The sequence below is a fragment of the Petromyzon marinus genome, chromosome 15, assembly GCF_048934315.1.
Source record: "Petromyzon marinus isolate PM22_M1 ecotype Great Lakes invasive population chromosome 15, UKy_Petmar_22M1.pri1.0, whole genome shotgun sequence".
Taxonomy (NCBI): Eukaryota; Metazoa; Chordata; class Hyperoartia; order Petromyzontiformes; family Petromyzontidae; genus Petromyzon; species Petromyzon marinus.
In genome coordinates this window covers 17079751-17151839 of record NC_133681.1, presented here as the reverse complement: position 1 = coordinate 17151839, position 72089 = coordinate 17079751, and the positions used below count along the sequence as shown (strand labels likewise).

Sequence of the window (72089 nt, the reverse complement as noted above, 5' to 3'; positions counted from 1 at the left end):
TCACTTTGATAACACATGGACCCCGCATAAAGCGATTGCTGTTAGTGAGAGAGAGAGTCAGGACATGCAAATGCTATGCTACACAAAAGCTTATACATTATAATATGAACGATCATTATGCTTGAAATGGTCAGCACATTATCACAGGCGATTGATTAACATGCAACGGTATTCATATAAAAAAGACAATCAAACTGTTATTATTTCCAAAGGCATAAATGTAACAACAGATCCACCGGACAGACTATAAGATTACCGAAATGGCTTAGTGAGAGGGTATGCGGCGGAACGTGTTATCTCACGGGAGATTAATTAATTCGTGAATAAGATTGTATGATCAGAAAATCGGTTTAGCACGATTCCTCCCCGGGAGCGTAGCTCCGTGGCGAAGGTGCCAAGGGTTAATTCGTATTGATGGATCGGTTGGTAACTTATGCGATTAGAAGTACAGCCCAAAACAAAATATTAAAGAGGGAAATTATGAATATACTTATAAATGACGGACTGTTATCACACGATCCATGCTTCCACAGCCAGATGGTTCACGGACTTGAGTGTTCGCTTCTGGTTAAGGACCCGTGTAGGTTTGAGTGATATGAATTGTTTTGAATAGTCAGTGTTTGGAATTAATTCTTTGCGTTGCCATAAGCTGAAGTTGACAGTGCATCATACGTATCGCCGCCCTCCTCCATGCAGCAGCCAGCCTCTGTCCACGGGGGAGAGTTGCTTGATCGCTCTCAGTTCTGCTCAGTGGACACCTGTCTCCACTGCTGGATGAGCTGCGCGATCACGCTCGTGCTGGTTCGCTGACAGCAGTTTCTCTCCGCTGTTGGATGAGCTGCATCGGCACGCTCCCTCTCTCTGGGTGGAGAACTCGAACGTGCTCGTTGCTGGTTTGCTGAAAGCAGGTTTTTCTCCACTGCTGGATGACTCAAGTCGCACGTGCTCTTGCTCTGGTTTGCAGAAGCTCTTGCTTGGTGCGTCGGTCGCTCTGCAGCTGGACTCAATGTAGAATAATCTTTCAGCAATACTCTTGTCTTTCAGCTCTTGGAAATCACACTAGGTGACGCTTCACTACCCTGCGAGTCTTGCCAACATCAGTGGGTAGCGACGGGGCCACTTTGGCTTCTGCTCGCCGCCCCCTGCTCTGCAGCTCGCTGACTGGCGACCTGTTGCTCTCGTTCCCGATTGGAACTGCTCCTGAGCCGACCCACTGGTCGAACTCCCCGCATTCCGACCCCTCCGAGTCGAACTCCCCGAGTTCCGACCCCCCTGGTCGAACTCCCCGAGTTCCGACCCCCCCTGGTCAAACTCCCTCGAGTTGAACTCCTCCGAGTCGAACTGTCTCCCGAGAGTCGACCCCCCGGTCGAACTCTGGTGAGCCGACCCCCTCCGGTCGAACTCTGGTGAGCCGACCCCCTCCTGTCGAACTGTTCCGAGTTGCTCCTCCGAGTCGAACTGTCTCCCGAGAGTCGACCCCCCGGTCGAACTCTGGTGAGCCGACCCCCCCCCCCCCCCCGGTCGAACTGAGGTTTCAATGCTCAGGATCCTCTTTTTATGCCCAAAAATCCATTCACTCGGATCTTGCCCACAAGGCGGGGTTTCTTTCGATTTTTGCTGTGTCAGGATTTGTCCGTATGTATCTGCGTCCGTGTGTGTCCGTACATGTGTCAGTGTGTGTCATTGTGTGCATCACCCACGGTATATTCCGTTGTCATACTCCTACCATAAAACCCACAAGTAAAACAATCAAATGTTATAAATTGTCTCGAAGGCGCCTCTCTGTCTGGGTGCACAACCTGGAGGGAGGGGCGATATTCCCTCCGACTTTCACCGACGCACAAAGAAATGGTTAAAAAGTTTTAAGTTAACATTTCATTTAATCAGAGTTCCACAGTTATGATTCTGTATTAATCCAAGGTCTGGGTCAGCTTCCCGTTGTGGTGTTTGACTCGTGTTTCCCCGAGCGTATACACACTCCTACCCCGCGCTGCGGGGATACAAAGACGGCCGGGATCTTCCTTTCTCTCCGACCCTGGGTTTAACATCGCCCTTTGCTTACGTTGCAGTTTTGCTGTGCGCGTGCATTTCTTTTCCTCTCTTACTTTAACCCGGCTAATTATTTGCGTATGGGTGGATTAGAGCATTCATGTTGACTTAGGAAAACCTGATTGTTAGGCTTCGGGTCAAGTCGTATAGAAATTATTCAAATATGTAAATACATTTCATATTAAATTAATAGACGGGTGATGGTTACATTGACGTAGCTTGTGGCAGGGTTCAATTGAAGTGGGTGTGAAGATCAATAACTTTAGCCTACCCTGTCGTTAAATTCCGACTTTAAGTTACTTTAATAGTAATGCAGAACCAATTTAGCTTTTTTGACTTAACTAGATCTAGGCTAACGCAACCTCCCAGTGACCCTGGCTTTGTGTTTACGTCAGCCCCTTGCAATCCGCTGTGCTCTGCTCTCTATCTGCTCCCTCTGACCCTGGGAGGGCTCTGAATGTCAAAATTGTGTTAGTGGTTCAAGGTAAATATGACCTCCACATGCCATGCTGAGGCCTGGTTTGGTGTTTTTATTCATTATTAAAAGTAAAAGAAACAATGGAAATATGAATATATGTTTTGAAAAATTACATGTTAATATTAAGATGGAAAGGGGGGCATATACAACATCCACCCTTTTAAAAATGATCGGGGGTCATTTGGCCACAGGTCATTTTAAAAATAAAGAATATATGCACTTTTCCATAATGAATCATCAATATTACTCAAGTAATTTTTCCTTACAACGCGTGCACGTCACAACTTATGATTACATTTGAAATAAGAAAAGAAATACTAAAAGGAAGGTAAAACAAGGGAAAATTCTTTTACTGGCTACATGTTATAGGAGATGTCGTTATTCCATGTACCCACGTTCAATACTATCCGCAATCGGAATACATTTTCGGGTTTGACCAGTGGGAAATTCAACAAAAATGCCAGCTGTCTGGTCTGGGAGTCCCCATGTATGGGTGTGACTGTACCCATTTTAAAGGCAATTTGTGCCTGTGTTGTACTGATTGTTTCCAGGGATGCTGATGGTAGCACATTTTTTTAGTGTTGGAGTTACCAGATATGAAGGAATTTGTCCTTGGAGAAGATCACTGATGCTGCCGCTGGTGCAATGCAACAAGTCTTTGGATCAACCATTGAATTGGCTGTCGAGTATTCTCTTCTTCGTACAGATCTCGGATTGCGAAACCCAATTCTTGGATTGTTAAGTTAACCATGGCGGAGTGCAGGTTAACGAGAACCACGGTGTCTCTCTGTCTTTCTCATGTTACCTCTCTGCCACCTTTGTACCAAGTCATTGATAACCTGACTGACTCTTTTAGTCACGAGTGTATCGTACCTCTCATGGCCAGGTATCTTAGAGTTACCTATGACCCTTCCATGCAACATCATCACATCGTCCTGGCTCATCGTCGTGATGGCTTTGGCCAAATGAGCACGGCTCACTGGTTCGTATCGGTAATTTCTTTTATCACTCCCTTTCCATGTGAGATTGTGTGGCGTGAAGTTATGCTGTGCGTAACCAGGATCAACATACACCACGAGTTTCCGTGCTCGACTGTTGGGGTCATTTGCATTCTCCGCAGCCCTGTGCACATCTGCTGCCTCTGGGAGTCGATTTGACTCTGGGCCACGATTCCCTTCTGTGCCACGATTCGATTCCGTGCCACGATTCGATTCTGGGTCACGATTCGATTCCGTGCTTTTGAGTGTGCTGTGTTTCAATACAATTCCCGATCCGTCACGGATATTCTTCTCCTCCACTTCAACACTCTGATCTCCATCCCTCCTTAGTGTGCCCGAGCACAATTTATCATCCAAAGGCTGATGTCTGCATTCATCTGCCTCTTCCACAGTACACTCACGCACTTCCGCGACACAAGGAGTGGCATTTCTATTTACCAGACAATCCTTCCCCTCCCTGCGGTTGGTTATCATCTCCTGTCGGATCACACTTTAATGCAGTTATGTTTCCCTGCTCGATAGGTGTGTCAATTACGGGATCAACACTTGCGCTCTCCACCACATTATCAGAACTGGTGCCCGACGCATTTATTTTTTCACAATCATTGGGACCCTCCTGGTTTACCTTGTCAACAGCAGCCTGCTTAATTTTTTTAACGGGTCCGTGATTTCCCTGCAGCTCCGCGGACACCGTTCTCACTGAAAGCTCCCTCTCAACCAATGTGATTGATTAATCACGTGCCCGTGTCATTTTTTGTGTCTCAGCCAAGCTCACGCCTGTCTCCCTATTTCTCATGCCTCTGCTCTCTCCTGGTAAAATTGGTGGGGGAATCGATCGGAAGTGGGCCGATTGTGTTGGATCCCTCGTGTGTCGTGGCATTGGGACCCGGCATGATTCTGCTCTTGGTCTACACACACCGCGATCCTCGCAAATATGCGTCCCTGCACGCTGCGATCACTCCCAGCCTGCGGGCCATTGCCTCGCTGGTGGTGCTGTGTTTCTGCTCACGTGATTTTTATTTCCCTCTGAAACGCTGGTTACATCATCCCTCTCCCTGGGTGTCGTAGAACTATTGTCTTTAGCTCTGTACAGCCAAGCTCTGTGCGCCTTATCCTCTATATGGTGTAAGGAGGCTGTTTCTGGATTCAAAACCATTCCCACAATTTCTGTAATCTCTGGACTCAAAGACCCAAAAAACATAACTTTGAACCTTTTGTCACCTTCATGATACTGATCCACATCACCCGCGTAGTACGCTCTTTTAAACCGTAGGAGGTAATCTCGCGGATCCTCGTCTGTGCACTGGGTCATAGATTTTGCAGCGTTAAATCCCTCAGACCATGTTAAATATTCTCCAAACTTCCGAATCACTGCCAGGCTCAGCTTTTTGAAATCGTTCCGAATCTTGCATGATAGCGACTTTACCCATGGTATAGACTGCTCGTGCAAGCTTCGTCTCAGTAAACTGGCTTTCTCATTCGTTTTCCTCAAACCCCTGATCACTGCTTCTGCTCCTACCGTTGCGATGTGAGCGTGTATGTCTCTGTTCCTATCGTGTGGATCGAAGTAGGGAATTCTGACGAGAGCCTTGTCCATCAATTTCAGAGTTTTACTACTGAATGAGTATTCGGACAGTTGATCATCGTCAGAGGCGTCTGTTCCTGAGGAGTGCTCACTCGAGCTGTCACCATCACGGTGGCGCTGCTCAACATAACTTTTGTAGTGCCTCTTGCACCTGTAACGTGAGTCAACTTTGCTCGGTGACTCCTGCTTATCCCATGGCTCATGCTTGGGTGATGTGCATCTTCCTGGAAAGTAATCTCTGCCATAGGTTCCACGTCGGTCGTGCTTGCGTGGAATGTGTCTACCAAGTGAGCTGTCTCTGTCATGTCGCTCGTCTCGCCCCAGCTCCGCCCTTTTTTGCTCTATCAGTACAGAATATCCTGCTGACTTAGTGTTAATTTTTTTCCTCTCTACCCTCGAAGTTGTCAGTCCCATGTTTCCCTGTTTTCATCCGTATCTCTCCCTCCCCTCTCTCGAGTCGCGAGGGGGAATCTCTGTCAAAACCACTTTGATTGGTAGCCACACCTCCTGTGTGACCTGTCTCTGGTTTACGTCCGCGTGGCTCGGAGTGTGGTAAACTGTTACTCCCGTATGTGTTATATGTATCAACATCTGGGGGTTTCGCTGGTGCAGTTAGTGCTGACTCTTTCTCTCTCACGAGGGTGTGCAGACGCTCTACCTCCTCTATTAGGGGCAGTTTCTCCTTTCTTTCCCTTTCAAATTTTACCTCATTCCATAATCTTTCTCTGTATGTCTGTGTGAGGAGATATGAGTCTAACCTTACTATTTCTGCAATTTTTACATCACGTTCGGCTTTGTTACATGTCATCACGTCCTTAAGTAGTTTCCTCCTATGTGCCTTAACATCTTCTATATGTCTCCCCTCCCATACGTCTCTCTGCTCTGTCTGCTGTCTAGCAGTCCGTCCAGTACATTTTAACACAAATTCACGATATTGTTTTTCCATAGATTACATCTCCTCCTAGGAGGTCCCCTCTATATCGGTGTTATGCGTTGGGGTGTCAAACTCAGAATGTTGCGGGTCATGCCGTTCTGTATTATGTAGTGTAGTTAATAGACTTAAGAGTGTATCTTAATTCTAACATCTCATGTGCGGCGTGAGTTACTCTGGAATTCCACTTCAGAACACATATAAAAACATTTGTATCACAGGATGTCTTGGTTCAACTCGAGCAAATAATCTTACCCCCACTGTCTTTGTTATCCACTCCTACTCTGGTATTTTCCTTCAGAGTGCGTTTATTTGTTTGTTTTACATCGTTTACAGTCACAGGGCAATGTTAGTTCACAAAACCTTGATTAATACAACAGTGATTCGTTCCTTAATTTAAGCATAAACTGTCTGCGAGAGATCCCGGACTAGCCCCCAATTTGTTGAATATGTGGGTGTGTGAGAATTGATGAAAAATATTGAAAATTAAATGAAATTCGAAATTTGCATAATTAATCCGAAATTATGTTAATTCGTGTAATTATGCGTATAACTATGCTAATTAGAGAGGTAATCGTATTAATTTATACGAGTGGGTGTGGTTGTGTTAATGATAGCCTTTATGATAATCAGGCCCCGCCTCATTGACGAGGTGGGGTTATCAATCAGGATAACACAATCAATCGTGTGCAGTTACGCTAGTGTCAATTCGGCCTCGTTGTCTAACTTCGTATTATTGATCAGCATAATACAATGATTCTCACTTTAACACTCCCCGAGTGTTAATATTTTAGGTCCCAAGTTCATATCATTCGCTTTAGTTTAATGAGTGTGGATTGGTGTGTTTATATTTTAGGTTCCCGAGTTCATATCTCATCGCAGGATACAGGTCTTATGGAAAAATTTCAGGAAAGAATCCCATGACCACTTCTGTATTAATCAATTTATTTTCTAATTAAACCTTAACTATAATATGTATGTGAACTCTCAATCTCGGAACTTCAACACAGTATCCACACGGTATCAAGACAGTATCATCAACGACTGTACGTTTTCACTTTGATAACACATGGACCCCGCATAAAGCGATTGCTGTTAGTGAGAGAGAGAGTCAGAACATGCCAATGCTATGCTACACAAAAGCTTATACATTATAATATGAACGATCATTATGCTTGAAATGGTCAGCACATTATCACAGGCGATTGATTAACATGCAACAGTATTCATATAAAAAGACAATCAAACAGTTATTATTTCCAAAGGCATAAATGTAACAACAGATCCACCGGACAGACTATAAGATTACCGAAATGGCTTATGTGTGAGGGTGTGCGGCGGAACGTGTTATCTCACGGGAGATTAATTAATTCGTGAATAAGATTGTATGATCAGAAAATCGGTTTAGCACGATTCCTCCCCGGGAGCGTAGCTCCGTGGCGAAGGTGCCAAGGGTTAATTCGTACTGATGGATCGGTTGGTAACTTATGCGATTAGAAGTACAGTTCAAAACAAAATATCAAAGAGGAAAATTACGAATATACTTATAAACGACGGACTGTTATCACACGATCGATGCTTCCACAGCCAGATGGTTCACGGACTTGAGTGTTCGCTTCTGGTTAAGGACCCGTGTATGTTTGAGTGATATGCATTGTCTTGAATAGTCAGTGTTTGGAATTAATTCTTTGCGTTAACATACGCAGAAGTTGGCATCACTTGTAGGAGAAATAGACTTGCTCCCTTTAGAGCGGTGAGGTGTGTAGGAGTGCATCATACGTATCACCGCCCTCCTCCACGCGGCAGCCAGCCTCTGTCCACGGGGGAGAGTTGCTTAATCGCTCTTAGTGCTGCTCAGTGGACACCTCTCTCCACTGCTGGATGAGCTGCGTGATCACGCTCGTGCTGGTTCGCTGACAGCAGTTTCTCTCCGCTGCTGGATGAGCTACATCAGCACGCTCCCTCTCTCTGTGTGGAGAACTCGAAAGTACTCGTTGCTGGTTTGCTGAAAGCAGGTTTTTCTCCACTCCTGGATGACTCAAGTCGCACGTACTCTTGCTCTTGCTTGGTGCGTCGGTCGATCTGCAGCTGGACTCAATGTAAATTAAACTTTCAGCAATACTCTGTCTTTCAGCTCTTGGAAATCACACTCGGTGACGCCTCACTACCCTGCGCGTCTTGCCAACGTCTGTGAGTAGCGACGGGGCCACTTTGGCCTCTGCTCGCCGCCCCCTGCTCTGCAGCTCGCCGGCTGGCGACCTGTTGCTCTCGTTTCCAGTTTGAACTGCTGATGAGTCGAGCCGACTGGCCGAATTCCCCCGACTTCCAACCCCCTGGTCGAACTCCCCGAGTTCCGACCCCCCTGGTCGAACTCCCTCGAGGTGAACTCCTCCGAGTCGAACTCCCCGAGTTCCGACCCGCTGGTCGAACTCCCCGAGTTCCGACCTCCTCCGGGTCGAACTGTCTCCCGAGAGTCGACCCCCCGGTCGAACTCTGGTGAGCCGACCCCCCCCCCGGTCGAACTCTGGTGAGCCGACCCCCTCCTGTCGATCTGAGGTTTCAATGCTCAGGATCCTCTTTTTATGCCCAAAAATCCCTTCACTCGGATCCTGCCCACAAGGCGGGGTTTCTATCGATTTTTGCTGTGTCAGGATTTGTCCGTATGTATCTGCGTCCGTGTGTGTGTCCGTACATGTGTCAGTGTGTGTGGATCACCCACGGTATATTCCGTTGTCATACTCCTACCATAAAACCCACAAGTAAAACAATATAATGTTATAAATTGTCTTGAAGGCGCCTCTCTGTCTGGGTGCACAACCTGGAGGGAGGGGTGATATTCCCTCCGACTTTCACCGACGCACAAAGAAATGGTTAAAAAGTTTTAAGTTAACTTTTCATTTCATCAGAGTTCCACAGTTATGATTCTGTATTTATCCAAGGTCTGGGTCAGCTTCCCGTTGTGGTCTTTGACTTGTGTTTCCCCAAGCGTATACACACTCCTACCCCGCGCTGCGGGGATACAAAGACGGCCGGGATCTCCCTTTCTCTCCGACCCTGGGTTTAACATCGCCCTTTGCTTACGTTGCAGTTTTGCTGTGCGCTTGCATTTCTTTTCCTCTCTACTCTTACTTTAACCCGGCTTATTATTTGCGTATGGGTGGATTAGAGCATTCATGTTGACTTAGGAAAACCTGATTGTTAGGCTTCGGGTCAAGTCGTATAGAAATTATTAAAATATGTAAATACGTTTCATATTAAATTAATAGACGGGTGATGGTTACATTAACGTAGCTTGTGGCAGGGTTCAATTGAAGTGGGTGTGAAGATCAATAACTTTAGCCTACCCTGTCATTAAATTCCGACTTTAAGTTACTTTAACAGTAATGCAGAACCAATTAGCTTTTTTGACTTAACAAGATCTAGGCTAACGCAACCTCCCAGTGACCCTGGCTTTGTGTTTACGTCAGCCCCTTGCAATCCGCTGCGCTCTGCTCTCTATCTGCTCCCTCTGACCCTGGGAGGGCTCTGAACGTCAAAATCGTGTTAGTGGGTCAAGGTAAATATGACCTCCACATGCCATGCTGAGGCCTGGTTTGGTGTTTTTATTCATTATTAAAATTAAAAGAAACAATAGAAAAATGTATCTATATGTATTGAAAAATTACTTGTTAATATTAAGATGGATAGGGGGGCATATACAACAGTTAGTAGAATAATACATAGTGTAAATGGACTCGTCCGTCTGAACAAAGCTCGTCGCTCTCCGTGGTACTTATCCCTCACACCAACATCATGCTAATCCCCCAGTTACATGCTAATGTATATGTAAACTCCTCTCCCCCCTCCTCCGGTCCGAGCTCGTCGCTCTCCGTGGTGCTCATCCCTCACACCAACATCATGCTAATCCCCCAGTTACATGCTAATGTATATGTAAAACTCCTTTGTCAAGGCGCTCTGTTCCTCCCACACAGCTTAAAAGACGCTTCCAAGCTTGGCAGGGTTCACTCAAGCACTGTCTTCCGGACAGTCCAGTTTCTTCACCTAAGGAAGGCTACTTGTGTTGTGGCCAAAACGTCGTGAGAATATGATTCTGTTATTATTATTTTTATTATTTTATCTCCATTCCACGTGACTTTACCGAAAGAACCCAGAAGATGAATCTCTGCAGTCACGAATGCTTTAAATAGAAATTTAAGCTCTAGCACTGGCTAGCGGGATGAGGGAAGACTGGTGAAACTTGCTGATGACTGGTCCAAGTGAGGCAGACTTGCACAGCTCTTCACTGGCTGCTGACACAGTCAGAATCAGAATATTAATGTATCCTGGAGGAATCCAATGATCTATAAAGTTCTTCACAGATGTCCAAAAGTGATGTGCACGCACAGCATTCAACCTTTTACTCTTAAATCACTGTGTATTATTTCTGAAGATATTTTTTCCATTGTTTTTGCAAAAATAGGAGGGCAGAAGGGGCCCTGCACGGTTGACTTCATTATAACGGAATTAGTTTCCCAGATGATTTGTTGACAGAGGTATCACTGTGTATCAATTGTAGTGTTGTATTTTAAAACTGTTTAAACCGATTACATTGTTGTATGTCTCAAGGTGGCTGCTTTTTTTGTTTCCACAGATATCCAGACTACTCCTTCTACCCCTCGGTCTGCTGTTGTTCCTTGTCCTTGTAGTTTACAATATTTCCATTGCCATTATAAACAAGGTGAATATTTTTCTCCATGTTTCATTTTTGTAACTATTTGACCAGATGGTGTCAGTAAATACAAGTGATAGCAAGGAACTCGCATAAAAAGGCAGATTTAGCCACTTCACAGAGCTTCATATAGGGAAAAAATACACCGCATTCCCATATTTATTTAATAGTGGACTGACCTATGTTTGGGAACTGGAAAAGTGGGTCAAGTCGGGGTTCCCACGGCAGTGGGGCACAACGTCAAGAAAGCTGTGATCGGGCCACTCGACCTGCTTTAGCTAGGATGGAAACAGTGCTGACTTCATAGTAAACATTTTCAAAACATTGACAAACCAAACATAAGTTCTTTATATATTTTTTGTATGGATTGTTGCCTTCCAGCCATGCAGGGGATGGCAGGGAAGGGGTTTAATCCAAGTCAATCTTGGGAGAAGAACCAAGCCAATCAATTCCAGGAACAGCGCAGCTTGCGTCTCGTTTGTAATCGCAGAGACGTAGCATCAGTTTGCTTTTAGGACAGCGGTGAGGAACTTACGGCCTGTGGGCAACATATTGACCACAAATTAATTTTATATGGCTAGCAGCCACATGATGCTGACCACTTCAAAACTACCCACAAATCATACTTATCCATAACGGCAAGCATCTTAGCCTCACTTATCCGGTGCTGCAGGGGAATATTTTTGACCGGGAAACACTTTCTAATTCTAGCACACTCAATCAGTGCAGTCTTTGTTATGCTTGGTCAGCGTGCACTTTGTTTTCCCTGTTATTTTATATAGCTAAGGTGTGTGCTGATGTGTAGCCAGCCAAAGTTATTTGAGAGCTCTTAATTGGTGTTTCATAAAGAAAAGGTTCAATATGAAATCCAAATGTAGATCTTCAGGGTCGATATCAAGGCTTTTAATCTGTTTCTGGTCTATAACCAATTGCCTTGGATGCATCTGATCTCAGAAGCGAAGTAGTGTTGAGCCTGGTGGATAGTGCTTGAAAGAGCACCCACCACAGCAGGTTCTTTAGAAGAAGCTGGAGTGCTGCGTGATTTGCAACAGAGGGCAGTGCAGCAACATCCATTTCCACGCTCCCACATCTATATACTGGAAGCCTTCACTAACCTGCACCGACTAGCCTGGTGAAGTATGGCCAATTAACTCACACGACCCCCACTTTGTGTGGAGGTCCTCATCCAGCAGAAAATGTTGGAAAGGGTTACAAATCTATATTCATATTTTGTTGTATCCATGTTTATTACATGATAGTGCGTGCCCCATTCATGTTCAAACTGCATACTTTGGTAAACATGCAAATAAATGTGTTTCATCGCACAATTAATTCCATTGAGCAATGGCCATTTCACATCGGTAATTAAAAACTGTCCCGAATGTACCTTATTTAATACATACAGTACCTCATGGCTTTCAATGTGAACCGTTACAGGAAGAGCGCTTATGAAATGGATGAGAATTGTGATGAAATTCAGTCTTCAGCTACGTGCCAGAGCAACGATCTAAATTAGACCAATTTAATGAATGGCTGCAACTCTTTAAGGTAAGTTTATATCACTCCACGGGTCTCTTCTGACATAACTGTGGTGTTTATGAGCAGGGTGGTGTGTAAAGTTTTCGCATTTGGCTCATCCATTTCTCTGCATAAGCAACCACCCTTCTGTGGAGGGAGTCATATTTCATTCCCAATTGTGATGTTCACCTTTTAATCCATACTTACATGTATTAAGCCAATCCACAGTTTCTGAATGAATGTATTTCTGTGGTTAATGACCAGCAAGGGTGCTTTCTTAATACTACGAGGGGAAGCTCCTATCTTTTACTGTTTTCGTATTCAAATTTGAACATCATAATGCGTCCGAAATATGTAAAAAACAATAAAAGATGAAACAATGGTTCTCGATTAAATGTTATTTGATGTTTAATGCTCTATCAAACGAAAAAAACCGCAATCTTATATTTTGAACGGTTTCTGAATGACAAACATTTTTAGGGGGTACTTTTATGGGGCCTTCAAATGAAAAATCTCAGATTCTCATATTTCCTGTCATTTGTCCTCAAAGCTACCTTTGTGCCTAATTTCAGATTTTTACCATGTCGAGAAGTACCCTCGAGGTTTTTGAGACATGCAGATTAAGGTCTTTATATAGATATTTTAGTGCAATCATTGATCTCTAGGTTGCGACCATAAACTCACTACCTTGAGAACCTAGATTTAGTTAAAGGCATTAAAACCTAGGATCTGAGTGGTGTTAACTCAACACTAACATCTGAGTCATCTCGTTTTCTAATTTAATTTGTAAATTTCCTGAACATGATCCTTAATATCTACTCAGGAATGGTGCTCTGTAGCCATATATCTATCCATTTTCAATGAAGAGCATTACCAACATTGCTGTTGGATGCTCACGTTTTTCTTAAAGTAAAACATTGACAATTACTATGATTAGTTTTAGCACGTGCATTATTTTGCATGTCTTTAACGGTGCACTTAATATTTTATACCACAATTCACATTTCAAAGACCATTAATGAGTAAATAAAAAAAATGTTCTTTGCTTAGGTCCTTGGTTACCTTGAACACCTATGATCTGCTCGAAAGAATACTGCATGGTCTGGATACATCCTTAAGGGCAAAGCAACAATAACGTTGAGCAACGTTCAGAAGAATGAAAGTGGGGAATATATTTTCCAAATAACACTTCCAAAACCTTGCAGTGGTGAAAGATAATATAATTCTTGATGTAAATCCCAGAGGTGAGCAAAAACTCCTGCTTTATGACATAGGGGCTATTGTTATGTGCAGACTGTTGGGGAGAAGTTTTAATCATATGCAGTGGATTTATGAAAAAAACTGAATGGATGCAGAAATATTGGCATATAAACGGTACTTAATGTTTTAAAAAACTACACTGATTGTTAGTTTATAATTGTGATGGATAGTTTGTTGATGATCTTTAAAAAATGTGTCACTTTGGTATAAACGTTTTATTTCACATAAATGTATTTCGTCAACATTTGTCATCCAAACCTCCTCCAACTGCCCACGATGCCTCCCGGATACCCCTCAAACATACAGGCATGCCTTTTGGGAATGTCCAGACATTAACAAGTTTTTTCAAATCAACACTTGCTACTTTAACCACATTCACAAAACGAGCGTCTCACCCTCACCAGACACATCCCTATTGAGGTTGAAACCTCAAGGCCTTTCCAGGGGGGCAAATACATTACTGTGTATTCCAAATGTTCAATGTTATGGCAAAACGCACCATTACAGCCAACTGGAAAGAGCATGCTCCCCCAACAGTGCAGGAATGGGCCAATAAACTTTCAAAATTTGCCACTAGAGCATCTAAGTGCCAAACTAAGAAGCTTACCACCAACCATGGAACCCTTTCACGACCTCTCCTCCAGTAGGCATTGATTCTTAAGAGTATTCATTAGGACATTTAGGCACTTCCCCCCCTCCCTTTTTTTTCCTACAGGGGTATCAGAGCTTAGGAAGACTGGGGTTGTCGATTTTATTTCAACATGCAGTTTAGACAGGTTTCCATTGAACTGTAATTCGTAACGTGTGTTTGTACTGGTGTCAACCCCCTTTCACATCCTCTGTACCTGATATCGTTTTGTTGATTAAATACTTTTGGGGGAAAAAAAATCGAGCCATCTACGCTCCTTCATACTGGGGTCAACAAGGGTCCCTGGCACAATCGGCAAATACGAAATCCACAAACTCTGAGGCATAAGACAAATAGGGTTTGATTTGTACTACGACAACTGGAGCGGGAAGTATTTATTTAAATGTAAAATATGATTAATGTGTTTTTAGTGTAATCTCTAGTGCTGTACTGTACACGCTAAAGTAAATATGAAAATTAAGATGAGGTTAATAACATGTACTTTTTTTTGCAGTTTAAAACATGAACTAAAAATACTTTTACATACTATGAAAGATGATTTCATGTGGTTTTCATGGTCTCATCATCGGGAGCAGTGCAGTTAGAGTATAGTACTTCTTTATGATGCATAAAGGAATCTCATGGTCAACTGTGGATGGTCAAGCCGCAGGGGCACGATGGGCAAGCTATACCTCAATAAATTTGGCAACGGTCAAATCCGCGAAGGCTGAAATTAGAGTGGGCAAAGTAGCTCTTCGTTGGTGATGGAGCAATGCCTGTCATGTTGTACGCTTGCTGGCGAAATTTAATTCTTAATTTTATAGAGGGCCGAAGGCCCTGCAATCGAATCTGTATTTGTTAAACCATGCTATTGGATTTCAATAATTCAAATTTGGAGTCTTCCTTAAAGAAAACTATAGCTACTCTACAGTTCTCATCAAACTATTGACTACACTATCGATAGTTAAAATTTCTACTCATCGCATGTGTTTTGGTCATATTAAAATAGGATTTAAGAACTCCTTCCCTAGGGAGTCTTAAGATTGGCAAATAAAAGAAATCGGAGAGCTAAAACTTACCTGTGTGCATGCAACTTATAATCTGTTAATACATAGTGTGTGTATAGTAATACCTCGGTTAACGAAGTAAATGCATTCCATGACGTCACTTTGTTATCAGAAACGTCGTTACCAGAGTTAGGTATAACATCTGAGGCATAGGGGATGCGTTTCCGGACTTCAGAGAAGGGGGTACAATAGCAAAACATTGCTGCACAGTCGCCTTCACTTCGTCTGCTTGGTTTAAAATGGTCCTGAAGGTGCACGGCACCAACCCCAACGAATGTGTCACTTCACTTTTCATCTTTCCCGCCTCTACCCCTCCTCTTTATGATCTGCATTTTCCTTTACAAATATGAATAACACAATTCATATGGCAATATATAGTTATCGTAATTGTATAGTGAATATACAGCAGTGTGGCATATAGTGGGGTTGATAAAATAAGACAGTGTAAAATTACAAGTCTAATATTTTATAGTCTAAAGTATAGGGCAGTGTAGAGTAACGCATTGTATAATTCAAAGGTGAATTTTTTGTCTATGGATATGATATTATACCATGTAGTTTAGATTGAAGGTATAATATTACATTGTATAGTAGTCCAATTTATAGCATAGTTATTAACGCAATACAGGACAGAGCAGCGCACCTATCCTATTCCTTTTTTCTTTCCGTTTTTCTGTGTACCCGCCGCCACCCTCCCCCGATCTGGTGGTGCTGGTACTGGTAACATGCTAATTCATATGTTAATTCGGCCCACACAGCTTAAAAAGACGCGATCCAGGCTTTGCAATGTTCACTCGAGCGCTGTCTTCTGGACAGTCCTGTTTATTCACCTGAAGAAGGCTACTTGTTTCATGGCCGAAACGTCGTGAGAATCTTTTTTATTGTTTTATTTTTATTATTTTATTTCCATTCCAAATCCACCCATTTTTTCGCCATATAGCATTGTGATATATAACGACTTATTGTTGGTAGCTTAGCTGATTGGAGAATATAGAGTTTATTGATAACATTAAGGTAATTTATATTTTAGTTTTTTTATTGGTTCACTATATAGTACTGTGAATAGCTCAGATGTGTAGGCCTTGACTTCAACATAGTCATTTCTGTGACCAGTCACTAGCTAATCACTCAGTTATTTCAATGCTAAATTCGCCTAGTTATTTCAATGCTAAATTCTCCTGTTTGATTTGTACTAAGTGCCTCGGTGAATGTGTATGCTCTGACTTTAACGTAGCTATTCCTGTGAGCAGTTACAAGCTAATCACTCAGCTATTTCAATGCTAAATTCTATGCTAATTCCATTGTCAAGGGGTGCCTCTGCGGATGTGTATGCTTTAACTTAGCTATTTCAATGCTAAATTCTATGCTAATCCCTTTAACAATGGGTGCCTCTGCGGGTGTGTATGCTTTAACTTTTAACATAGCTATTTCTGTGACCAGTCACAAGCTAATCATTCAGCCATTTCAATGCTAAATTATATGCTAATTCCTTTGTCAAGGCGCTTTGTTCCTCTCACACAGCTTAAAGGCCGTATCTGAACGTAGCTCTTTCACCCCAGCGCTGTCCTACCAGACAGTCTCGTCCCTTCACCTGATGAAGGCCGCTTGTGTTGTGGCCGAAACGTCGTGAGAATATTATTGTGTTATTTTATTTTATCAATTTATTATTTTATTCTCATTCTACGTGACTTTACCGAAAGAACCAAAGAAGGATGTGTGAGTGTTTGGGAACGTGTAGGCTTAGGTGTGAGTGTCGGGATAAAGGGGTCATCCTGTAACATTGTGAGCGCACCGTGTTGTCCCAGAGATACGCTACTGCGTGACAACTGGCAGGGTGGCTTGTATAAAAATTTAAGACAGACCAACCCTATTGAATCGCCTCAGGTGAATGGGCACGACTGTTCTCACTAGACTTGACCCACAATACACAGGAGTGACTTGGCTTACCGAAAATATAATAGTAACACCGATAAAGGTGAGCCTGGAACAGCAGGCAAGAGACTAGGTGCCACACCTAATGCTGCGTATAATCAAAAATCCCTCACTGTCCACAAGACGGTATGCTTCTAGTCTATAATTAAGTTTCGGTGCCTCTAGCCGGTCAAGGATAGGGGTGTGCAGAGTGATCAAAGTTCTTGTCTGGGGTTTTGGTGATGGCATCCCACTAATCTGTCGGTTCCTTAAGAAATGCGACCAGGGGATGTTATAACTTGCCTGTACTTGCTCAAAGGATAACAACCCTACTTTTTCCACTCCTGCCACTTTCCAGCTGGGCCATTTGATGCCCTTACCCCTTATTCTCAACGAAGTGTTTACCCCATAGCGGGGATCATTACATCAGCCATACGAAAGAAGATGATATTACTGGTTTTTAAAAATCCAAAAAATGTATTTTTATTATTTTACGAGTGTTTTTAAGTCTGTACGCTCTCCCGTTTTATGTACGTTAACGAGAACGTACTCAACTTATTTATACCCTATCCCATTTTACGTACTGTGGCACGTTGCGATAACATACTCGAGATTTACGAACTTTACCATTTAGACCCAACATTGTTTACGCTGTTTAGCGACATTTACGTGCCAGGTGGCGCCGAAGCGTTCGCGTCCCTGACTGATCCACCATCCCATCTCTTTACTTCGATAAAATTTCTGGTTTTTAGGGATGCATCCTGGGCGTAAATCGGGGAATGTCTGTTTGTAAAAGTATGGTCTTAATTTTGCCGAAGTGCCTTAAACTTTGTGGATGACATGTGCTCGACAATAAAGATTTTAAAAATGTCGGACTTGTGTATTCACCCATTACTTAAAGGATACACAATACTGCATTACTTTGGCTGTTGAAAATCACTTGTTTTTCTTGTAAAGGATGATGGCCTATTTAGGTTGTTTTTCATGGAGTAGAGGGTAGCCCTGGCCTTTCTCCACTCTACTTACTGGTTGTTATTCCACCATTAGTGTCACCCTTGCTATGTTGCCCACCCTCAACAATCACCAGACATCATGGGACCTCCCTTGCCAGTATCAAAATATAAGAATAGGTTTTACCCTTTCTGGCAATAAAACAGGTGTTAAGATTTTGATTTAAAGCTTTCGTGACTACAGGAATTCATATAATAAAAGGTGTTAAGATGTTAAAACACCAAACTGAAACATTTTGCAAGCATCCATGTCTGCATCAAGCACATATACTTGTGGTGAGCATGCAAACAAATACGTGCTTTGATAGTATATGCATTGTCTTTGAAACGGATTGATCCACACCAGAGATCGCTTTCTTTAAAGCCAAGTCTCAAACAGTGTTAGACCAGAAGAAGCCAAAGGGCGAACAGCACAGAGACAATCAAAATATAAGAATTTGTTTTATTGCCAGAAAGGGTCAAACCTATTCTTATATTTTGATACTGGCAAGGGAGGTCCCATGATGTAGCTGCTCACCCCGAGCTCTCACTGTCCTCATAGTGGCATTGTCTTTGTGCTGTTCGCCTTTTTGCGTCCTCTGGTCTATCACTGAGATTTTGGTCTCCACTTCCATGCTGGGGCAGACATGTTGGAAGAGGTGGGAGTACCTCTCAGAAGCCAAATGGCACGGGGGCTTCCACAAACTCCTAACATTTCTGTCAGGCTGCGCCTATACAGCTGTGCAGTAAACTATAAAATTTCACATAATACCACCAGATTTGGGCATACATCACAATGCCTGACCACTTCCTACACAGTATACACTTTTATTATATGATACACTAGCTTTACTACCCGGCTTCGCTCGGGACTTGGATTCACCACGCCTGGCCGCCGTTGTCTCCCTACACCAGTAACTCGTTTGAGGCTGAGTCGACCTAGGGGAGGCCTAGGATCGGTTCAAATAATCGTCACCGGTGGTGGCCATGAACGGGAATTGAACTCAGGTCGCCGGGTTCGTAGCGCAGCGCGCTAACCATAGGTACACATAGACGCGCTTGCTGCAGACACACAACTTTCAGGGTGCATTCGGCAGTAAACGACTGAAATAATAAAGCAATGCTGCGCGAAGAACGCCTTAGACCTGCAACACATTTGGATTTCACTTCAGCCGCGATCAGCAGGCACACTCCGTTTCGCTTCCGCAGACGGGTCACATGACAGATGTGACATCACAGCTCACTTGCCGTGCAAAAAATATATGCATTATTGAGCCCCCCCCCCCCCCCCCCCCAAAATACAAAAGTCTGTTTTATACTTTTTGCATGGTGTACAGTCTGGAAAGTACCCACACGGCAAATTTAAAGTTTGTTGCATGTTGGGAAGTACACTAAACATTTTGAACAAACACACAATCACAAATTTCCCTTTTATATATATGGAGATTACAGCACTTAGGGTGAAGCAATACACAATCACAGTGCAAACTGGAGAAAAATACCAAGCTGGAACTAATGCCAAAGTTTCCAATTAAATAAACGGCAGCGACAGCAAGGCCATTTTCAATCCAGAAAAACGCATGTCAAAAATGTTATAAATTGATTTGCATTTTAATGAGGGAAATAAGTATTTGACTCCTCTGCAAAAGATGACTTAAAACATGAGTAATTGGTGACAAAACCCTTGTTGGCAATCACAGAGGTCAGACGTTTCTTGTAGATGGCCACCAGGTTTGCACAGATCTCAGGAGGGATTTTGTCCCACTCCTCTTTGCAGATCTTCTCCAAGTCATTAAGGTTTCGAGGCTGACGTTTGGCAACTCGAACCTTCAACTCCCTCCACAGATTTTCTATGGGATTAAGGTCTGGAGACTGGCTAGGCCACTCCAGGACCTTAATGTGCTTCTTGAGCCACTCTTTTGTTGCCTTGGCCGTGTGTTTTGGGTCATTGTCATGCTGGAATACCCATCCACGACCCATTTTCAATGCCCTGGCTGAGAGAAGGAGGTTTTCACCCAAGATTTGACGGTACATGGCCCCGTCCACGGCCCCATTGATGCGGTGAAGTTGTCCTGTCCCCTTAGCAGAAAAACACCCCCAAAGTATAATGTTTCCACCTCCATGTTTGACGGTGGGGATGGTGTTCTTGGGGTCATAGGCAGCATTCCTCCTCCTCCAAACACGGCGAGTTGACTTGATGCCAAAGAGCTCCATTTTGGTCTCATCTGACCACAACGCTTTCACCCAGTTGTCCTCTGAATCATTCAGATGTTCACTGGCAAACTTCAGACGGGCATGTATATGTGCTTTCTTGAGCATGGGGACCTTGCGGGCGCTGCAGGAGTTCAGTCCTTCACGGCGTAGTGTGTTACCAATTGTTTTCTTGGTGACTATGGTCCCAGCTGCCTTGAGATCATTGACAAGATACTCCCGTGTAGTTCTGGGCTGACTCCTCACCGTTCTCATGATCATTGCAACTCCACGAGGTGAGATCTTGCATGGAGCCCCAGGCCGAGGGAGATTGACAGTTCTTTTGTGTTTCTTCCATTTGCGAATAATCGCACCAACTGTTGTCACCTTCTCACCAAGCTGCTTGGCAATGGTCTTGTAGCCCATTCCAGCCTTGTGTAGGTCTACAATCTTGTCCCTGACATCTTTCTGATTGAGAAGGGGTCAAATACTTATTTCCCTCATTAAAATGCAAATCAATTTATAACATTTTTGACATGCGTTTTTCTGGATTTTGTTGTTGTTATTCTGTCTCTCACTGTTCAATTAAACCTACCATTAAAATTATAGACTGATAATTTATTTGTCAGCGGGCAAACGTACAAAATCAGCAGGGGATCAAATACTTTTTTCCCTCACTTTTTTTCCCTTACTCGTTCAGCACACCGGTTGTGTGTTGGAGAGTAAACCCACACCATTAAAAAGTCGAGTACGACGTTTCGACAGTAATTACAACCATCCTTATCAGGTGACAGCCAGAATTGGCTGTGTTTTGTAAATAACATCGCATCAGTTCATCTTATATGATAAGTCATCTCGCCAGGTAGCAGAGCACCCATCCCACAACAGGCAGATAGATCATATGCTAGTCGAAAGTTGACTCAACCCATCGTCCATTCTGGGGTAAGACAAGTAAGGAGCACTTGGATAAGAATGAGTATCAGTGGCCCTTTGGAGAGACTATGTGGTGCCACAACAGCGAAGCCTCTCCGTCGGAGCCGTTCCTGCAACGCCACCACGGGAGAGCGTCCGGGCCGACACTGCTTCTCCCTCACCACCCCCCAAATGAGCACACACAACACCCACACCCCCACGTAGGACCTCGTGGGGAAGTCACCTGGCCTCCAGGTTTTCACCCAGGGGCCCTCTTTGTAGGGACATCCCCCACGGTTTCCTGGGGCCAGGGAATTGGACGACTTCCCCCAGGTTGAATTACACCGCGGAGTCATGAATTGACGTGCAATTGCATGGTCACGACGAGGCTACTCAGTTACCGCGGTTAGGTCCACACGAGCACCAGGGGAAGCATCCGATTGGCCGGAAAAGTATGTTTGCACGCCGTGGCCAATGGCAACGACCCAACGGCGGCCCCTGTTGATGGGTAGAGAGGGAAGCGGATGTCTGTGAAGGCACCGAGACGGGCACACCAGTGGCGGTGGGGTATCGTGGGTTAGCCGGGCAGACCTTTGATGTAGAGAAGGATACGCCTCACCAAAGAGAAGCAGTTCCAGCCATCACATTAGGGGGCGAGTTAATTAAATGTTTGACCAAATATAACAGGCTAATTTTAAGTTGATAATTTTGTATGGCCTGCGAATGATGTTATAAATATACAAATGGCCCTTGGCAGATAAAAGGTAACCCACCCCTGCCTTAGGTGAACGCAAATAGTGAGTGTGGAGTGAGTTGGAACCTTGCCTCATATAAATTAGCTCGAGTAGGATTTGCAGTTCCATTTATAAGGTGCTTGCCTCAGAAACTCGCATCTTCCATCTCATCTCAATCATTCCAATACTTAACTTTATTTTTAGCCCAGGGGAGCCCCTGATGGCAGCTGTCCCCATATGGCACAAGGTGAACACAGCCCCAGGCTGCAAGTAGGTAGCAGTTTGCCAGTTGCCCGAAATGTTTCAATGGGTTTTATCAATTGGGTAATCTGCAAATATTTGTATTTATTTGAACCATGACCCTAGTGCACGTGGCCTACTCTTTTTCCTAATCGCGTCACGGGATTTGTCACATCCACTGTGGAGCATACGGCATATATTTTCTGGTAATACACCCACAGCATTAACCAGGGTGGCCACGGGGATGAATCGTGAACCTTGCCAACGAGTGGCAATGCCACCGCCAACAACAACTTCTGTTGCTTCCACCGTTGCTGATCGGGGTGTGGATCATTCGTTGTCTTTGCTGTGCAGGTGTCCCAGTGCAGGAGCTGCAACAGGAAGTACCAGCCAGTGCCATGGGACAGGGAGTGGGGGAGTGGAGCGCTCTTCAACTGCACAACCTGCGATAACACCTTCAGGTTGACGGCGATAAAAGGGACAGCTTGTATGTGTGTATTGATGCATTGATTCGCAAAGTTTACGCGAGTTGTGCGCGAGTGCGCATGAGATACGGTGTTTTATAAATAAAAATGTATATCGTAATACGAGAGGAGCAAACCATTTAAAAGGATGTCGCCACTCAAATACATTTGCATAGTGATGTAGAGTATAAAGTGGGGGGTGTGAAAGCAAACTGAGAGCAAATCCTCTGGAACCACAAAAGCCGTGTTGAGGACAGATAGTGGCAGCAGGCAAGGAATGAAACGCATCTCAGAGAGTGTCCACTGCGGAGATGGAGCGACGACATCGGCTCGCGCACAGGTGCTCGTGTTCGGTGGATTATTAAATTGTTTGGGGGAGGCCTTCATCCGGCAGTGGATTGAACATTGCTGCTGATGATGAGAACGAAAATCATTGAAAATAATTAGCGCAATGTATTTTGTATACGATTACGAAAGTAGTAAATATAGAGTATTATCAAAATAAACAACAGATTAATAATGAAGACGTATCAAATAAACCTTCTGAAGTGATCACAAGCATGGAACAAATCGATGGGGTCGTCAAGACCTTCCCCAAGCATGGCACGTCTTCTGATGCCCTGGGCGCTCATGGTTCAGAAGGCCTTACCAACTATATATTGTTTGAAACTACCCCTAATTTGTCCTGCTGTCGTGTTTTTGTATTATTTGTGGTTGTAACGTTCTGATCCGCCCCTAACTGGACATCTGTGAAAAAGAGCTTCATAGCTCATGGGATTCCTCCAGTATAAATCAATATTCTGCTTGTTTGTGAGCAGCGGCTGGGGACAGATGGGCGTGCCCACATCGCCGTGCTACCGGTGCCAGGCGGCGTGTGGCCCACGCGCGTGCAGCGCCCCGACACGCACAGCGCTGCGCGCCCTTCCGGGCAGCAGCTCAGCTGCATGGCCGAGGACTGCTACAACCCCCAGGGTGAGCGCAGCTGGAGGGCCACAGCGCCACTCCGCCGACTCTCGCGATCGCCAGCCACGAGCATTAATAAGCGACGATCCAATTCTCTCTGTCTCGCAGACCCGCAGGAGTTTTGCGGGGGGGAGTGGGAGGGGGGGTGATGTTGCTGTGCATTTCTCCTAATGAGTGGCTTTTGCAGACAATTTGCACAATTTGGACCGTGACGCCGACATTCCCTCCCATCGTCTCTTTCCCAAGATCTTGTAACCTCGCTCAATGCAAGAAATATATTTTGTTTTTTTCAACTTCAGGAGTGCTGTTTGTTGATGGCCGATGGGCATTTTGGGCCTGTGCTAAGCAACTGTGATAGAAAAAAAGATTTGGGCAAGGCAGCATATTGTTCCGGGGGTAGTTACCGACAGCATCCCGATGAAGAAATTAACACTGCAGTAAAGCGCGTGAGTGAATCGACATAATTCTCTGATCCGTTCTCTATACCGCTATCGTTTTATCAGCATTATATAAACACAAACCTCACTTTAAGACATCATGACATGCATAAATAACCAACCCAATAAGTTTTGTTGCTGTAATTGTTTGGGTGGAGCAGTACAGTAGCATTAAACACGTACCACTGATGAAAACCCCGTGCCCCTAAGTTTGATTCTCAGCCAAGGCTAACGTGAGCGACACTTAAACCAATCCTATTTAGTTTGTTTTCCTACCCCCGCACCCCCGATTAGCACGTTCTCTACGTACGGCGTGAAAGAAGTTCAACATACATATTCATTGGGTAACAATGATTACGATGACAAGTCTCGGCAGATGGTTGACGTTGGATGACGATCGCGAGAGACGGAGATTGGCTGCCTCATCATGGGGGTGGTGAGGACGGATAGGAATTGGCTGACGACGATGGTGGTGAGTATCTTTGTAACGATGGCAGTGGTGAGGATAGTAGTAGAGACGTACGTACGTTGAACTTCTTTAGCACCGTACGTGGCCAACCGTAGACGACTGCGATACGCTGGTGGTAGTGTGGTGAGAGTCTCAGGTCGGTGTGCTTTGTGCACCGTGAGCACGCGTGGCAGGGCCCCCGGGTCCCCGGGACGCACTGTGTGCACGCGCGCACCCTGCACGTGACGAGGCTCGTCACGTGCTGTGTGCACGCGCGCACCCTGTACGTGACGAGGCGCGTCACGTGCTGCACGCGAGCGAGCCGCACGTCAGCAGCGCCTCCACGGTGGCCACGTGCATCAGCCAGGGCAGCCTCGTGGAGCACGAGGACGTCCTCATCGAGCAGGACCTCTTGGAGGAGGACGAGAATCGGCGCCACTGAGCGTGCCGCGAGCGAGGTTCCAACGCGAGTAACGCGCGAGCCTCCTCGGCGCCTTTGCGTTGGGTCGTGTTTTTAAATCGAGCTGTGAAAGTGCCTTGTTTTCTTCAGCTTTTAAAAAATAGCACTTGCCTAGAGTTGATTTGCGTTTAACCGAAGCACAATATTTACAATGCGTTTCTAAAGCCAACGATGACCCCTTGTTTATCGAAGATGGGGGTGGATGAACGGCGCGGTGGTTTTCGTGCATTGCGCTGTGAACCCAGCGAAGCAAGTTCGATCCCCGGCCACCGCTAAAAAGCAGTGCGGAGTGGTATCTGAACTGGTCCTGGATGCCCCCTTTGTTAAACAGCACTGACAAGCTGAGTGAAGTATGGTCAAACATCCCTCGTGAACAGCACTGCTTGAGGATATTTGACCATTTCTTTTTTGGCCCAAATTTTTATTCATGAAAAATATTTTATTCCACATCCTCCCTCGCATCATACATTGCAATATTTTGACACTCCGGGCAGCAGTTCCAAGGGGCATCTAAGGTATCGGGCATACCGGACTTATCGGGGCAGGCGGGAGGTTTTTTCCTCCTTTTTAAAGTGCTCTTGTAATTCATATTCTTAGCTCTTTCGGTAAAGTCACGTTGAAGGGAAACAATAAAACTGCCAAATCGCTGCGAAGGGCGCAAACGGTTTTTTAAAAATAAATAAATAAATACACCGTTTAAAAATAAATACATTAATGCAAACCGACACACCTGATGATGACCGTTTGTGTTATGGTCGAAACGTCGTGAGAATTTTTATTGTTTTATATATATTTTATTGTTTCCCTTCAACGTGACTTTACCGAAAGAGCTAAGAATATGAATTACTGCAGTCACGAAAGCTTTAAATCAAAATTTGCTCTTGTAATTGTTTTGATTTTAACCGTATTTCGATTTAAAGCTTTCGTGACTGCAATGATTCATCTTCTTTGGTTCTTTCGGTAAAGTCACGTAGAATGAGAATAAAATAATAAATTGATAAAATAAAATAACAGAATAATATTCTCACTTATTCTCAAAACACAATAATATTCTCAAAACTAAAGTGAGAATATTATTGTGTTATTTAATTTTATCAATTTATTATTTTATTCTCATTCTACGTGACTTTACCGAAGGAACCAAAGAAGATTAACCGTGTTTTTTTACTTTTTGTGTTTATTCACATAAACAGTGATGCGCACGAGGTGAAAAATGTTACGAAAAAAGTATTTACAGTCGGCATGTGAGACGTGATAACAATGGCTCTTTCATGCATCATGCTATCGTGCTGTATAGTCAGAGGGAAATTCAGTAGGTACCTTGAAACACGCCGTAATTGTTTCTGAGGTGGTTTATTTGAAATGTATCGGTTAGTGGAGGTCCACTGGCCAACTGGAGGGCATCTACTCTATAAGTGGCTAATCTGTATGCTTGGCTGTACGTTTGTTTCTATAATCTCCACGAAATTCAATTAACAAGGAGTCATTTTAAAACTAAAGTAGTTTATATTATATTAAAACAATACAAATACTTTTTACCTGATCAATCTTCTAATTTGGCGTTTTGGGGCCCTCGGACTGCTTAGCTGCTCTATCATTTACAATAGCTTGGCATGTGATGGCAAGCTCTTGTAAATTCGTACAATAGATAGGGTTATAGAGGGCGGGGTGGCACAGAGAGCTGTTGAAACTCAATGGCTTCTCTTTAGTCTCCAATAAAACCACCTCCATAACAAGGATCAACAACTTATATACAGCACGGCATATCTCAATGTAAAATCAAATACACTTGTATGTACGTGTAGCGCAGGGACGTGCGGTCAGGGGAGGCACAGCCTCACCTGTCATACTCCAATGAGAATAGCTGTTACGAAAAAAAAGAATAATCAAATAAAAATTTAAATTTTCCCACTGATCTGTGTTATAAATGTCATTTCTGTACGATTCCAAACATTTTTATAGTCAAAGTCGCCAAATTTGCGGAGCTCCGCTGCAAATACAGGAAGAGACGAGAGGTGAGGCAGCGACGCGCTCAGCCTCCCCTCTGATTGCGCAACCCCTGTTCTGTAATGCTGCGTGTTTTCATAAGGCGAATTGGATATAATTCTATGAATGTATTAGGGAACACATTTTTATAACGCGCATACGAATTGGTTATAAAGCAATCGAGTGAACAGAACTACGTTGCGCGAGTAGGAACAAGCAGTTGTAAGGCGACCTCGGTGTAGCATCACACAAGGTGGGATGCTGCTGGATGCTCTTGATGCTACCCACACGCCTCAGTCTTTGTTCAGGCTGCGTACGCACATCACGTGTTATCGCAGACATTGCTTTACCCTATATTATGCAGGGTGCTTCAACATGTTTTTAACACTTATATGGGACTATCGTTTTTAATGGAAAAAGAACGGATAATACACTGTAACATGATAAAGAAATGTATGTTAATAGCTGCAAAAAGTCAAAGAGTCTCCACTTGCTCGCCATCATTGTCAACACATGCCTGGAATCTTCTCTAGGTGGTCTCCAGAGCCCGGAGGCACATTTCTTGTGGTATTGTTGCACATTCTCACAAGTATTAAAACAATTTAAGCACCCCGTACATTATTTATTGTAACGCGATTTTCCATAACGCGGTGTTCTTCAGGAACGCAACTACCGCGTTATAGGAAAATAGAACTGTATAATCATGCAGGGTCTCGAACTCAGGACACTAGAGGTCGACTAAATTTAAGCTCGATTTCAATTTCTAAGGAATATTTTAAAAAGTGATTCAATATAAAACTGCTACATCTTCCGTGTCGCCTCACAATGAGTTTATGGATAGGAAAGGGGTAGGGGCAAAACAATTTCTGCTCGGGGTCACCAAATAGGCCAGCACCACCACTCAAGGGTGGGAAAACCCCGATTTTTTTTTGCCCGACAAATCGGGTTATTGGTTTTAATGGAATTAAACCCGATTTTGCCGATTAAAACCTGGTATTATCGGCGTCTCGTGCACACTTCAATCCTGCTCGTCGTCGTCGTCCGCCGCCGCGTCGTCTTCGTCGTCGCTCTCGCCGCTGGACTCGGTGTTGTCGTGGCCATCGCCGGGCGTGGGGCAGTCGTAGAACGCGTTGAGGTTCGACTTAATGAAGACGAGCTTCTCGACTGTGCTGGGCGCCAGGCTGTTCCTCAACTTGGAGTGGATAAATCCCATCGTCGAGCAGTTTCGCTCAGACGCAGCAGCAGCGGCGGTCGACGTGGCCATGCCGCCGTGCGCGTGACTCACGCGCACGGCGGCTGAGCCCGGGCCCCGGCCCGAACGCTGCTAATAGGTGCGTGCGACTGAAATCCCGACTTCACTTTAATAAAACCGAATAAAACCGGATTTGGGCAGGATCCAGGTGCTCCGGTTTTATATAAAAAAACGATTAAAGCCCGAATGAATAAAACCGGGCCGTGCCAGCCTTGCAAACCACTGCCTGCATGTACCACGAGGAGACGTTTCCATGTCTTGCGCTCGCAGTCTCAGTCTCGCATACTAGACATGCCCCTCACCCATCGCCCACAAACACCGCCTTGTTGTGAAAGAGCCAACGCAAGAAGATCCCTAGGTTTGATCTTCCACGAAGCTCATGGTCCACCCTAAACTGTATCCACTGCACAAACCACGGCAGTAGATGCGGATACCTGATGCACAAGTGGAAAATTAAAAACTCCCCAGTAGTGTGTGACTGTGGTCATCCAGAACAGACCGTACAGCATATAACGACGCAACGCCCGATCCACAAATACGAAAGAGACATCACAGTGATGATACACTCCACTGCTCTTGGCGCGGTTGTCTGGCTTGACCACCTGAATGTGAGATTGCAGTTGTTGCTCTGCGTCTACATTAGCCAGCTTGAGGGCGGGGTGGGGTCTAAATCAGGAATTCACCATAAAAACACATGATTTCAGTAAAACAAATCCATATGATCTCGCAAGTGCGTGTCACATAACGGCATATCAAACACAATGTGACAACGAACTCACCTGCGATATAGCAAACTCAAGGTATCCGTGTGCTACCGATTTTGTCTTTATAGTACTGTATTCGCTATTCATGGTTTCCTGCTGCAACAAAAAAATGTTACAGCAATTGTTTTTACCTTTAGCTGGATCCAAGATAATGGATGGAGTGATGATGCAGTGGTTCATGCACTGCGTCATCTGAGTTTGATTCCTGGCCATGGCTGACATCGGTGACATCTGAACAGATCCTGTACCCCCCCCCAACCCATACCGAGCAGCATGGTAAAGTATGGTCGAACAACAAAAATGACCGACACGGTGTGTGGAGGCCCTTGTACAGCAGTGGACTCGCAAATGAGCTGTCAGGTTTGCTTTTGTAAATGAAAGTGTATTTTGGCATAAACTGAAAAATCTGAGTCTTGCTGCTCCAAACGAGCATGGGCTGCAATGCCATTCTGTATGCAGCTCTCAGCAAGGTGGTCAATATTCCACTTTCCTTTGGGAGGGGGAAACTCGATGTAACCACCACTTCTGCTCCGCCCACCCTCGTCCTAGGCTCTGTGTTCGATGTGTTCAATACTCACGTGGGTCTCATTCCTTTGACATTTGATGGTGCTGTTTGTTGCTGGACGCTTGGCGTCTTTGGGACTCTGCACAGATCAACTTGAATATTTTGATTGTGTGGAATAACCTCCAATATTTGCAATTAATCAATTACACTAATATTCGATTCTGAAGATTGCAATTTAACCGCACTGTATAGCAGCACTTTCAAAACAATTTTGCAATATGACCCTATTTGAAGACAAAATTCCTATTAAACTGACAATAACCATAATTTAAAAACATTTCAAGTGACAGGATATTTCTGTACGTTCATTTTGTGTCGGTATTATAGAACAACAAATATGAATTTTTTTGATAAATAAATGAAGCAATAATTTGGACTCACCAGGTCGAGTGTCGAGACGCGTGTTGCTTGAGGCATGCGACACAGCTTCTCAAAATCTTGCGGTGTGGCTGACATTGCACATCCCACCTTCAGCGGTCACATCCAAAGTCAGTGCGCTCACTCACGTGTACACTACATGCTTGCAAAGGGTACCATCGGTTTCGAGGCACGCGTTAAGATGTCGGGGTTTGCGGATTCTCTCTTTTCCGTGAGAAAAAAAAAACTCATCACGTGACATTTCAACGAGTTGTTTCGTTTCAGCCGCGGTCACATCCATTGTTTTAGGCTGGGCATTGAAATGGGTTTCGTGCCTAGTGACACCTTTTCACGTCGAAATCAGGGAAATTGGTTGCGAAGTGTGCGTCCAGGCAGCTGAGGTGGTGAGTCTTCGCCCAAGTGGAAAGACACTTTGGAAATTGAGTGGAGCCGGCAGTTCAACTTCAACAAACTCATCTTGCACACACCATCTCTCACGGATGCTGTGATTTGATCGCTCATTTGTATATTTGTGGTTTCATTGCAACATTTGCATTCACGTCGTTTCGTTTCCCAACCACAGGCGCGTCTCGCTTAACGAGCGTTCTCCTTCACGAGAGTCTGCTATAACTCTCAATTTGTTCGCAACACGAGAACATGTTCCCGAAACAAGCGGAGGCCGATCAACCAAACGCGTCCCGTGTTGGCAAGGGCCGCTACGCTACAACAATGGGATCGTATTACCACGTTCCCTACGCCCAGCCATCAGATTCTCAATCTCCTGTGCTGCGCGTGCCGCCGGAGCACGCGCCGCCTGAGCACGTGACCCAGGTGGGGGCCACGTGGTGTTGGTGGCGAAACTGTCATGGCGGCGCGTGGGGAGCTACTCGCGACTCCCGCTCACGGCCAACACGGGTGACGATTGTACGAGGTGGTCCTGGGACACTCCGAGGTCGACTCGGCATCAAATGAGTACGGTGTGTAAACATCGCCACCGGGGAGACAAAGGCGGCCGGGCGTGGTGTGAGCCACCCCACCCACACCCGAGGATCGGCGGGCGGGGCCGCCATCGCAAATTGCCAGCCCTCGCAAACAACAGCGGTCGGTAAGTAAGCTCTTGACTATGCATATATTATTGTTGTGTTACATATAGATTTTATATATCAGGTATGTAGTCTTCTCTTTGTGCCCGACGCTTAAGGGCTGCAGTTTTTGGTAGCGGCAAGTTTGAGTAAAACTCACGTGTACAGTATTTTGGCGGGACAAATGGAAATATCACAGAATCGTTTTGCGCGTTACCCCCTCCCCCCACCTAGAGGTTCACTCAATGTTTATTTTACTTTCTATCGAAAACAAGTGTTAAGATAAGCGTTTAAAAGTCAAACTTAACCAAGTCGTCAATTTAAGTGTCTTTTGTACATTTATGTTCGTAGGTTTGAATATATTCTGTCTAGATTCGTTTAAAAAGAATGCAACCTTCTCTGGCTACTATTAGCCCTCTTTTAGAATTGTGTTTCAACCGATTACCCTCGCTTGCCTGACCCATCACGGCTCTGAGAAATAAATGTATGACTAATGGACGTCAATGTTAACCAGTTGTCCATTTTGTGAGGTATCCCTAACTAGCCAGTAACTTGTAAGCGAATAAACAAATCAACGGCGTAATTTGTTCGCGCTCGCTGGTTACTTTTGGAAACAACATTGTTGATAATTTATTTAGAAAGGTCTTTTATACCGATCTAGGTCACGATATGGACTTCGATGTTAGCGTCGTAATTTTCTATTGGCAGATTCATACGTGATTATTCACCAGTGACTCATGTTTGCTATAATTTCACACATTTATAAATCACCTCACGTACTCCCCCCCCCCCCGGTTGCGAACCACTGGCCTAGAGAAGCCATTAGTGACATTACCATCACATCGACAGTGAGGATGGCTTTATGAGACCCAAGGCGACATGGAATGCACAAAAGACGTTTGAACTGCCAATGTGTTCTTTGCGCGGCATTGACCTGCAAGGCTGTGAGCCTGAAATCGGTGAACTAATGCAAAACGATCCCACCCAGTTGTGTCGCGTCATTGACAATGACCCTGAAGAAGAATGCAGTCGTGTATTTTGACGGTACAATATATGAAATGCACAATCGATGATTCATCTAGATGAAGGGTGAGCAGTCAGATTCATTCCCTCACCCATGTTAACAATTTTGGTCTACCGCACCGACTGTTTGCTCTCATGTACACAGCGCACAGCGAATGACTTGGTGTTTCTACTTTGGCAGTGGTACACAAGCACAACAACAAATACATGGACGCATTCGTCAATAACACTGGCTTCTTCCAGGATAAAATATGGACAGTAAACCCTCTCAAACCACAAGGGTTATGTTCTTGAAAACGCGCGCGAATGTAGAAACCTTGTTGACCAGGAAAAATGGGGTTGCGTTCCTGGCACGAGTGAACATAGGGGGGAATAGTAAATGTTTAATACCACTGACTACAATAAATAATAAAATATGAATGACAATTCGTTTTTATTACCTTTCATGATGATTTGATGACAATGGAGATGGTGAGGAATTCAGGTGGACGACTCATCGGGAGATGCAGGTGTTTGATAACAACAACGCACAGTTATCATTTTAGCACTCGAGAGCACGTCTGTGATAGGCCGACATTTTGGCGTGGACTGTGAGATCCATCAAGAATGAGGCGAATGCAATCAGGGAAAGTGTTGCGGCTATCGCCCCCCAGTGCTGTGTTCTCTTATCAATAACTATCACATTTTTACTGTGAACAATATTTCTACATATTCTTGGTTCTTTCGGTAAAGTCACGTTGAAGGGAAACAATAAAATATATATAAAACAATAAAATTCTCGCGACGTTTCGACTGCAACACAAGGCTGTAACCCTCGTGAATAGAGAAGGTTTACTATATTGGCATAGTCACTCTGGTTTGTCAGTGCGTCGTCAACCGCGAGCCGGTGGGGAGTGTCAGGGAAAGCTGTCCCAGGTAGTCCAGGAAGCCGGTAACATGACTTCTATGATTTCATGGGTGCCACATTTCTATTTACAGCGATGTTCAATGTACTGCTGGATCACGGCTTTCCTACTAGAGTTCCTTCTACTGGAGGTCCCTTCCACCAACAGTGACGTGAGCAAGCAATTCCAGGGTTGCACCTTTACATTTTTAAAATTAATGTATTTATTTGGTAAGAGCGTGTGTGTGTGTGTGCGAGTGAGTATCAGAGCATGTGGATTCTGTATGTTCGCCCGCTATTCCGCAGTGTGAGTATGCAAGAGGTTGAGTGAGTGAATATAAGAGTGAGTATAAGAGAGCGTGGAGTTTGTATGTTCTCCCCCATTAACATTGCATTTTACTATATCAACATTGATAAATGGTAACATATATTACAATACAGTAGCCTCTTGACTATCCGTGCTAATGCCGAGGACAGCCATGGCTAATAAAAAATTGCGGACCATCCAAAAATATCCATTTTACGTGGATCTCTTTGCCAAAAACCACTAATATAGATATACATTATGTTTAAGTTAAGGAAATTGAGTTTGTTAATGAACAACATTTTTTTAGTAAAGAATGTATTGATCTTGTTTTTTGTTACAAAAGTATTTGATTTAGAACGAATGCTAACGATCGACCGAACGATGCACATGCTCAGGGATAACTTTCCTGCTCCCGCGCAGAAGACTCGGCCCACTAAGTGGACAGAAGCAGAGCCACGCCAATCAACATCAAACTCCGCCCACTGTTGTAAAGATATGCAACTAAAGTACCGTAGGGGCGATCACATGGATTTCAGATTAACCGGAGCACGTGACTTGTAATAAACATTTCCATGAATAAGTGTATCACTGTTTTTAGATTATTAATTTGGGATTAAGGGAAACATCCATGAGTTATTAATTTGTGTCAATATCAGGTGCGTGGTTAATCCTCAAATGGGATAAATCGCAAGCGGATAATTGAGTCAACTGTATTATGAACTAAATCGACATTAACAACATTGCATTCTTCTATATCAACATTGACAACCTTTATAACATTCTTAACATTGTTTAGAACAATAAACTATGATAAAATTAACAACATTGCATTCTACTTGATAAACAACGATAATATTTCGAAGGTGGTAACATTATTCATGACTATAATAAACTGTTATAACAATTTCTGTGCTCCCCTCTGTCACGCGCGCTCCTTTATGGCGTGCCTTCCTCTACTACTGCTGCCACTAAACACTGAGGGGTTAGCATCTTCATCATTAGACCTCCTTTGCCAGTACCAAAATATAATAATAGGGTTTTTCCCCTTTTTTTTGGCAACGAAACTGAAACCTTTTTACAAGGATCCATGTCTGCATTAACCACAATACTTGCAGTCAAAATGCAAACAGGAAAACATACTATGATAATATATGCATTGTCCTTGAAACTGATTGGTCCACACCAAGGGACGGCTTTCTTTCGAGCCTCGACCCAATTGGTGCTCGACCAGACATGAATCCTTGTAAATAGGTTTCAGTTTCGGTGCCAGAAAAAAGGGGAAAAACCCTATTACACTGAGGGGTTGTTTTCATGGAGGTGGACACCACCTGCATCATGAACATGGCGAGTCCACCTCATCGGAAGCCAAGTTCACATTTCTTCCTGAGAAGTGGAGCTGCTTTGGCTGCATCTGCTGCTGCTGCTGCTATAGCAGACGGACAGAGAATACTACATCCGTGCAGGCCGCCCCGTCTGAAGCCACACTCGGGCACTGCAAGCCTTTCCTCGGTGTGTTTGGCGAGAGGGCGATGTTGAACATTTTTTTGCTAGGACCTTTCCCGGCACGCTGAGTAGGAAGATGCTCCGGTAGTACGGTCCCCCTTATAGAGGGGGACCACTAAGGTATCCTTCCAATCCTGCAGCACGTGTCCTCTGTGGTCCAGAAAGTTGTGATTATATCATATCGGGCAATCTGCAGACACACGCTACCTGGGAAAAGTGCTGTTCGAGAGCACCTGTGAAGGTCGACACATCACACGAGAGGGTGGGTGGCCAACACCACACCTGGCTTAGTCTCCCCAGTGCTGATGTTTTACACACAGCACCAGGTACATGTCGTCCCCGGGTTACGAAAGGGTTAGGTTCCTGAGAACGATCCGTAACCCGAATTTTCCATATGTCAGTAATTGAACAATTTGTCCCTGAATTAAAGCTAAAATCCAATAGCCAGAAATAGTTGTGCCTCCCCTACCTGAATACTAGTTCGTTTTCCCTCAGGACTGTATTGTGCTGTTTTCTATTGCTACCTATATTCTATTGCTCTACATACTCTGCACTTCATATTCGTTTTTCATTTAATCGAATAACACTACCCATAATTAAACTAATGGGACATATTCTGGATCCAATTGTTTATGAATACCACGAAACATTTTAATAAAAATCGTTAACAGAAAGCAGTCACTTCCGAATGTTTGTTTACCGTGCATTAGGCTAGGCCTAGACTTTACATACATACACACGCACACACATGCACGCACATTAAATACAGTAAAAACCTAACAATAGAAACATGGGGGAAAAGATAATTCGAAGCATAGAGAACAAACAATAATGTAATGGTATACAAAAATTACATTGCCCATAATCGTGGTGGGGCTTGGTGAAGGAGGCGTTTTGGTGGAGTGAGGCGTAAGGCGGCGTGCCTTATGCGTCCCTCCGCGGTATTCATCCGCAACCTCACCGCGCTGCACTATTTGCGCTTAACTTAAGCAAACATTTCTGCATCTTAATTTTTTTATGCATTTATCAGAGCATTTTCATAAAACAATAAAATTCTCACTAAAAGAACCAAGAATATGAATCCCTGCAGTCACGAAAGCTTTAAATCAAATTTCATTTTCATAAAGTCGGGTCTTCCGTAACCCAGGAACTGCCTGTACTCATTTAAGGCTGATTTAGGGGAGGCTCGGAACAGGTTTGTATATTTGTCACTGATAATGGTCGTGAGCAGGAATAGAACTCGGTTCGCTGGGTTCACGCCACTACGCTACTGCTCCCCACTCGCAAACACTTGTACATTATCACACACTCAGACACGCTCCCAAACACATATATACTCGCTCACACTCTACACTCTGCAAAAAAGGGAGACACCATACAAACTCAGCACGTGGTTTCAACTCGGCACTTGCCCCAACGTAGCATTGAGGCTATGGGGGAATCTTCGTGTTTGTTGTTGTTTCAGGACCAGGACCCCCCGGTGGCGGAGAGTCGATCTGCACGATCGTCGCCGGCGCGTGGAGCCACCGGCTCACCGACTACTCCCAGAACGCGTGCGGGAAGGGCAGGTGGTGCACAGCGACACGTGATACATGTGCAGTGGATTCCTAAATATCAGCCTCTTGTCTCCACTTACACATGGCAGGTTTTCTCCCGGGGTCTCCGGTTTCCTCCCACATGATGCTAATCTGTGACGAGTAATGGAATTTGTCGTCAAACATCCAAATGTGGCGGCACCCGCCTCACGGTGTCTTAGTTCAATCGCCGGCATTGCTGTTACGATGCGATGCAGCCGTGGAGACAGGCGTCCTCATTATATGTTGTCTCGCTACTCGTGAAGCCGTCCCACCCCGATTGTCCCCGCCCACCAACACCGCCTTCCCCACAGTTCCTGCACGAGCTCCCAACACGTGGAGCAAGACGTCGCTCATCGTGCTGAACCACGCCTCGCGGCACGACCCAGAAACACACCTGTGAACCAGACACGATTCTTAAGTGTCCCAGAGTTGATTTTATGTCACCAGGTGAGGACTCGAGAGAGGAGCTTGGAAGCATTTGCAAGGGTGAAATAGAGTAAGAACAACCGTATCCTGTGAGGAATCAAGAATATTCCATGAACTCCCTGTGGTGGGAGTCTGCTCGGGCAGATCCTGATCCTGTTCCTCCCTCCTGCGCTCCCCCTCTGCACGTCGATGCGCTGCCACGTCGTCCACCCAGCAGCGAATCAATCGGCGAGCATCTGCTTCTCTCTGTGTCTGCCCCCCGCCCCTACAGCGCAGCTGGGGTCTGCACCCAGCTGTGGCGCGGCGAGTGTGGTGGGAACTCAACACCAGCGGCGCCACTCGCCTACCTGGAACTGCGCGCAGGTCCTGGCGCTCCCCGGGGCAGCTGGCATGGCTACAATGCAACGCAAACTCGCAGGGAAGAAACAGGTGAGTTTGTGGAGGGGAGTAGAGTAAGATGGAAGGGGAGTGTGTGGAGGAGAGTAGAGTGGGATGGGCGGGGACAGAGGAAGCAGAGTGTGTGGAGGGGCGTAGAGTGGGATTCCAGAGGAGCGACAGTGAGTGTGTGGAGGGGAGTACATTGAGATGAAGGGAGAGACTGGTGAGTGTAGAGCTGAGTAGAGTGAGATGAGCGGGGAGAGACGGGTGAGTTTGTGGAGGGGAGTAGAGTGGGATGAGAGAGGAGAGGCAGTTGAGTGTGTGGAGGAGAGTAGAGTGAGATGAGAGGAGACAGGTGATTTTTCTGAGGGGAGTAGAGGGGAATGAGAGGGGTGAGACAGGTGAGTGTGTGGAGCTGATTCGAGGGAGGTGAAAAGGGAGAGGCAGGGGAGTGTGTGGAGGGGTACAGTGAGATGAGAGGTAAGATACAATTGTGTGGATGGGAGTCTAGTGGGATTAGAGGGGAGCGACAGGTGAGTTTGTGGGGGCGAATCGAGTGGGATGAGAGGGGAGAGACAGGGGAGTGTGTGGAGAGGTGTCGAGTGGGACGAGAGTGGGTGACAGGTGAGTGTTTGGAGAGGAGTAGCGTAAGATAGAAGGGGAGAGTCAGGGAAGTGTGTGGAGGTGGAGTACAGTGGATGAGAGGGGACAGAGGAAGGAGAGTGTGTGGAGGGGCGTAGAGAGGGATGAGCGGGGAGAGAGGGATGAGTTTATTGAGGGGAATAGAGTGGGATGAGAGGGGGAGACAGGGCAGTGTGTTGTGAGGAGTAGTGAGATGAGAGGGGAGAGATAGGTGAGTGTGTGGAGAGGAGTACAGTGGATGATAGGGGACATAGGAAGCAGAGTGTGTGGAGGGGCGTAGAGTGGGATTCGAGAGGAGCGACAGTGAGTGTGTGGAGGTGAGTACATTGAAATGAGGGGAGAGACTGGTGAGTGTAGAGTAGAGTTAGAAGAGAGGGGAGAGAGGCAGGATAGTGTGTGGAGAGGAGTAGAGAGAGATGCGCGGGGAGAGACGGGTGACTTTGTGGAGGGGAGTAGATTGGGATGAGAGGGGGAGACAGATGAGTATGTGGAGTGGAGTAGAGTGAGGTCAAAGGGGAGAGGCAGGGGAGTGTGTGAGGGGAGTACAGTGGGATGACAGGTTAGTGACTGTGAGTGTGTGGAGAGGAGTACATTGAGATGAGGGGAGAGACAGGTGAGTGTGGAGCGGATTTGAGTGAGATGAGAGGGGAGAGATGGGTGAGTTTGTGGAGGGGAGTAGAGTGGGATGAGAGGGGAGTGACAGTGAGTGTATGGAGAGGAGTAGTGAGATGAGATGGGAGATACAGATGAGTGTGAACTAGAGTGAGATGAGACGGGAGAGACAAGTGAGTTCGTGGAGGGGAGTAGAGTGGGATGAGAGGGGGAGACAGGTTAGTGTATGGTAGGGAGTAGAGTTAGATGAAAGGGGCGAGACATGCGAGTGTGTGGAGTGGAGTCGAGTGAGGTGAAAGGGTAGAGGCAGGGGAGTGTGGAGGGGACTGCAGTGGTATGAGAGGGGAGTGACAGTGAGTGTGGGGAGAGGAGTAGAATGAGATGAAGGAGAGAGACAGCTGAGTGTGACCTAGAGTGAGATGAGAGGGGAGAGAGACAGCTGAGTGTGGCCTAGAGTGAGATGAGAGGAGAGAGAGACAGCTGAGTGTGGCCTAGAGATGAGAGAGGAGAGAGACAGCTGAGTGTGGCCTCGAGTGAGATGAGAGGGGAGAGAGACAGCTGAGTGTGGCCTAGAGATGAGAGAGGAGAGAGACAGCTGAGTGCGGCCTAGAGTAAGATGAGAGGGGAGAGAGACAGCTGAGTGCGGCCTCGAGTGAGATGAGAGGAGAGAGAGACAGCTGAGTGTGGCCTCGAGTGAGATGAGAGAGGAGAGAGACAGCTGAGTGTGGCCTAGAGTGAGATGAGAGGAGAGAGACAGCTGAGTGTGGCCTAAAGTGAGATGAGGGGAGAGAGATGGATTGGTGTGTGAGGGGAGTAGAGTGAGATGAGAGGGGTGAGACAGGTGACTGTGTGGAGGGGACTACAGTGGTATGAGAGGGGAATGACAGTGAGTGGGGAGAGGAGTAGAATGAGATGAAAGGAGAGAGACAGGTGATTGTGGCCTAGAGTGAGATGAGAGGGGGAGACAGGTTAGTGTATGGTAGGGAGTAGAGTTAGATAAAAGGGGCGAGACAGGTGAGTGTGTGGAGAGGAGTAGAGTAAGTTGGAAGTGGAGAGGCAGGTGAGTGTGTGAAGGAGAGTACAGTGGGATGAGAGAGGAGTGACTGAGTGTGTGGAGGGGAGAACATTAGGATGAGGGGAGAGACTGGTGAGTGTGGAGGGGAGTAGAGTGAGATGAGAGGGGAGAGACGGGTGAGTGTGTGAAGGTGAGTAGAGTGAGATGAGAGGGTTAGGTGAGTTTGTTGAGGGAGTAGAGTGGGATGAGAGGGGTTAGGTGAGTGTGGAGCGGAGTCGAGTGGTATGAGAGGAGGAGACACGTGAGTGTCGAGGGTAGTAGCGCTAGATGAAAGGGGAGAGGCAGGGGAGTAGAGTGGGATGAGAGGGGAGTGACAGTGAGTGTATGGAGAGGAGTAGTGAGATGAGATGGGAGATACAGATGAGTGTGGACTAGAGTGAGATGAGACGGGAGAGACAAGTGAGTTCGTGGAAGGGAGTAGAGTGGGATGAGAGGGGGAGACAGGTTAGTGTATGGTAGGGAGTAGAGTTAGATGAAAGAGGCGAGACAGGTGAGTGTGTGGAGTGGAGTCGAGTGAGGTGAAAGGGTAGAGGCAGGGGAGTGTGTGGAGGGGACTGCAGTGGTATGAGAGGGGAGTGACAGTGAGTGTGGGGAGAGGAGTAGAATGAGATGAGAGGAGAGAGAGACAGCTGAGTGTGGCCTCGAGTGAGATGAGAGGAGAGAGAGACAGCTGAGTGTGGCCTAGAGTAAGATGAGAGGGGAGAGAGACAGCTGAGTGTGGCCTAGAGTGAGATGAGGGGAGAGAGATGGATTAGTGTGTGAGGGGAGTAGAGTGAGATGAAAGGGGAGAGACTAGTGAGTGTGGGGAGGGGAGCACAGTGGATGAGAGAGTACAGAGGAAGCGGAGTTTGTGGAGCGGCGTTGAGGGGGATTCAAGAGGAGCGACAGTGAGTGTGTGGAGGGGAGTACATGGAAATGAGGGGAGAGACTGGTGAGTGTGGAGTGTAGTATAGTTAGATGATAAGGGAGACACAGGTGAGTTTGTGGAGGGGAGTAGAGTTCAAAGAGAGGCAGGGGAGTGTGTGGAGAGTAGTACAGTTGGATAAGAGGGGAGTGACGGTGAGTGTGGGGAGGGGAGTACAGTGGGATGAGGGTAAAAACAGGCGAGTGTGGCCTAGAGTGAGATGAGAGGGTAGAGACAGGTTCTTGCATGTGATGGGGAGTAGAGTGAATGGGTTGATTGGGGAGAGACAAGTGAATTTATGGAGAGCAGTAGAGTGAGATGAGAGGTAGGAGGCAGAGGAGTGTGTGGAGGGGCATGGACTGGAATGAGGTGGGTGAGAAAGGTGAGTGTGTGGAGCGGAGTCGAGTGGGTTGAGAGGGGGAGACAGGTGAGTCTGGTGTGGAGAAGAGTGAGGTGAAAGGGAAGAGGCAGGGAAGTGTGTGGAGGTGGAGTACAGTGGATGAGAGGGGACAGAGGAAGCAGAGTGTGTGGAGGGGCGTAGAGGGGGATGAGCGGGGAGAGAGGGATGAGTTTATTAAGGGGAGTAGAATGGGATGAGAGGGGGAGACAGGGCAGTGTGTTGTGAGGAGTAGTGAGATGAGAGGGGAGAGATAGGTGAGTGTGTGGAGAGGAGTACAGTGGATGATAGGGGACATAGGAAGCAGAGTGTGTGGAGGGGCGTAGAGTGGGATTCGAGAGGAGCGACAGTGAGTGTGTGGAGGTGAGTACATTGAATTGAGGGGAGAGACTGGTGAGTGTGGAGCAGAGTGGAGTGAGAAGAGAGGGTAGAGACAGGTGAGTTTGTGGAGGGGAGTAGAGTTAGAGGAGAGGGGAGAGAGGCAGGATAGTGTGTGGAGAGGAGTAGAGAGAGATGAGCGGGGAGAGACGGGTGACTTTGTGGAGGGGAGTAGATTGGGATGCGAGGGGGAGACAGGTGAGTATGTGGAGTGGAGTAGAGTGAGGTCAAAGGGGAGAGGCAGGGGAGTGTGTTGGGGGGGGGGGGGGAGTACAGTGGGATGAGAGGTTAGTGACTGTGAGTGTGTGGAGAGGAGTACATTGAGATGAGGGGAGAGACAGGTGAGTGTGGAGCAGATTTGAGTGAGATGAGAGGGGAGAGATGGGTGAGTTTGTGGAGGGGAGTACAGTGGGATGAGAGGGGAGTGACAGTGAGTGTATGGAGAGGAGTAGTGAGATGAGATGGGAGATACAGATGAGTGTGGACTAGAGTGAGATGAGAGGGGAGAGACAAGTGAGTTCGTGGAGGGGAGTAGAGTGGGATGAGAGGGGGAGACAAGTTAGTGTATGGTAGGGATTAGAGTTAGATGAAAGGGGCGAGACAGGTGAGTGTGTGGAGTGGAGTTGAGTGAGGTGAAAGGGTAGAGGCAGGGGAGTGTGTGGAGGGGACTGCAGTGGTATGAGAGGGGAGTGACAGTGAATGTGGGGAGAGGTGTAGAATGAGATGAAGGAGAGAGACAGCTGAGTGTGGCCTAGAGTGAGATGAGAGAGGAGAGAGACAGCTGAGTGCGGCCTCGAGTGAGATGAGAGAGGAGAGAGACAGCTGAGTGTGGCCTAAAGTGAGATGATGGGAGAGAGATGGATTAGTGTGTGGAGGCGAGTAGTGAGATGAAAGGGGAGAGTCTAGTGAGTGTGGGGTGGGGAGCACAGTGGATGAGAGAGTACAGAGGAAGCGGAGTTTGTGGAGCGGCGTAGAGGGGGATTCAAGAGGAGCGACAATGAGTGTGTGGAGGGGAGTACATGGAAATGAGGGGAAAGACTGGTGAGTATGGAGTGTAGTATAGTTGACGATAAGGGAGAGACAGGTGAGTTTGTGGAGGGGAGTAGAGTTAGAAGAGAGGGGAGAGAGGCAGGATAGTGTGTGGAGAGTTTTGAGTGCAATGAGCAGGGAGAGATGGATGAGTGTATTGAGGTGAGCAGAGTGGGATGAGAGGGGTGAGACAGGTGAGTGTGTGGAGGGGACTACAGTGGTATGAGAGGGGAATGACAGTGAGTGGGGAGAGGAGTAGAATGAGATGAAAGGAGAGAGACAGGTGATTGTGGCCTAGAGTGAGATGAGAGGGGAGAAACAGGTTAGTGTATGGTAGGGAGTAGAGTTAGATAAAAGGGGCGAGACAGGTGAGTGTGTGGAGAGGAGTAGAGTAAGTTGGAAGTGGAGAGGCAGGTGAGTGTGTGTTAAGGAGAGTACAGTGGGATGAGAGAGGAGTGACTGAGTGTGTGGAGGGGAGAACATTAGGATGAGGGGAGAGACTGGTGAGTGTGGAGGGGAGTAGAGTGAGATGAGAGGGGAGAGACGGGTGAGTGTGTGAAGGTGAGTAGAGTGAGATGAGAGGGTCAGGTGAGTTTGTTGAGGGAGTAGAGTGGGATGAGAGGGGTTAGGTGAGTGTGGAGCGGAGTCGAGTGGTATGAGAGGAGGAGACACGTGAGTGTCGAGGGTAGTAGCGCTAGATGAAAGGGGAGAGGCAGGGGAGTAGAGTGGGATGAGAGGGGAGTGACAGTGAGTGTATGGAGAGGAGTAGTGAGATGAGATGGGAGATACAGATGAGTGTGGACTAGAGTGAGATGAGACGGGAGAGATAAGTGAGTTCGTGGAAGGGAGTAGAGTGGGATGAGAGGGGGAGACAGGTTAGTGTATGGGTGGGAGTAGAGTTAGATGAAAGAGGCGAGACAGGTGAGTGTGTGGAGTGGAGTCGAGTGAGGTGAAAGGGTAGAGGCAGGGGAGTGTGTGGAGGGGACTGCAGTGGTATGAGAGAGGAGTGACAGTGAGTGTGGGGAGAGGAGTAGAATGAGATGAGAGGAGAGAGAGACAGCTGAGTGTGGCCTCGAGTGAGATGAGAGGAGAGATAGACAGCTGAGTGTGGCCTAGAGTAAGATGAGAGGGGAGAGAGACAGCTGAATGTGGCCTAGAGTGAGATGAGGGGAGAGAGATGGATTAGTGTGTGAGGGGAGTAGAGTGAGATGAAAGGTGAGAGCCTAGTGAGTGTGGGGAGGGGAGCACAGTGGATGAGAGAGTACAGAGGAAGCGGAGTTTGTGGAGCGGCGTTGAGGGGGATTCAAGAGGAGCGACAGTGAGTGTGTGGAGGGGAGTACATGGAAATGAGGGGAGAGACTGGTGAGTGTGGAGTGTAGTATAGTTAGATGATAAGGGAGACACAGGTGAGTTTGTGGAGGGGAGTAGAGTTCAAAGAGAGGCAGGGGAGTGTGTGGAGAGTAGTACAGTTGGATAAGAGGGGAGTGACGGTGAGTGTGGGGAGGGGAGTACAGTGGGATGAGGGTAAAAACAGGCGAGTGTGGCCTAGAGTGAGATGAGAGGGTAGAGACAGGTTCTTGCATGTGATGGGGAGTAGAGTGAATGGGTTGATTGGGGAGAGACAAGTGAATTTATGGAGAGCAGTAGAGTGAGATGAGAGGTAGGAGGCAGAGGAGTGTGTGGAGGGGCATGGACTGGAATGAGGTGGGTGAGAAAGGTGAGTGTGTGGAGCGGAGTCGAGTGAGTTGAGAGGGGGAGACAGGTGAGTCTGGAGTGGAGAAGAGTGAGGTGAAAGGGAAGAGGCAGGGAAGTGTGTGGAGGTGGAGTACAGTGGATGAGAGGGGACAGAGGAAGCAGAGTGTGTGGAGGGGCGTAGAGGGGGATGAGCGGGGAGAGAGGGATGAGTTTATTAAGGGGAGTAGAATGGGATGAGAGGGGGAGACAGGGCAGTGTGTTGTGAGGAGTAGTGAGATGAGAGGGGAGAGATAGGTGAGTGTGTGGAGAGGAGTACAGTGGATGATAGGGGACATAGGAAGCAGAGTGTGTGGAGGGGCGTAGAGTGGGATTCGAGAGGAGCGACAGTGAGTGTGTGGAGGTGAGTACATTGAATTGAGGGGAGAGACTGGTGAGTGTGGAGCAGAGTGGAGTGAGAAGAGAGGGTAGAGACAGGTGAGTTTGTGGAGGGGAGTAGAGTTAGAGGAGAGGGGAGAGAGGCAGGATAGTGTGTGGAGAGGAGTAGAGAGAGATGAGCGGGGAGAGACGGGTGACTTTGTGGAGGGGAGTAGATTGGGATGCGAGGGGGAGACAGGTGAGTATGTGGAGTGGAGTAGAGTGAGGTCAAAGGGGAGAGGCAGGGGAGTGTGTTGGGGGGGGGGGGGGAGTACAGTGGGATGAGAGGTTAGTGACTGTGAGTGTGTGGAGAGGAGTACATTGAGATGAGGGGAGAGACAGGTGAGTGTGGAGCAGATTTGAGTGAGATGAGAGGGGAGAGATGGGTGAGTTTGTGGAGGGGAGTACAGTGGGATGAGAGGGGAGTGACAGTGAGTGTATGGAGAGGAGTAGTGAGATGAGATGGGAGATACAGATGAGTGTGGACTAGAGTGAGATGAGAGGGGAGAGACAAGTGAGTTCGTGGAGGGGAGTAGAGTGGGATGAGAGGGGGAGACAAGTTAGTGTATGGTAGGGATTAGAGTTAGATGAAAGGGGCGAGACAGGTGAGTGTGTGGAGTGGAGTCGAGTGAGGTGAAAGGGTAGAGGCAGGGGAGTGTGTGGAGGGGACTACAGTGGTATGAGAGGGGAGTGACAGTGAATGTGGGGAGAGGTGTAGAATGAGATGAAGGAGAGAGACAGCTGAGTGTGGCCTAGAGTGAGATGAGGGGAGAGAGACAGCTGAGTGTGGCCTAGAGTGAGATGAGGGGAGAGACAGCTGAGTGTGGCCTAGAGTGAGATGAGAGAGGAGAGAGACAGCTGAGTGCGGCCTCGAGTGAGATGAGAGAGGAGAGAGACAGCTGAGTGTGGCCTAAAGTGAGATGACGGGAGAGAGATGGATTAGTGTGTGGAGGCGAGTAGTGAGATGAAAGGGGAGAGCCTAGTGAGTGTGGGGTGGGGAGCACAGTGGATGAGAGACTACAGAGGAAGCGGAGTTTGTGGAGCGGCGTAGAGGGGGATTCAAGAGGAGCGACAATGAGTGTGTGGAGGGGAGTACATGGAAATGAGGGGAGAGACTGGTGAGTATGGAGTGTAGTATAGTTAGACGATAAGGGAGAGACAGGTGAGTTTGTGGAGGGGAGTAGAGTTAGAAGAGAGGGGAGAGAGGCAGGATAGTGTGTGGAGGGTTTCGAGTGCAATGAGCAGGGAGAGATGGATGAGTGTATTGAGGTGAGCAGAGTGGGATGAGAGGGGTGAGACAGGTGAGTGTGTGGAGGGGACTACAGTGGTATGAGAGGGGAATGACAGTGAGTGGGGAGAGGAGTAGAATGAGATGAAAGGAGAGAGACAGGTGATTGTGGCCTAGAGTGAGATGAGAGGGGAGAAACAGGTTAGTGTATGGTAGGGAGTAGAGTTAGATAAAAGGGGCGAGACAGGTGAGTGTGTGGAGAGGAGTAGAGTAAGTTGGAAGTGGAGAGGCAGGTGAGTGTGTGTTAAGGAGAGTACAGTGGGATGAGAGAGGAGTGACTGAGTGTGTGGAGGGGAGAACATTAGGATGAGGGGAGAGACTGGTGAGTGTGGAGGGGAGTAGAGTGAGATGAGAGGGGAGAGACGGGTGAGTGTGTGAAGGTGAGTAGAGTGAGATGAGAGGGTCAGGTGAGTTTGTTGAGGGAGTAGAGTGGGATGAGAGGGGTTAGGTGAGTGTGGAGCGGAGTCGAGTGGTATGAGAGGAGACAGGTGAGTGTCGAGGGTAGTTGTGCTAGATGAAAGGGGAGAGGCAGGGGAGTAGAGTGGGATGAGAGGGGAGTGACAGTGAGTGTATGGAGAGGAGTAGTGAGATGAGATGGGAGATACAGATGAGTGTGGACTAGAGTGAAATGAGACGGGAGAGACAAGTGAGTTCGTGGAGGGGAGTAGAGTGGGATGAGAGGGGGAGACAGGTTAGTGTATGGTAGGGAGTAGAGTTAGATGAAAGAGGCGAGACAGGTGAGTGTGTGGAGTGGAGTCGAGTGAGGTGAAAGGGTAGAGGCAGGGGAGTGTGTGGAGGGGACTGCAGTGGTATGCGAGGGGAGTGACAGTGAGTGTGGGGAGAGGAGTAGAATGAGATGAGAGAAGAGAGAGACAGCTGAGTGTGGCCTCGAGTGAGAGGAGAGAGAGAGACAGCTGAGTGTGGCCTAGAGTAAGATGAGAGGGGAGAGAGACAGCTGAATGTGGCCTAGAGTGAGATGAGGGGAGAGAGATGGATTAGTGTGTGAGGGGAGTAGAGTGAGATGAAAGGTGAGAGCCTAGTGAGTGTGGGGTGGGGAGCACAGTGGATGAGAGAGTACAGAGGAAGCGGAGTTTGTGGAGCGGCGTAGAGGGGGATTCAAGAGGAGCGACAGTGAGTGTGTGGAGGGGAGTACATGGAAATGAGGGGAGAGACTGGTAAGTGTGGAGTGTAGTATAGTTAGACGATAAGGGAGAGACAGGTGAGTTTGTGGAGGGGAGTAGAGTTAGAAGAGAGGGGAGAGAGGCAGGATAGTGTGTGGAGGGTTTCGAGTGCGATGAGCGGGGAGAGATGGATGAGTGTATTGAGGTGAGCAGAGTGGGATGAGAGGTGTGAGACAGGTGAGTGTGTGGAGGGGACTACAGTGGTATGAGAGGGGAGTGACAGTGAGTGGGGAGACGAGTAGAATGAGATGAAAGGAGAGAGACAGGTGATTGTGGCCTAGAGTGAGATGAGGGGGAAGTGATTGTGTGTGTGGGGAGGGGAGTACAATGGGATGAGAGTGGACGATAGTTGTGTATGTGGAGTTGAGTAGAGTGAGATGAGAGGGGACAGGCAGCAGAGTATGTGGAGGGAGTAAAGTCGGATTAGAGGGGAGTGACAGTGAGTGTGTGGAGGGGCGTAGAGAGATGAAAGGGGAGAGGCAGGTTAGTGTGAAGGGGAGTCGAGTAGGGTGAGTGGGGAGAGACGGATGAGTTTGTGGAGGGAAGTAGATTGAGGAGAGGGGAGAAACAGGTGAGCGTGTGGACTAGAGTGATATGAGAGGGGAGAGGTAGGTGAGTGGACGAGAGTGTTGAGCAATTGAGCAATCATTGGAAGGATGTTATTAACCAAGTTAAACTTTAACTGCCTTATAGTTTATATTCATATCTCCGGTCTTTTACTCCCAGCCTTACACACTACCATCACTATGAAATTTGACGTGCAATGTTTCAGTCGTGCAAATTTGTCCCTCATCCCACTCTCCCCCCCCCCCCATCCGTGGTACATGAGTACCATGCCCAGGAGCTTCTCTAATCTCCGTCCCCCAACACCCCCCCACCCTGCATCCGTCCTCCCTGGCTCCTCCCCCCTTCTTACCCGATATAATCTCTTGTCACAAACAGCTCTCTCGACTCACCACAGTAATTTTGCTGTGACTGTTGCCACCTGATGACGGAAGCTTGTGCTGCCTCCGAAACGCCGTGATTTGATTTAGTTTTCACTTTTTGTTTTATTTTATTTTTTACCTACGTGACTTTACCGAAAGAACTAAAGAGTATGGATCTTTGCAGTCACGAAAACTTCAAATCTAGAATGGGAGACAAGTCACTTTGTGGAGGGGAGTAAAGTGAGATGAGAGACAGGTGAGTGTGTGGAGGGAGGTAGAGTGAGATGAGAGGGTACAGGCAGGAAGAGTGGTGCTGAAGGTCACATGTCAGACTTTTGTGCCATGGGGTTGACTGGTGGTGCCAGGCTATGTGCAGGATATCACAGGACACACCCAGGTGTCAAGGGGTTGACTTATGGTGCCAGACCAGGTGCAGGATGTAACTGGTAGATCCTTGTGCCATGGGGTTTATAGATTGTGCGAGGCTATGTGCAGGAGGTCACGCTACAGACCCAGGTGTCAAGGTGTTAACTGGTGGTGCCAGGCTAAGTACCGGATGTCACAGGACAACCCCAGGTGCCAAGGGGTTGTTGAAAATGCCAGGCTATGTGCTGCAGAAGATCACAGGATAGACCCAGGTACTTTGGGTTGTCTGATTGTGACATGGTTGGTGTAGGAGGTCATTGGACAGACACATGTGCCAAGGGGTTTACTGATGATGCCAGGCAAGGTGCAGAAGGTCATTCTGCAGGCCCAGGTGCCACGGGTTTGAGTGATGGTGCCAGGCTAGGTGCAGGAGGTTTCGTGACAGACCTAGGTGTTATGGGTTAACTGATGTTACCAGGCAATGTGCAGCAGGTCATATGACAGACCCAGGTGCCAAGGGGTTTAATGATTGTGCCAGGCTAGGTGCAGGAGGTCACGGGGGAAACCCAGGTGCCATGAGGTTTACTGATGGTGCCAGGCTAGGTGCAGAAGGTCACGGGGGAAGCCCAGGTGCCATGAGGTTTACTGATGGTGCCAGGCTAGGTGCAGAAGGTCACGGGGGAAACCCAGGTGCCATGAGGTTTACTGATGGTGCCAGGCTAAGTAGAGGAGTCGTATCTCCAGAATAGTCTATTGTTCTTTACGTAAGTCATCGGTGATTGAGCTGAGACCATCAACTCACTGAAATGGAGGATCAGGTTTAATCACAACTCATTGGGAGTCTGTGTCTCTATGTGCGCTTATGGGTGTCTTGTGCGACACACTGGGTCTTGATGTAAATCATTGGTGGCTGTGCTGAAACCATGAAATCAATACAACTCGAGGATCCATTTTAATGACAACTCTGTCTATGTATGTGTAGGGTGTAGGTGGATTCCTGCTCACGGCCACCATCGGTGACAACTATCTTTGCCAGCCACACGATGGAGCTACGCGTGAGGGTGCACGACCTGCAGTGGCAGCCACAGCCTCGTGCCCGACCCCCCACGCAACGGTGAGAGGGACGCTGCCTTGCTCGCGACTCACGCGCTTGCTCACTCACCTTGGTCTGTCTCACTGTCACACTCACCTCTCTAGGGTTCCCTCTAGTTGAGGCCCTGCAGCCAGCAGTGGTTTCAGTCATACAGTTCAGGATTGTATCTCATCCTCCCTTAAACAATGTGTCTAATGCACTCTGCTTCCTGGTGTAGTGTTTAGTGAGTGCTGTGCGAGGGTTAATTGAGTTTTGTTTTTTGTGCCCGCTATGCCATTATATTTGATGAAGCACATGAGTGGACACTGTACACCAATATTCATTACGCTTGGGCTGCTGAGAAAGTTAGAACAATTTACCTTATTTATATGGGAACGTTTTAACCTCGGTGTAATGAGCTAAGATTGACAGTAATCGTAATGGAACAGCTGTACTTTCTGTACAGAATTAATCGTCAATGTACTGTATATGTAAATGTACATTGTCAACATCAGCCCTGGTATCTGCACTGCTGAATGAACAGATCCCCATGCCATCGGCATCCCTCATTGCCCTGCGCGGTGCCACAATCCATCGCGCTCTTGAACTAATCTCATCGCTCTGTCTTGCCCTTGTTTTCTTCTTTGGCTGCAATTCCGGCACCGGTTTTGTCCATCGGCTATCATCCCATCGAGTGGTGTCCAGCCTAAGCCCCTCCTTGCTTTTCTTAACAGTTTGATTGGCGTGGTTGGCTTTATACTGTACGAAAGAAGTTGTACATACATATGTAGTGTTTATAATGATAAATACACTTCTTATGAGGCACACTCTTTATTGTCTTCTCTTACACAGTCCTTAACACACAAAGGGGTATACGGTCCCCTCACCTAAGAAGGTACAGCCTCTAGACTTAGCGGGACCTACCCACAGGTCTCTTCCTAACCTAAGGAGGCACAGCCTCCAGACTTAGCGGGACCTACACACAGGTCTCTTGCTAACCTAAGGAGGCACAGCCTCCAGACTTAGCGGGACCTACCCACAGGTCTCTTCCTAACCTAAGGAGGCACAGCCTCCAGACTTAGCGGGACCTACACACAGGTCTCTTGCTAACCTAAGGAGGTACAGCCTCTAGACTTAGCGGGACCTACACAGGTCTCTTGCTAACCTAAGGAAGTACAGCTTCCTGTCTTGGCGGGACTTACTCTCGAGTCTACCGCTATCCTAGAGTCCTCCGGCTGGGACCTAGGGGAGGCTATCTGACCCACTGCTGGCCCGGTGGGTCTTGACCATTGGATACGCTGAGCCTTAGCCCTCAGAAGGGCTGGAAGGCTGGGTCCAGGGTCCTGGCTATCTTCAGCCCGGGCTTCGGTCTTCGTGTAGGGAGAGAACTCCCCGCGCTTCGCGCGCTCACCCTTCTTATACCCGTTTGTGGCCAGGTGTAACCAATCCCACATTCCCACGTGGAACTGTCTGATTGGTTGTTACCAAACTGTGGCTACGATCCAGTTCACCTCGTCTGACCCCAACCGTTATTCACACAGAGGTAGCGCTGCACTGCCCCTTTGATACCTAGTGGCAATGCAGGTTACCGAACAGTGAGTAGTTAGCACCTCTACATCTACAATAAGATTTCTCTGATTCTGTTTGTTCCCTGAATCACATGTTCCCCTATCTGTCTTTCACTGCAATCCCAAGAATGCAACTCTGTTCTTTGCATAAGTTTCAGCTTAGTGTCATTGTTTTCTGATCATTTTCACAGTGGGTAATGTGTACCGATTGGAAACAACCTTTATTATTCAGGCACTTTGTCGTGCTGCTTTTGATGATCAAATCGATATTCCAAAAGCACTATCTCCTGCCCTAATTGTCTTTATTTCATACTTTTATTCACAATTCACCTTAAATTTCCACACCTCCGATTAGCACAGTTGACTTTGAATGGTGCAAAAGAAGTTTCAACATACATACTTACACATGGTATTCTTTTTATTGGCAAATCAAGAAGAAGAGAGAAGAGCTGAGGATTATTACATCTGCTACTTTTGATATAGAGGTTTGAGTTGATTGTGTGGTTGATGCTAGCGTGGCTTTAAAATGCAAGTATCGATGCCGTGCTATTGCATGTGATGAGCAGGCCGTGTTGGTTCTCAGTGCTACGGTTATACTGACCCATGCTGCTTTGTTCCCATTATTGTAGGTCAACTCTGAGTAAAAGTAGTCGGTGGCTTCTGATGTATCAACAGGAGCGTTAATTTTGTTAGTTACCAAATACCTGTGGAATTTACGTAACGTCTTATTCTGTGGATTTCATTTAGTTGGCATGTTTATTTTAATGTCTAAATAAAACAGATGATGGGTTGACTAAAATGTTGCAGGTTATTGTAGACGAATACTAAACGAGTGAAATGCTGACGAAATCAACACTGATGATCACCAACCTCAGGAACACAAAGGCCTCGCCACTGCTTGGTGCACCAGCCACTGCACGGTCTCTCGAGTGGAGGCCCTTCTGCCAGCAGTGACACAAGCAAATAATTGTAGAACTGCACCATGACTTTCTACTTTTAATCCAGAAATTCCAAAGCTCTTCAACCACAAGTACACGAGCACCGTCCTAACCGTGGAGGGATGCAACCATCTCTCAGAGATGTTCTACAAGTACAGATGACTTCCCGACGATGTCTGCTTCTGCCCAGGCTAGGGGCACTTTGAGACCATGTGGAGTGACAGACTCACGGGCTGAACTCGTGCGAGTCCGATCCAAGTGTCACAGGTAAACATATCGGGTTGACCGGTAGTTGCGGTTACCTGGGTTCCCAACTATGTCAATGCAGTGGTTTGTAAGCGTTCATCGTAATTTTATTCGCAATTCACCTTCAAGTAGCACACTTTCCTTTAGTATGGTTGCCTAGATCAGTCTCTGAGTGCGGAGGAGTGCAACATTCCTTCCCATACAGATGGAACAGGTGGCGTCAAGATTTGTGCTGTGCTGCATTCTAACAAACATTTGTGTGACGCCAACTCTTGCCTCCACAGTACTGGATCACAGGCTTGCGCCACCTCTGCCTGGCTGAAGTGCAAAACCAAATGTAATGTTACATGTTGCATGACAACTCTTATCTCATTGCTCTTGTCCATCTCTTGTCGTCGTTATAACCGAGGGTTGATGCCCAAGAACGATGCTCTTCATCTTTCGTGATCTTCAGGCTCTTCTCATGGAGAGTCCCGTCTAACTGTTCACATTTTTCCACCAACTGATCAGTTCCTCCCTCTTCCCCTTCTCCTTTCCATTTTTATTTGCAGCGTTATCTTCATCAAATCCCCAGCTGACCCAGGATATTTCCCACATTGCCAACTTTCTCATTATCTGCTCTTACCCGTGGACAAATACAGATAAGGCGAAAATTGAATCACAGATAATTGGATTTTAATTTTGATTTGAGTCTTTCGTGACTGCAGGAATCCATACTCTTTGGTTATTTCAGTGAAGTCACGTAGGTAGAAAATTAAAAAATATATATCACGTTTCGATCGCAACACAAGCGGTCGTCCTCAGGCAGAAAAAATAATCCAGCAGCGGAACTGCTGAAGCAGCGCTTGTGTTGCGATCCTAACGTCGTGATATATTATTTTTTGTTTTATTTTTCTGTCTTCGTGACTTTACTGAAAGAACCAAAGAATTGGATTTGAGTCACTATTCCCAATGTGTGTGTTGTGTGTCTTGTTTTCCGCTCCATCTGCATGAGTAGGAGATGCCAACCCCGTGCATTGTGTCCGGTTTCTTCACCAATGCTGCCAAACTGCACCACAGTGAATCTTACAGGTGCAGTTTCTCCATCCTGCCTCATGTTTTAATGTGACGAAGTGGTCATGTGCCTTAGGGGTTTTTGAGATTATCGCGAAGGTTAGAGAGGTTAGACTTTGATGGTATGTGTTGAGAAGAGACAAAGGAGGTGGAAGGGAAAGTTGCTATGGAGATGCTACCGATGCAGCACCAAAGGAGTAGAGCGCGACCGAGGGGGAGATGGGAGGCTGCGGTGGCACGAGACACGAGGACGGTGGATATGACGAGAAAAGAGGCACGGAATGGAAGCTCACGGAGAAAGGAAATAGAAGCAGCTGACTACATGCAATAATGGAACGTTTGGCTTGGAATAAGAAAAGTTGGTTGTGTGGTTCAGGGCAATCAGAATGGCTATGTCCTACATGAAGTGAGCACTGCTGAGCTCCTGGATTAAGAGGGGTATCTACCTGCTGCTCTGAAAGAGTTCACAATGGCCAGGGTCAGATACACTACGCTGGCACTGTTGACACCTGAGGTTGGATCCCTGGTAATTTCTGTTTGTTTTTTCAGGGGTCTGAGTGTACGTGTGTAGAAATTGGCGTATGTGTTGCAGGAGGCTAGTGGCTACAAATCCAGCGACCTAAGTTTGATTCCGTGCCATGGCTCACATCAGTGGTGAGTGATATCTTAACCAATTCGAGTCTCCTGTATGTAGACTCAGCTCCAAATAAGTGCATGTTTCAGCGTGTATTAACATCAGCAAAGGGAGCTAGGCTTGGAACTGGCCCCACCACCCCCTTGTGCACACATTGCCAGTCTTAATAGGCACATACCAGCAGCACTTGCCTGGCAGCCTGTATAAACGATGTGACTCTTTGTGTTTTTGTTTTGTGTGTGAGTGTACGTATGTGTGCAGTGGTGGGGAGTGGTATTGTAGCGCTTAGCGAGCTGCACTACGAACCTGGTGACCCGAGTTCGGTCCCGCTCATGGCCAACACCAGTGACGATTATCCGAACCGGTCTTCGGCCTCCTCTATGTCGACTCAACCTGAAATCAGTACCTGGTGCGGTGTGTAAACATACCCACTTGGGAGACGAAGGCGGCCGGGCGTGGTGCTGGCCACCCAGCTCCAAGTATGCCAGCCGGACTTCATGGGTTCTTGCAAAAACACCACTTGTTCCAAAAGTTTGGTAAAGGCTATATGGGGTATCTTTGTCTTTGTATGTGTACATGCTTCTGTGTCAGTGTCTTTGCCAGAGAAACTGATCTAACAGTACTGAGATTCTTCATGCTGTCCCCAGCTTTGACTGTCTCACTGGGTTCATCACGGCCATGTTGTAGACGTGGACAATTTCATGCAAATGTGTGTGTTATATATTTTTTGTTGATATTAATGGCAGTAGACGTCTGTTGACTAGTACTCTGATTTTACACTTTTTATTGGAACAGGAAGGTATGAGATGACTTTCAGCTCCACATCCACACCCACCTCCGTGCTCAATGCCAAGAAGCCACTGTATTGGTAATAAACCCGCAATGTTTTTTATTCGTAAACCTGCATTTTTTTCCATATTTTCCCAATTTACCGCGACTGTGCTCTCGCCATCATGTCATGGGTCCCCAAGTAGTCATTCGTGTCTTACAGAGCAATACAAGCCTTGTGTTAGATCATAGCCCACTAAATCTGATATCACAGAGCTACTTTGTACCCTTTAAATTGACCTTTCGTCCACATAGTAAAGGGCAGGACTTTCCCACCCGTTCCTCATATGGAAGTAATGTTAGTCGTAATAATGTTGTGACTTCTCATAGCTGGAAATATATCCCAATAAAGTGCAGAGTGACAGTAATGTGATGCATTATTTTGTGCAGTCAATGACGACCGGACTGAGACCATTAACTCACTCGATTTGAGAACCCGCTTTAATCACAGGCAGCTGCCTGGATTCAAACTCAGGTACTCGGTGGTGCCAGTTCAGTGCTCTGGCCTCTAAACACCCACGTGTTAAATACATAAGCAACCTTTTTAATTAGCAACATTCTTTGACCACTTTGCCAAAACAATTGGGATTGTGGAGCTGTGGCACAGTCATGATATTGCTTTTTCTCATGCCTCTGCTGGCAGAAAGAATTTCCACGAGGATGCTCGTGTGAGAGCCCCTTTACAAAATATTTGGTCTACTCTTCCACACTGGTCATATGTTTTACCGCTTGGTAGATAGGCAGGGGAATTTAAGATTACTTGACCATTTGTTTCAACTGCTGTGCCAGAGGGTCTAACGAGCAACCTCTCTGTTGCCAGGCCAGCGTGCTAGGCATTGCACCACAGCAGCCCCCTCCAGTATTTAATTCTAAACGAAGGTCACTCTCTGCGTGCTTTTGTGCACGCGCGTTTGAGTGGTGTTGAACGAGATGGTGCAGACGTCTCGCTTCTTCGTGAGGAAAGTGATGGCACTGGAGCCGGCCTGGCTCACGGGACTCGCTCCGCGCTTCTGGCAGAGCGCCGTCTGGAGGCTCCATTGTCGCCACTGCGCTCCGGTGACATTCACCGGGTCACGGTTCATTTGGTTCGTGAAATTAGTGGCGAAAACAAACGTCAACAAAGTGATTTGTTTTCATGCAAAGATAATGGGAGGTCGAAAATCAAATGGGCGGTGACCGCCTAGCAGTCGTGCGTTTGCCGCTTATTACGAAGGTGCGCGGTTAGAATCCAGCGGCTGCTCGGATTTGATACTGCGGGTTTATTAACTGTAAACATACACTCAGTCTGCTTCAGAGTGGACATTAAAGATCTTGTGACGTCATTCGCAAGGTTAGGCCATTGTGTGGCGGCATCATGAGTCATGTTATTCTCATGAACAATTGTGCCCGAATGATTCAATTGGGAATATACATAGCAATCGTAACCCCCTCCTGTGAGAACCTGGCAAGACTCTTCTGAAAAATAGTCACTGCTCAGTGACGCTTTGCTGGGTAAATCAGCATGATAACCACTGTGACATGAGCCTGTGAACCAGTGGTTTGTAGTTGGGGTTTGGTGGGATTTGTGGAGATGGAGCCATCGTGTTTGCTGGGGGCACGCGCCTGCAGGGTGATGGGATGGTACCTGTAGGATTTGGTACAGCAAGAATGCTTGACATAGAGTACGTTGCATGTTCGTCCTGATCAATTCACCGGCCACACCCAGTGCAGCATCTTTGCATGTATTGACTGTCATTGTATATAGATGTTCAGTCACATACAAACGTTTCACCGATATGCCTATACCACACTCCCCAGCAAGTCGGATATGCGACGTAGTACTGAATGACTTAGCTTGAGTGTTATCCCGTGGTTTCTGTGGGCTTTCTCTGGTTAATTTCCATACGTATAATATTCAAAGGGACAGATTGCAAACAAACATTGAAATGAAATGTTTTCCTTTTTAAACACAAAAAGTTTGTACAAAATTAGAGAAAGTCATGTTCAAATACTGCTTGCAATGTATATATTGTAGGAAGATTACTTTTACGGAATGTTTTGTTGCACTATACCCATAACAAAACTCTACTATTAAGAAAAAATGTTGTGGTAATCCGTCGTGAAACATTACTGTATGCTCTCAATCAGCAGCCATGATGGTCACTGATCAAGGCCACTTACCACCCTGCATTGTCCTGTGATGCCAGGACCCGTCCCCTGCACACAGCCCATCTCATCGTTCCATTTCCACCATGGGCAACTTCCTGCGTGGCGAGTTTTCTCCCCATTGAGTGTACATGACAACGTTGCAAGACCCATGCTGCAAATTTACATCTAAAATACAAGCACATACACTTTCATATGAAGTGTAACCTTCCGGCTACAGACAGGAGCAAATGTTCGGAATAGATTTAGGGGTAGGGTGGATAGTATGGTTATGAGTATTAGTTGTAATAATTGTGCCTTGTATGTATCCAAAGTAAACCATAAGGGAGGGCCAATTTAGGTTTGTATTAACTTAAGGCTGATTTGACCTAGGGGAGACCTAGTATAGGTTCAGACTAATTTAAGGCTGGGTTGACCTAAAGGTGAAAGCATGTTTCCTAAATTCACAGTGCCTGTCCACCCAGCAGTAAAATAGGCGCACTGCAACGAGTTTATCGGCAATACGCATGTGGGTACTTCCTTTCCAAGACGCCTGTCCATCTTTAAAGATAATTGATAATCCTCGAGGAGCTCTCCAGAGCTCCCCCAGTTGAGTTCCTTCTGCCGGCAATGGTGTGAGCAATCAGCTGCATGTGGATATTTCTGAGATGAGCACTTACACTAAAACAATGTGAAGTTAAATGTACTTATTTTCACATTTCAAAAGAAAATTTGTGACCAAAGATGGAATTTTACTCATCGCCAATATTTGTTTTGTGATGCTGGCAGATTCGTATGTGGACGTCTCCGATTCCAAACAGTATTCCTCTTCTGTGAAGATGTGGACGACGGACTTGTCCCAGACCCCCATTCTCCACCGAGGACCACACGCGCTGCACACTTCGAGTGAACCCCAGCAGCGACGTCTCGATGTTCCTGCCTGCCCACTGAATGACACCTAGCAGCGCAACAACACTGGATTAGAGTTGCAGTGCACAGTAGTGCAGAGGCGGGTCTATAAACTTCGTAACGGGAGAGACGGTAGCGCCGACATTTTAAGCTGCTTAAAACACGTCTTACTGGTAAATATCAATAAAAGATTATTTGGGTCTTTTGGGAAAGCCACGTAGATAGAAGAAATAACACTAGAAAAGCTATTTTGGCGTCTCAAGGGGGATGCGATCACCCCCATCGCCTCACCCTTGGATGGAACCCGCACTAATGGCGTGATCACAAAGGTGTACAGCAAGCGCCGGGCATCTTAAAAGTGTTGAGCAGCCAGTCTATGCAGACGAGGGCTCTCCCATGTTCTCTGCAGCAGGGCTCGGTGCAGCCGCACGTGACCCTTGCGCCATTCCGGTTCCTTCAGAGGCTTGTCCATCTGAACCACTTGACAGTGGAGAGATTGAGATGGGGAAGCAGGGAGCATCTGTTTTAGTAAAGGAGACGGTATCCAACACAGTCCCTACACGTTTGTACTGTGATTGCTACTTTAAAGAAAGTCTCATGGTTTAAAAATGGAAGATGTTGCTCACGCACTATTCTCTCTCTCTTTTGTGTGGAAGAGGATGATGACGGCCCAAGATATCTGTTTTTGAAAGATGTTACATCCAGGTGCTCCAGCATTAACTAACATTATTTAGAACTGATTTAAGTACTTATTAGCATGGTTGGATATGTATGGTACGAAAGACGTTCCACATACGTCCAGCAACCTGCTGTGTCAGAATATTTCTTCAAATTCAGCCTAAAAAGTCAATAGTGCACACTTTCAATTGAGTATTAATTTTTTGAGAATTATGAATGTGGATTATGTGATATCCTATGGTTTGCATGTTGAAAGTTTTGTGCAACCCCGTAGTGAATTTGACTGATTTTGAATAAGGCTAGTCCTTAAAGGCAACACAGTTTTGTATAAAATTGTATTTCATCCAAGATGCTGTTTAGTGCAGTCCTAGTGGTACAGTACATGAGTTGGGGGAATCTTTGCATGTCTACATGTCTGTGTCAACCATACTACGTATGCGGATTATCTGGCGATTGCTTCCCACTGAGAAAGAGTTGCAGATCCTACTGCTGAACCTGGAGCATGCTACTTCAGAAATAGCGCCTTGCCATTGGCCCCACAAAAACAAAGTACCTGCCTGGGTATTTTATGTCATCACATGCTCCCCTCCATTAACTCCTCATAAGTGATGGGAGAGTTGTGGGGAGAGTAGAGAAGTCTCTGTACTTGGGCAGTGCGCTTATGACCAGCTCTGGTTTGGCAGCCGAGGTCTCTGAATCAGTCGAGCGACATCTTTTCATCAGCTGTGTAACGCTATGTAGAAGCTACCTGGCTTGTTATGCCCTCTATGCTTGTGAAACGTGTAGCCCTCTTAATGGAACATCTGCGTAACTTTTAAACCTTCAGGCTAGCCATACGATCCATTCTGGATTTAACCAGACTGGATTGTGCGAGGAACCCACAGAACCTTGAAAGATCTGGACACTTCTATTGGTGACATGTAGCCTGCATACCTAGCCACTGCATGCCAGCTTCTGTTTGGCCAGATAGATAGGGCTAAATGGGTGTGGCACATACTAGGGAGATGGAATACAGTGGTGCAGAAGGATGCGGAGCTGATTGGACTGCCGATTACTGGTACCAGCGGTGTCAAGATCGGCCACTGTGGAGGAGGTTCGTGAAGGACGCCGCTGGGGAGTTGGAGGCAGTCGCCCTCCAGTGACAACGAGCAGAGCGCTATACGGTTAAAACCCAGGTTAGCAGTTGGGACCATGGTGTGTCTTCCAGTCAGTCATCTCAGCCCACGGCACCTGGGTATGTTGTGCACTTCGCCGTTGTTATCGGCGCCGACACCTAGTGGTGAATGGCGGTAGTGCGTGCATTGTTTACTGGCGATGTTCATGAGCGGGCACGTGACCATTCCTCGAGTCGATGGGCGTGGCCTTGTTCACCACGCCCCCTTCCCTACTACGTCGCCTAGCAACAGAATGCACAACGGCGGAAGTTGCGGCAGCACGAAGTCGTCTCGCCGCACGGACGCGGTTTTAAGCTCTGTCGACATTCGAAACGACAGACATCCAAGTGGCGGAGCAGATACGGGTGAGTACGTGTGAATCAGGTCACGTTGAAGGATACATCATCAATTACAAGTAGCTACAATTGCGCTACCACTGCGACTTATTACGTTGTACGAATACACTACATTCTATACCGCTTAATCACGCCGTTTGCTATACCCGGCCGTTGCTAGGGGCGCCGTCGCTAAGGCTGGACCAACGGTCAAGCGACCGCCGGGCTCCGTACGTTACAGTCGTGTTTGTGTCACGTCTGCTCGTGTGGTTGTTGCGCTGCAACGTTTCGTACAGCGCCCTTTGCGTTTATGGGCGTGAAGGAAGGGGGCGACGTCTACCACGCCCTCTTATTACGTCGCGGCGGAGAGCGCCAAGTCTTTGGGCGTCTCTCCGCACGCACGCGGTTTGAGCCTCGAGTGGAGTCGACGGACATCGAGGGGCGGGTGAAAGTGCGGTGCGGGTCAAACTTAAGGCGACATCAATTTCAAGTTGGCTCAACTGCGCTCCGCCTCACGACTGCACTGTACCACAACACTACCACACGACTATTAACACGCTGTACACTTCCACCACGACCGCACAACTAGACACCGCTTTACCACAACATTTGCTATGGCCAGCCGATACTAGGAATGCCGGCGCTAAGGCTGTACACTCGTGTGAGTGTTTCACTCGTGTGAGTGTAACACTCGTGTGAGTGTAACACTCGTGTGAGTGTAACACTCGTGTGAGTGTAACACTCGTGTGAGTGCTACACTCGTGTGAGTGTAACACTCGTGTGAGTGTAACACTCGTGTGAGTGTAACACTCGTGTGAGTGTAACACTCGTGTGAGTGCTACACTCGTGTGAGTGTAACACTAGTGTGAGTGTTTCATTCGTGTGAGTGCTACACTCGTGTGAGTGTAACACTCGTGTGAGTGCTACACTCGTGTGAGTGCTACACTCGTGTGAGTGCAACACTCGTGTGAGTGTAACACTCGTGTGAGTGTAACACTGGTGTGAATGTTTCACTGGTGTGAGTGTTTCACTAGTGTGAGTGTTTCACTAGTGTGAGTGTTTCACTAGTGTGAGTGTTTCACTAGTGTGAGTGTTTCACTAGTGTGAGTGTTTCACTAGTGTGAGTGTTACACGAGTGTGAGTGTTACACTGGTGTGAGTGTTTCACTAGTGAGTGTTACACTCGTGTGAGTGTAACACTCGTGTGAGTGTAACACTCGTGTGAGTGCTACACTCGTGTGAGTGCTACACTCGTGTGAGTGCTACACTCGTGTGAGTGTAACACTCGTGTGAGTGTAACACTAGTGTGAGTGTTACACTAGTGTGAGTGTTACACTAGTGTGAGTGTTACACTCGTGTGAGTGTTACACTCGTGTGAGTGTAACACTCGTGTGAGTGTTTCACTCGTGTGAGTGTAACACTCGTGTGAGTGTAACACTCATGTGAGTGTAACACTCGTGTGAGTGTTTCATTCGTGTGAGTGCTGCACTCGTGTGAGTGTAACACTCGTGTGAGTGCTACACTCGTGTGAGTGCTACACTCGTGTGAGTGCTACACTCGTGTGAGTGTAACACTAGTGTGAGTGTTTCATTCGTGTGAGTGCTACACTCGTGTGAGTGTAACACTAGTGTGAGTGTTTCATTCGTGTGAGTGCTACACTCGTGTGAGTGCTACACTCGTGTGAGTGTAACACTCGTGTGAGTGCTACACTCGTGTGAGTGCTACACTCGTGTGAGTGTAACACTCGTGTGAGTGTAACTCTCGTGTGAGTGTAACACTCGTGTGAGTGTTTCACTCGTGTGAGTGCTACACTCGTGTGAGTGTAACACTAGTGTGAGTGTAACACTAGGGTGAGTGTAACACTAGTGTGAGTGTTTCACTCGTGTGAGTGTTTCACTCGTGTGAGTGTAACACTCGTGTGAGTGTTTCACTCGTATGAGTGTAACACTCGTGTGAGTGTAACACTAGTGTGAGTGTTTCACTCGTGTGAGTGTTAGAGCGACTCGTGTGAGTGTTACACTCGTGTGAGTGTTTCACTTGTGTGAGTGTTTCACTTGTGTGAGTGTTTCACTCATGTGAGTGTTAGAGCGACTCGTGTGAGTGTTTCACTCGTGTGAGTGTTACACTCGTGTGAGTGTTTCAGTCGAGTGAGTGTTTCACTCGTGTGAGTGTTTCAGTCGAGTGAGTATTACACTTGTGTGAGTGTTTCACTATCGTGAGTGTTTCACTAGTGAGTGTTACACTCGTGCGAGTGCTACACTCGTGTGAGTGTAACACTCGTGTGAGTGTAAAACTAGTGTGAGTGTTACACTAGTGTGAGTGTTACACTCGTGTGAGTGTAACACTCGTGTGAGTGTTTCACTCGTGTGAGTGTAATACTCGTGTGAGTGTAATGCTCGTGTGATTGCTACACTCGTGTGAGTGTAACACTCGTGTGAGTGTAACACTCGTGTGAGTGTAACACTCGTGTGAGTGCTACACTCGTGTGAGTGTAACACTCGTGTTTGTGTCACGTTCACTAGTGTGAGTTACACTCGTGCGAGTGTTACACTCGTGTGAGTGTAACACTCGTTTGAGTGTAACACTAGTGTGAGTGTTACACTAGTGTGAGTGTTACACTCGTGTGAGTGTAACACTCGTGTGAGTGTTTCACTCGTGTGAGTGTAACACTCATATGAGTGTAACACTCGTGTGAGTGCTACACTCGTGTGAGTGCTGCACTCGTGTGAGTGTAACACTCGTGTGAGTGTAACACTCGTGTGAGTGCTACACTCGTGTGAGTGTAACACTAGTGTGAGTGTTTCATTCGTGTGAGTGCTACACTCGTGTGAGTGTAACACTAGTGTGAGTGTTTCATTCGTGTGAGTGCTACACTCGTGTGAGTGCTACACTCGTGTGAGTGTAACACTCGTGTGAGTGCTACACTCGTGTGAGTGTAACACTCGTGTGAGTGTAACACTGGTGTGAGTAACTCTCGTGTGAGTGCTACACTCGTGTGAGTGCTACACTCGTGTGAGTGTAACACTAGTGTGAGTGTAACACTCGTGTGAGTGTAACACTCGTGTGAGTGCTACACTCGTGTGAGTGTAACACTAGTGTGAGTGTTTCATTCGTGTGAGTGCTACACTCGTGTGAGTGTAACACTCGTGTGAGTGCTACACTCGTGTGAGTGCTACACTCGTGTGAGTGTAACACTCGTGTGAGTGTAACACTGGTGTGAGTGTTACACTGGTGTGAGTGTTTCACTGGTGTGAGTGTTTCACTAGTGTGAGTGTTTCACTAGTGTGAGTGTTTCACTAGTGTGAGTGTTTCACTAGTGTGAGTGTTACACGAGTGTGAGTGTTACACTGGTGTGAGTGTTTCACTAGTGAGTGTTACACTCATGTGAGTGTAACACTCGTGTGAGTGCTACACTCGTGTGAGTGTAACACTCGTGTGAGTGTAACACTAGTGTGAGTGTTACACTAGTGTGAGTGTTACACTAGTGTGAGTGTTACACTCGTGTGAGTGTAACACTCGTGTGAGTGTTTCACTCGTGTGAGTGTAACACTCGTGTGAGTGTAACACTCGTGTGAGTGTAACACTCGTGTGAGTGTTTCATTCGTGTGAGTGCTGCACTCGTGTGAGTGTAACACTCGTGTGAGTGTAACACTCGTGTGAGTGCTACACTCGTGTGAGTGTAACACTAGTGTGAGTGTTTCATTCGTGTGAGTGCTACACTCGTGTGAGTGTAACACTAGTGTGAGTGTTTCATTCGTGTGAGTGCTACACTCGTGTGAGTGCTACACTCGTGTGAGTGTAACACTCGTGTGAGTGCTACACTCGTGTGAGTGCTACACTCGTGTGAGTGCAACACTCGTGTGAGTGTAACACTCGTGTGAGTGTAACACTCGTGTGAGTGTAACACTCGTGTGAGTGTAACTCTCGTGTGAGTGTAACACTAGTGTGAGTGTTTCACTCGTGTGAGTGCTACACTCGTGTGAGTGTAACACTAGTGTGAGTGTAACACTAGGGTGAGTGTAACACTAGTGTGAGTGTTTCACTCGTGTGAGTGTTTCACTCGTGTGAGTGTAACACTCGTGTGAGTGTTTCACTCGTATGAGTGTAACACTCGTGTGAGTGTAACACTAGTGTGAGTGTTTCACTCGTGTGAGTGTTAGAGCGACTCGTGTGAGTGTTACACTCGTGTGAGTGTTTCACTTGTGTGAGTGTTTCACTTGTGTGAGTGTTTCACTCATGTGAGTGTTAGAGCGACTCGTGTGAGTGTTTCACTCGTGTGAGTGTTACACTCGTGTGAGTGTTTCAGTCGAGTGAGTGTTTCACTCGTGTGAGTGTTTCAGTCGAGTGAGTATTACACTTGTGTGAGTGTTTCACTATCGTGAGTGTTTCACTAGTGAGTGTTACACTCGTGCGAGTGCTACACTCGTGTGAGTGTAACACTCGTGTGAGTGTAAAACTAGTGTGAGTGTTACACTAGTGTGAGTGTTACACTCGTGTGAGTGTAACACTCGTGTGAGTGTAACACTCGTGTGAGTGTTTCACTCGTGTGAGTGTAACACTCGTGTGAGTGTTTCACTCGTGTGAGTAATACTCGTGTGAGTGTAATGCTCGTGTGATTGCTACACTCGTGTGAGTGTAACACTCGTGTGAGTGTAACACTCGTGTGAGTGCTACACTCGTGTGAGTGTAACACTCGTGTGAGTGTTTCACTCGTGTTTGTGTCACGTTCACTAGTGTGAGTTACACTCGTGCGAGTGTTACACTCGTGTGAGTGTAACACTCGTTTGAGTGTAACACTAGTGTGAGTGTTACACTAGTGTGAGTGTTACACTCGTGTGAGTGTAACACTCGTGTGAGTGTAACACTAGTGTGAGTGTTACACTCGTGTGAGTGTAACACTCGTGTGAGTGTAACACTCGTGTGAGTGTAACACTCGTGTGAGTGTAACACTCATATGAGTGTAACACTCGTGTGAGTGTTTCATTCGTGTGAGTGCTGCACTCGTGTGAGTGTAACACTCGTGTGAGTGTAACACTCGTGTGAGTGCTACACTCGTGTGAGTGTAACACTAGTGTGAGTGTTTCATTCGTGTGAGTGCTACACTCGTGTGAGTGTAACACTAGTGTGAGTGTTTCATTCGTGTGAGTGCTACACTCGTGTGAGTGCTACACTCGTGTGAGTGTAACACTCGTGTGAGTGCTACACTCGTGTGAGTGCTACACTCGTGTGAGTGTAACACTCGTGTGAGTGTAACACTCGTGTGAGTGTAACACTCGTGTGAGTGTAACTCTCGTGTGAGTGTAACACTAGTGTGAGTGTTTCACTCGTGTGAGTGCTACACTCGTGTGAGTGTAACACTAGTGTGAGTGTAACACTAGGGTGAGTGTAACACTAGTGTGAGTGTTTCACTCGTGTGAGTGTTTCACTCGTGTGAGTGTAACACTCGTGTGAGTGTTTCACTCGTGTGAGTGTTTCACTCGTGTGAGTGTAACACTCGTGTGAGTGTAACACTAGTGTGAGTGTTTCACTCGTGTGAGTGTTAGAGCGACTCGTGTGAGTGTTACACTCGTGTGAGTGTTTCACTTGTGTGAGTGTTTCACTCATGTGAGTGTTAGAGCGACTCGTGTGAGTGTTTCACTCGTGTGAGTGTTACACTCGTGTGAGTGTTTCAGTCGAGTGAGTGTTTCACTCGTGTGAGTGTTTCAGTCGAGTGAGTATTACACTTGTTTGAGTGTTTCACTATCGTGAGTGTTTCACTAGTGAGTGTTACACTCGTGCGAGTGCTACACTCGTGTGAGTGTAACACTCGTGTGAGTGTAAAACTAGTGTGAGTGTTACACTAGTGTGAGTGTTACACTCGTGTGAGTGTAACACTCGTGTGAGTGTTTCACTCGTGTGAGTGTAACACTCGTGTGAGTGTTTCACTCGTGTTTGTGTCACGTTCACTAGTGTGAGTTACACTCGTGCGAGTGTTACACTCGTGTGAGTGTAACACTCGTTTGAGTGTAACACTAGTGTGAGTGTTACACTAGTGTGAGTGTTACACTCGTGTGAGTGTAACACTCGTGTGAGTGTTTCACTCGTGTGAGTGTAACACTCATATGAGTGTAACACTCGTGTGAGTGCTACACTCGTGTGAGTGCTGCACTCGTGTGAGTGTAACACTCGTGTGAGTGTAACACTCGTGTGAGTGCTACACTCGTGTGAGTGTAACACTAGTGTGAGTGTTTCATTCGTGTGAGTGCTACACTCGTGTGAGTGTAACACTAGTGTGAGTGTTTCATTCGTGTGAGTGCTACACTCGTGTGAGTGCTACACTCGTGTGAGTGTAACACTCGTGTGAGTGCTACACTCGTGTGAGTGCTACACTCGTGTGAGTGCAACACTCGTGTGAGTGTAACACTCGTGTGAGTGTAACACTCGTGTGAGTGTAACACTCGTGTGAGTGTAACTCTCGTGTGAGTGTAACACTAGTGTGAGTGTTTCACTCGTGTGAGTGCTACACTCGTGTGAGTGTAACACTAGTGTGAGTGTAACACTAGGGTGAGTGTAACACTAGTGTGAGTGTTTCACTCGTGTGAGTGTTTCACTCGTGTGAGTGTAACACTCGTGTGAGTGTTTCACTCGTATGAGTGTAACACTCGTGTGAGTGTAACACTAGTGTGAGTGTTTCACTCGTGTGAGTGTTAGAGCGACTCGTGTGAGTGTTACACTCGTGTGAGTGTTTCACTTGTGTGAGTGTTTCACTTGTGTGAGTGTTTCACTCATGTGAGTGTTAGAGCGACTCGTGTGAGTGTTTCACTCGTGTGAGTGTTACACTCGTGTGAGTGTTTCAGTCGAGTGAGTGTTTCACTCGTGTGAGTGTTTCAGTCGAGTGAGTATTACACTTGTGTGAGTGTTTCACTATCGTGAGTGTTTCACTAGTGAGTGTTACACTCGTGCGAGTGCTACACTCGTGTGAGTGTAACACTCGTGTGAGTGTAAAACTAGTGTGAGTGTTACACTAGTGTGAGTGTTACACTCGTGTGAGTGTAACACTCGTGTGAGTGTAACACTCGTGTGAGTGTTTCACTCGTGTGAGTGTAACACTCGTGTGAGTGTTTCACTCGTGTGAGTAATACTCGTGTGAGTGTAATGCTCGTGTGATTGCTACACTCGTGTGAGGGTAACACTCGTGTGAGTGCTACACTCGTGTGAGTGTAACACTCGTGTGAGTGTTTCACTCGTGTTTGTGTCACGTTCACTAGTGTGAGTTACACTCGTGCGAGTGTTACACTCGTGTGAGTGTAACACTCGTTTGAGTGTAACACTAGTGTGAGTGTTACACTAGTGTGAGTGTTACACTCGTGTGAGTGTAACACTCGTGTGAGTGTAACACTAGTGTGAGTGTTACACTCGTGTGAGTGTAACACTCGTGTGAGTGTAACACTCGTGTGAGTGTAACACTCGTGTGAGTGTAACACTCATATGAGTGTAACACTCGTGTGAGTGTTTCATTCGTGTGAGTGCTGCACTCGTGTGAGTGTAACACTCGTGTGAGTGTAACACTCGTGTGAGTGCTACACTCGTGTGAGTGTAACACTAGTGTGAGTGTTTCATTCGTGTGAGTGCTACACTCGTGTGAGTGTAACACTAGTGTGAGTGTTTCATTCGTGTGAGTGCTACACTCGTGTGAGTGCTACACTCGTGTGAGTGTAACACTCGTGTGAGTGCTACACTCGTGTGAGTGCTACACTCGTGTGAGTGTAACACTCGTGTGAGTGTAACACTCGTGTGAGTGTAACACTCGTGTGAGTGTAACTCTCGTGTGAGTGTAACACTAGTGTGAGTGTTTCACTCGTGTGAGTGCTACACTCGTGTGAGTGTAACACTAGTGTGAGTGTAACACTAGGGTGAGTGTAACACTAGTGTGAGTGTTTCACTCGTGTGAGTGTTTCACTCGTGTGAGTGTAACACTCGTGTGAGTGTTTCACTCGTGTGAGTGTTTCACTCGTGTGAGTGTAACACTCGTGTGAGTGTAACACTAGTGTGAGTGTTTCACTCGTGTGAGTGTTAGAGCGACTCGTGTGAGTGTTACACTCGTGTGAGTGTTTCACTTGTGTGAGTGTTTCACTCATGTGAGTGTTAGAGCGACTCGTGTGAGTGTTTCACTCGTGTGAGTGTTACACTCGTGTGAGTGTTTCAGTCGAGTGAGTGTTTCACTCGTGTGAGTGTTTCAGTCGAGTGAGTATTACACTTGTGTGAGTGTTTCACTATCGTGAGTGTTTCACTAGTGAGTGTTACACTCGTGCGAGTGCTACACTCGTGTGAGTGTAACACTCGTGTGAGTGTAAAACTAGTGTGAGTGTTACACTAGTGTGAGTGTTACACTCGTGTGAGTGTAACACTCGTGTGAGTGTTTCACTCGTGTGAGTGTAACACTCGTGTGAGTGTTTCACTCGTGTTTGTGTCACGTTCACTAGTGTGAGTTACACTCGTGCGAGTGTTACACTCGTGTGAGTGTAACACTCGTTTGAGTGTAACACTAGTGTGAGTGTTACACTAGTGTGAGTGTTACACTCGTGTGAGTGTAACACTCGTGTGAGTGTTTCACTCGTGTGAGTGTAACACTCATATGAGTGTAACACTCGTGTGAGTGCTACACTCGTGTGAGTGCTGCACTCGTGTGAGTGTAACACTCGTGTGAGTGTAACACTCGTGTGAGTGCTACACTCGTGTGAGTGTAACACTAGTGTGAGTGTTTCATTCGTGTGAGTGCTACACTCGTGTGAGTGTAACACTAGTGTGAGTGTTTCATTCGTGTGAGTGCTACACTCGTGTGAGTGCTACACTCGTGTGAGTGTAACACTCGTGTGAGTGCTACACTCGTGTGAGTGTAACACTCGTGTGAGTGTAACACTGGTGTGAGTAACTCTCGTGTGAGTGCTACACTCGTGTGAGTGCTACACTCGTGTGAGTGTAACACTAGTGTGAGTGTAACACTCGTGTGAGTGTAACACTCGTGTGAGTGCTACACTCGTGTGAGTGTAACACTAGTGTGAGTGTTTCATTCGTGTGAGTGCTACACTCGTGTGAGTGTAACACTCGTGTGAGTGCTACACTCGTGTGAGTGCTACACTCGTGTGAGTGTAACACTCGTGTGAGTGTAACACTGGTGTGAGTGTTACACTGGTGTGAGTGTTTCACTAGTGTGAGTGTTTCACTAGTGTGAGTGTTTCACTGGTGTGAGTGTTACACGAGTGTGAGTGTTACACTGGTGTGAGTGTTTCACTAGTGAGTGTTACACTCATGTGAGTGTAACACTCGTGTGAGTGCTACACTCGTGTGAGTGTAACACTCGTGTGAGTGTAACACTAGTGTGAGTGTTATACTAGTGTGAGTGTTACACTAGTGTGAGTGTTACACTCGTGTGAGTGTAACACTCGTGTGAGTGTTTCACTCGTGTGAGTGTAACACTCGTGTGAGTGTAACACTCGTGTGAGTGTAACACTCGTGTGAGTGTAACACTCGTGTGAGTGTAACACTCGTGTGAGTGTTTCATTCGTGTGAGTGCTGCACTCGTGTGAGTGTAACACTCGTGTGAGTGTAACACTCGTGTGAGTGCTACACTCGTGTGAGTGTAACACTAGTGTGATTGTTTCATTCGTGTGAGTGCTACACTCGTGTGAGTGTTTCATTCGTGTGAGTGCTACACTCGTGTGAGTGCTACACTCGTGTGAGTGTAACACTCGTGTGAGTGCTACACTCGTGTGAGTGCTACACTCGTGTGAGTGTAACACTCGTGTGAGTGTAACACTCGTGTGAGTGTAACACTCGTGTGAGTGTAACTCTCGTGTGAGTGTAACACTAGTGTGAGTGTTTCACTCGTGTGAGTGCTACACTCGTGTGAGTGTAACACTAGTGTGAGTGTAACACTAGGGTGAGTGTAACACTAGTGTGAGTGTTTCACTCGTGTGAGTGTTTCACTCGTGTGAGTGTAACACTCGTGTGAGTGTTTCACTCGTATGAGTGTAACACTCGTGTGAGTGTAACACTAGTGTGAGTGTTTCACTCGTGTGAGTGTTAGAGCGACTCGTGTGAGTGTTACACTCGTGTGAGTGTTTCACTTGTGTGAGTGTTTCACTTGTGTGAGTGTTTCACTCATGTGAGTGTTAGAGCGACTCGTGTGAGTGTTTCATTCGTGTGAGTGTTACACTCGTGTGAGTGTTTCAGTCGAGTGAGTGTTTCACTCGTGTGAGTGTTTCAGTCGAGTGAGTATTACACTTGTGTGAGTGTTTCACTATCGTGAGTGTTTCACTAGTGAGTGTTACACTCGTGCGAGTGCTACACTCGTGTGAGTGTAACACTCGTGTGAGTGTAAAACTAGTGTGAGTGTTACACTAGTGTGAGTGTTACACTCGTGTGAGTGTAACACTCGTGTGAGTGTAACACTCGTGTGAGTGTTTCACTCGTGTGAGTGTAACACTCGTGTGAGTGTTTCACTCGTGTGAGTAATACTTGTGTGAGTGTAATGCTCGTGTGATTGCTACACTCGTGTGAGGGTAACACTCGTGTGAGTGTAACACTCGTGTGAGTGCTACACTCGTGTGAGTGTAACACTCGTGTGAGTGTTTCACTCGTGTTTGTGTCACGTTCACTAGTGTGAGTTACACTCGTGCGAGTGTTACACTCGTGTGAGTGTAACACTCGTTTGAGTGTAACACTAGTGTGAGTGTTACACTAGTGTGAGTGTTACACTCGTGTGAGTGTAACACTCGTGTGAGTGTTTCACTCGTGTGAGTGTAACACTCATATGAGTGTAACACTCGTGTGAGTGTTTCACTCGTGTGAGTGCTGCACTCGTGTGAGTGTAACACTCGTGTGAGTGTAACACTCGTGTGAGTGCTACACTCGTGTGAGTGTAACACTAGTGTGAGTGTTTCATTCGTGTGAGTGCTACACTCGTGTGAGTGTAACACTAGTGTGAGTGTTTCATTCGTGTGAGTGCTACACTCGTGTGAGTGCTACACTCGTGTGAGTGTAACACTCGTGTGAGTGCTACACTCGTGTGAGTGTAACACTCGTGTGAGTAACTCTCGTGTGAGTGCTACACTCGTGTGAGTGTAACACTAGTGTGAGTGTTTCACTCGTGTGAGTGTTTCAATCGTGTGAGTGCTACACTCGTGTGAGTGTAACACTAGTGTGAGTGTAACACTAGGGTGAGTGTAACACTAGTGTGAGTGTTTCACTCGTGTGAGTGTTTCACTCGTGTGAGTGTAACACTCGTGTGAGTGCTACACTCGTGTGAGTGTAACACTCGTGTAAGTGTTTCACTTGCGCAAGTGTTTCACTCGTGTGAGTGTAACACTCGTGTGAGTGTTACACTCGTGTGAGTGTAACACTCGTGTGAGTGTTTCACTCGTGTTTGTGTCACGTTCACTAGTATGAGTGTTACACTCGTGCGAGTGTTACACTCGTGCGAGTGTTACACTCGTGCGAGTGTTACACTAGTGTGAGTGTTTCACTCGTATGAGTGTAACACTCGTGTGAGTGTAACACTAGTGTGAGTGTTTCACTCGTGTGAGTGTTTCACTCGTGTGAGTGTTAGAGCGACTCGTGTGAGTGTTACACTCGTGTGAGTGTTTCACTTGTGTGAGTGTTTCACTCGTGTGAGTGTTAGAACGACTCGTGTGAGTGTAACACTCGTGTGAGTGTAACACTCGTGTGAGTGTAACACTCGTGTGAGTGTAACACTCGTGTGAGGGCTACACTCGTGTGAGTGTAACACTCGTGTGAGTGTAACACTCGTGTGAGTGTAACACACGTGTGAGTGCTACACTCGTGTGAGTGTAACACTAGTGTGAGTGTTTCATTCGTGTGAGTGCTACACTCGTGTGAGTGTAACACTCGTGTGAGTGTAACACTGGTGTGAGTGTTACACTGGTGTGAGTGTTTCACTAGTGTGAGTGTTTCACTAGTGTGAGTGTTTCACTAGTGTGAGTGTTTCACTAGTGTGAGTGTTACACGAGTGTGAGTGTTACACTGGTGTGAGTGTTTCACTAGTGAGTGTTACACTCGTGTGAGTGTAACACTCGTGTGAGTGCTACACTCGTGTGAGTGTAACACTCGTGTGAGTGTAACACTAGTGTGAGTGTTACACTAGTGTGAGTGTTACACTAGTGTGAGTGTTACACTCGTGTGAGTGTAACACTCGTGTGAGTGTTTCACTCGTGTGAGTGTAACACTCGTGTGAGTGTAACACTCGTGTGAGTGTAACACTCATATGAGTGTAACACTCGTGTGAGTGTTTCATTCGTGTGAGTGCTGCACTCGTGTGAGTGTAACACTCGTGTGAGTGTAACACTCGTGTGAGTGCTACACTCGTGTGAGTGTAACACTAGTGTGAGTGTTTCATTCGTGTGAGTGCTACACTCGTGTGAGTGTAACACTAGTGTGAGTGTTTCATTCGTGTGAGTGCTACACTCGTGTGAGTGTAACACTCGTGTGAGTGTTTCACTCGTGTGAGTGTAACACTCGTGTGAGTGTTTCACTCGTGTGAGTGTAATACTCGTGTGAGTGTAATGCTCGTGTG

At 46.7% G+C, this 72089-nt stretch overlaps 1 protein-coding gene across 1 annotated transcript; it reads left to right on the top strand.

Moving 5' to 3' along the window:
• The first annotated feature begins 34864 nt into the window (after positions 1 to 34864).
• On the top strand, positions 34865 to 58378 carry LOC142924654 (uncharacterized). The gene is made up of 10 exons (XM_076067331.1): positions 34865 to 34954; positions 36158 to 36256; positions 36967 to 37124; positions 48963 to 49094; positions 51749 to 51825; positions 52802 to 52875; positions 54287 to 54359; positions 55236 to 55404; positions 56506 to 56569; positions 57233 to 58378. The coding sequence occupies exons 3-10, from the start codon at positions 37086 to 37088 to the stop codon at positions 57403 to 57405; spliced, it is 801 nt and encodes a 266-aa protein (XP_075923446.1). The 5' UTR covers positions 34865 to 34954; positions 36158 to 36256; positions 36967 to 37085; the 3' UTR covers positions 57406 to 58378.
• The last annotated feature ends 13711 nt before the right edge of the window (positions 58379 to 72089 follow it).

Bases quoted from the DNA above. Each gene is read 5' to 3' on its own strand.
- LOC142924654 (XM_076067331.1), top strand. From the start codon at position 37,086: ATGGCTACAATGCAACGCAAACTCGCAGGGAAGAAACAG. The intron at 51,826-52,801 runs GTAAACATATCG...CTGCATGAGTAG, and splicing joins GTCCGATCCAAGTGTCACAG to GAGATGCCAACCCCGTGCAT. The intron at 52,876-54,286 runs GTGCAGTTTCTC...TTATTGGAACAG, and splicing joins CACCACAGTGAATCTTACAG to GAAGGTATGAGATGACTTTC.